The 72089-nt window shown below is 45.8% G+C and overlaps 3 protein-coding genes across 3 annotated transcripts; 1 reads left to right on the forward strand and 2 right to left on the reverse strand.

Moving 5' to 3' along the window:
* Positions 1-5977: 5977 nt before the first annotated feature.
* Positions 5978-10600, forward strand: LOC142803262 (uncharacterized). Its single transcript, XM_075888385.1, has 3 exons — positions 5978-6433; positions 7973-8146; positions 10122-10600. The coding sequence occupies exons 1-3, from the start codon at positions 6140-6142 to the stop codon at positions 10350-10352; spliced, it is 699 nt and encodes a 232-aa protein (XP_075744500.1). The 5' UTR covers positions 5978-6139; the 3' UTR covers positions 10353-10600.
* Positions 10601-17238: 6638 nt separating this feature from the next.
* LOC119182287 (Na(+)/H(+) exchange regulatory cofactor NHE-RF2-like) lies at positions 17239-30867 on the reverse strand. The gene is made up of 4 exons (XM_075887939.1): positions 30805-30867; positions 21089-21340; positions 19292-19514; positions 17239-17285 (listed from the first exon to the last, which is right to left on the reverse strand). Exons 1-4 carry the CDS (start codon positions 30865-30867, stop codon positions 17239-17241), a joined length of 585 nt encoding a protein of 194 aa, XP_075744054.1.
* A 389-nt stretch (positions 30868-31256) lies between these two features.
* Positions 31257-54049, reverse strand: LOC142802872 (uncharacterized). Its single transcript, XM_075887940.1, has 7 exons — positions 53769-54049; positions 50729-50949; positions 48074-48437; positions 42607-43441; positions 41653-41920; positions 32653-32904; positions 31257-31854 (listed from the first exon to the last, which is right to left on the reverse strand). The coding sequence occupies exons 1-7, from the start codon at positions 54047-54049 to the stop codon at positions 31319-31321; spliced, it is 2757 nt and encodes a 918-aa protein (XP_075744055.1). The 3' UTR covers positions 31257-31318.
* Positions 54050-72089: the final 18040 nt, after the last annotated feature.

Consider the following 72089-nt stretch of genomic DNA (forward strand, 5'->3'; position numbering starts at 1 on the left):
CGAGGGCACAAGTGTGTTCGAATCTGCAAGCGCGAAGATTAGGAAAATTTGTGTACTACTTATCATTCCAGTGGTTGGTCAACGATCGCAGCGCCAGAATGCGTTCTAGTTAACATTGGGAAACTATATACTTAGTGCAGCCACTGCGGTGTGCCGAGACACGCCCCCGCCGCACCACATCACGGCACGGTCAAGTGAGCCCGAGCACGACTTTCGTACGTCAGCCGAGTGCGCTTTCAAGGAAACCGATAAAGCGCTACCTTTCACACACCCTCTCCGGCTAGCGTTCATCATTATCACTGGGACGAAAGGACAGCTTGTCAGTAACTTATCTTTACAAAGCGGGCTGCAGCAATTAGGCGTCCTTTTCTTTCCTCTAATCACTACCACCACCTTGACAAATCCGCTCGTACTTGGTGGATTAAAAATATTGTTGCTGCAGAGATGGTGCGAACTGGGAAGACTGCGGAGACTGTGCGCAATCTTCAAGCATGGTGGCTGGATGAAAGTGGCGGACGCTGGAGATCCAAAGCCGGGCGGTAGCTTAACGTTTGCAAGAGCAAGCCGTTTATACTGTTCGGGCAGTGTATGCGAGAAACCAGATTAAAATTTCCTCGGTCTGTACTGTATTAACATGTCGGTACCATGACCATGCTGGTTCTCGCTGTCTCCACAACTTACCCGGACCCTAGAACCCAGTCACAGTGTCACAAGTATTACTCCTGCGCGGAAACTTGTTGTTCATTTTGCACGAACTCTGCGCGGTGTTAAATGAATAGTGGTATCATAATGCTGCCTCAGTTAAAAGATGAAACGAAAGGAGTTGGGGAAGCCGCTTTGAGTTTTAGTCGGGGAAGTGCAAGTGCAATAAATAAACAATCATTACGAAATGCAAAATAATACTTGCATGAAAGAGAGTCGAGTTGTTTAGAAAGTGCCGTAGACTTTACAAGAATGCCTGCCTTGGACAAGCTGGCCGACATTTCGATAAGGGGACATATCAACGTTAAATGAGCCTCATTAGGCCAGTTTTGAAAAGGTTAGACAGTGACACAACGTACCGCACTGTTCCTCTCGGACAGAGTACCAGGGTATTCATTTCGTCATATTCCTGTCTGAATTACTGTGGCACCGACACGAATGCCCCACGACGACAGTATTGCCCAGCCTTTTCGAAATTAACAAATGAACAATGGCTTTTGTGAAGATAAGACCATATATCCAAATTTCGGCCAGCCTACCTGAGACACGTATGGCTGTTCATACAACCTAAACAGTAACTTTTATTTCTTATCATTAGTTCGAACCTGTACTTTAGATATCCATTACCAAGCTTGACGTACTACAGACCACGTAGCGGTTACTAACTTGTAATTTATTAAGTATTTTGCCTCACTTAACATATGTCAAGGGATGCAGAATACGAATGTTGTCTTCTCACAATCACTACAGTTGTTTTTAAGATTTATAAGTCGTGTGGCTCTGAACACCTTTGCTTACTATTTGCTTGCAAAGGCGTGTCTTCACAATTCATTGCCTACCTTAATTATACAGCGTGTAATTCTTTACGGAAATCGTGCGGTTCCTCTCCCTAGGTCCCGGGACCCCCTGGATAAGCACTATCACGCTGGTTTGTGGCGCTGGGCTCATCATCCTGTTCGTGTTCTGCATCTGCGTCCTTGTTCACAGGTGGGCTGTCCTTTGCCATATATGTAACTCTGGGAACATCAAGCTTAGTAAACAGCGCCTAAAAAGGAGCAGTAATTTATATCTCTCTATTTTAGAAATTGCCAGTATGTCATTGTGATAACGCTAGTAACTCAAGAATAATTTATATCTCTCGATTCTAGAAATTGGGAATATGTCATTGCGATTACGCTAGTAACTCAGGAATAGACACATGTTGAACTAAAAGAGTACAACGAGTGTAAGCCCATCGCTTGACGACCATGAAATGCATTCACAGGTGTGCTATCGAACCTAAAAGCTTGTTCTAATAGTGACTGTGATTTTCAAGTGTACTACTTGGCCATTTGATCATATTTAATTTGTATACGCTCTCCAGAGCATAGTAATTACGCGCCCCTAATGAAAGAACATTTTGTGTCTTAATTTACGGCGGGCCACTTTTAACGTGGGCCTCCGCACGTCTGATCCTTCACATCTGGTTTTTCAAAAGTTTCAGAGCACGAACCAAACTGAATGCTGCAACATCAATAAGAGACTGACTAATTGGATAACCACTTTTTTAACTAGCTACTACCAATCAGTTTTTGCAAATTTTCCTTCCCATTTCATCAATGTCAAATATTGTGTCCCTCAGAATACCGTGCTCGGATTTATGCTGTTTTTAATATATAACTATACTTCTGATCACGGTATGAGTTCTACGGTGACATAATTTGCATATTATTACGTAATTCATAGAAAAAATACTAGCGCTATAGATTCTCACTACTTACAATTGGACTTAGATTAACGCGGTAAATGGTGTGAAGGTTGGCAAACGGAAATAACGTCAGCTACACCGAAGGCATTCTATTCTCGACAAAATCTAACCCTGTATTATCCTACAGCATATTAAAAAACCCGTTTATAACCTCATGAAGGCCAATCTAGTATTTGAGCGTTCATTCGTCCTCTCTTTGACATGGAACACCCCTACAGACGCCATGATTGTGAATGCATCTAGGACACTTGGCGTTGTTTAATGAAACCTAAGTTTAGAGAACGACACGTTAGAAAATTGAATATGCATCACTAATCTTGAGCCCCCATCAGGCATACCTTATTCATAAATTAAAATCTCTACAAGATAAACTGGTTCGGTATATTACCAAAAACTACAAGCGAACATCAACTATAACAGAAATGAAATGTTTGATTGATCGTGTTCCTCTGGAAACGCGTAAGCTTGTCACAATTCTTTCTTTCTTTTCTTAAGTTTATCGCAATCCGCCATCACGCACTCCTTTTTATATCAAAGAAGCTCACCGTGCATCGTCACGATTTGATCATCAACGTGAAGTCGAGCCCATCTACGCCGGTATCGTTCTTTTCTTCACTCCGCTACTACGAGCCATCCGTTACTGGAATCAGCTTCCTGATTATATTAGAACTATAACTCATCATAATGCCTTCGTAAATAGCCCGAGATGTCACTTTACCGCTTGAATTTTTCCATGTCAAGCTCCACCTTCACTTTTTGTTTTCTTTTTTTTATTGATTATTGATATGAGGGTTTAATGACCTAAAACCATTATATGATTATGAGAGACGACGTAGTGGTAAGCCCCTGGAGTTTTGATCGCCGGGGTTTCCTTAACGTGCACCAAAATCTAAGCACACGGGCCTAGTGCATGTTCGCCTCCACCTAAAATACAGCCGCGCCAGCCGGCATAGAACCCAGTGACATGCTTTCTTTTTTCTCTACACGTTGCACATTGAAGTGCAATTCTTAATTCTTTTGTTTTTATTTGCAATTCAGTTTCACGTGTATTTATTGCTCAAGTATTTTTATATATCCGAGAAGTCTGTATAACTGCGGTTTTCAATATTCGCACATTTATCTACCTTCAGGAGATATGTTATTCTTGCTTCAACACAAGTAACATTGTACCTTCTTGTCTTTTTCCCCGCTTAGTTCTGTTGTAAAGAATAGTGTCAGTTGTTCTTTGGTTGCTTTTGTTAGAGCGTTTTCAAATGTCTGACAGGTTTGAATTAAAAACTGTATTTAGTCATCATCATGAGCCTGACTACGTTCACTGCAGGACAAAGGCCTCTTCCATGTTCTGTCAGTCAACTCGGTCCTGTGCTTGCTGCTGCCAATTTATACCCGCAAACTTCTTGATCTCATCTGCCCACCTAACCATCTGTCTCTCCCTAACCCGCTTTCCTTCTCTGGGAATCTAGTTAGTTACCCTTAACGACCAGCGGTTATCCTGTCTACGCGCTACGTGCCCGGCCCATGTCCATTTCGTCTTCTTGATTTCAACTATGATGTCCTTAACACCCGTTTGTTCCCTAATCCACTCTGCTCTCTTCTTGTCTCTTAAGGTTACACCTACCATTTTTCTTTCCATTGCTCGCTGCGTCGTCCTCAGTTTAAGCTCAACCCTCTTTGTAAGTCTCCAGGTTTCTGCTCCGTAGCTAAGTACCGGTAAGATACAGCTGTTATATACCTTCCCCTTGAGGAATAGTGGTAATCTACCTGTCATAATTTGAGAGGGCTTGCCAAATGTCCTCCATCTCATTCTTATTCTTCTAGTTACTTCAATCTCGTGGTTGAGCTCCGCGGTTATTACGTGTACTAAGTAGACACAATCCTTTACAACTTGAAGTGGACTATTACCTATCTCGAAGCACTTCTCTCTTCAGAGGTTGTTGTACATAAGTCTCGTTTTCTGCAGTTTAATTTTATGACCCACCTTACTGCTCTCCTTGTCTAACTCCGTAATAACGAGTTGCGATTCGTCCCCTGAGTTACTCAGCAATGCAAAGTCATCGGCGAAACGCAGGTTACTAACGTACTCTCCATTAACTCTTATCCCTAACTGTTCCCATTCTAGGCCTCTGAAAACCTCCTGTAAACACGCGGTAAATAGCATTGGGGAGATTGTATCCCCCTGCCTTACACCATTCTTGATTGGTATTCTGTTGCTTTCTTTATAAAGCACTATGGTAGCAGTCGATCCTCTGTAGATTTCTTCCAGGATGTTTATATATGCTTCATCGACGCCCTGATTGGGAAGTGTCTGCATGACTGCTGATATTTCTACTGAATCAAACGTCTTCTCGTAATCTGCAGAGAATTGAACACGATCTGAAAAACGGAGGAAGCGTCAAAACAGTGAAGAGGAAACTTGGGATAGGCAAAAATCGGATGTTTGCACTAAAGGACAAAGAAGGCAAAATAACTACCAATATAGATAGGATAGTTAAAATAGCGGAGGAGTTTTACAGTGATCTGTACAGTAGCCGGGACAACCATGACTTTAATTCTATAAGAACTAGCAGTAACCCAGATGACACCCCACCAGTAATAAAAGAAGAAGTCATAAAAGCCTTGGAGAGCATGCAAAGAGGCAAAGCTGCTGTTGAGGATCAGGTAACATCAGATCTGCTGAAAGATGGAGGACAGATTGCATTAGAAAAACTAGTTATCTATCCCAGTTAGTCACCTATCCAGTTAGTTAGTCACTAGTTAGTTGAACTAGTCATCTTAATACCTAAGAAAGGAGATGACAAGGACTTGAAGAATTTCAGGCCGATCAGCTTGCTCTCCATAGTATTCAAGGTATTTACAAAGGTGATTGCCAACAAAATTATGACCACATTAGAATTCGATCATCCAAAGGAACAAGGAGGATTTCGAAAAGGCTACTCAACAATCAACCCCATTCATACTATTAATCAGATAATAGAGAAATGCTCAGAAAAACTGTACTTAATATTTGCACATTTATTCAGTTCGTAGGACATTTATATTGCTCCTACAAAAATATTGCAGTACTATCTTCATTCATACTTCGTATTCATAGTTTTCATAGTATTCATGGTTTTCATAGTTTTCATATTCATAGTTTTCATAGTTTTGTCTCCCCTGTGTGATGCCTTCAGGCCTTTAGGGTGTATAAATAAATAAATAAATAAATAAATAAATAAATAAATAAATAAATAAATAAATAAATAAATAAAAAAAATAAATAAAAAGACAGAGGCAACCAGTATGCACCTCATCAATGCTTTACTTCTGTATATGTAGATCTTACGCATGTAATGTGCTACTTTACCCTTAAAGCAACTAAATTCTACCCCAACCTCCCACTGTAATTTTCTCTTCAATCAAAGAAATCTTTCTTCGTGTTTAGAGATTGTGTATAAGTGACGTTTCGTTGATTATTTGCACTCTCTGCGTTCATTACTTGTCCGCTGCGCGTGTTGATGGCACCTAAACGATGACCACCACAGGAACTTCGCCAGGCGTTGGACGAAGTGCTACAACGGCAGCAAGCAGTCTACAACGACGCTTGTAGTCTGGTCACAAGCAAGCTCGGTTGACGGAACCTTGCCTCTTCATCAGGCAGCGTCGTCACAAAACACGGACTTGGCGGGCGTGCAAAAGCAGCCAGATAGTGCCATGTCTGGCGACAGCAGCCCGTACACTTACGATTTGAGAGAGCCGCAAGCGGCCGACGACCATTCCTCGGAAATGACCAACCAACTGACCGACCAGCGAGGCCTGCACACTGCACCCGACGAGTCCTTCGTGCGGCCAGTGCTGAGCTGCGAGGAAGCGCAGGTCAGGTACCCACACCTACGGAGCGCGTTGTTGGCGTCATCCGTGGTCCAGCAGGAACACGGTGAAACGTCACCGTTGCCTGAACCACCGGGTCACCCCGAGTTCATGAACGCCAGCGTGGGCGAGGTGACCGTGAGTAACGACGCTTGGCTTTGCCCTTCGTATGCTGCTATGAGGCTTAGGTGCCGCATACTCGTGCCACAAGCAGCAAAAACGTGACAAGCTGCACTCAACAAGTACAAGCAGTGCAGACTCCTTAGTTATCTCTAGATGCCCCACCGCGGTGGTCTAGTGGCTAAGGTACTCGGCTGCTGACCCGCAGGTCGTGGGTTCGGATCCCGGCTGCGGCGGCTGCATTTCCGATGGAGGCGGAAATGTTGTAGGCCCGTGTACTCAGATTTGGGTGCACGTTAAAGAACCCCAGGTGGTCGAAATTTCCGGAGCCCTCCACTATGGCGTCTCTCATAAACATAAGGTGGTTTTGGGACGTTAAACCCCACATATCAATCAATCAATCAATTAATCAATCAATCAATAAATTAATCAAATAATCAATTAATCAATTAATCAATTAATCAATTAATCTATCAATCAATTAATCAATCAATCAATCAATCAATCAAGAGTTATCTCTAGATAACTAAGAAGATAACTCCTTAGTTATCTAGAGCTTTAGATTCATTGACGTCACGTAAACTGGCAATTTTCTTAACACGTGGCTGTATGATAACAGGCGTGCGCAGTATTGTCTGTTAGATTTTAGGCGGTAGCAGATGTTCTATTCCAGTCCTCCTCTACCTTAGCTTTGGCGTGTTTGACAGAAAACAAATTGCGCAACGGATCCAGCAATTGCGTGTTCTCATAATGGCCTGCTACTGGTCCAAGACACTCTTGAGGTAAACGTTAGGAGTGAAGTGTTCTTTGAGCGGAGCATGCGCATCAGTTGCATCGGTCGCGATTATCGTCAGCAAATAAAACCTGGCCATCTCCTTGCGCATTAAACTTATGTGAAATATCAGACAAATCGGAAGTATCCTGTTGTCGTCATTTCCTCCGGTGTGTCTGTCTTCTTTTTTTTTTTGCACTGCTTGCTGCCATAGATTCATACTAGCTGACCCAGCTATCTACACTTTTGCAAATTCAACGTACGTGATACTGGCACCCTTTTAGATGACTGGAGGGTCGGCGCTTCAGTCGTGAATGTGGATTCGGTCCCCGATCCCGATGGTCGCATTTTTTGTGCACGTAATGGATAACAATCTAGTACTCAGATTTATGGGTGCATGTTAAAGAAAATCACGTTATATAATTCATTCCAGCCCTGAAATACAGTGTTCCTCAAAATCATGTCGTGGTCATGACACAACCCTATCGTTTTGAACAGCTTAGTTAGTACTGCATACCAAACGAGTTTTTTCCAACGCTGTACTCGTTTGTAAAGCTGTTTTCGTGTGCCAGAAAACGACCTTTACTTCTTGCCTTCCGCGGGATTCAATCGTGGCCGCATTTCCCATGAAACTCAAAGGTTAGAGTCCATACACTTAATTACCTTTCATGGTTTTGGGACGTGTAATCCCGAAAATTATTTCTTAGTTCTGCGAAGCAGTTGTGGTGCGCTGCTTTGCCGTGTACACTTGATTGGATGGCCTTACCGCTTCTTCGATGCTGCAGTCCGGAAGCAAGAGTGATCTGCCGTCGGCGCTGTCCACATCTACGAGAAGGCGCAAGCGACCTCGGGGTGCAGAGGCAGTCGCCAGGCACGTGGTTTTCCCGGCCGAGCCAACCACGTCTTCATTGACGGTGGTGTACTACGAAGGTGAACACGAGCCATCCATACCAACCCAGGTGAGTCAAGTCTCTGCGTATAACACCAGCCAGTGGGTCAACCACGTATAATCGTTATTGCCAAGGATGAATGTAACTGCAGCTTCTCGCTACATCTGCAGCGTAGCATGTAAAACACCGTTTTATAAAATAATTAGGCGGCATTTTTCACTGACGCGTCTAGGCGATTCCCAAAGTTTTAGCATTCGATCTGAACATTACCCTGTTCCACGAAATGTAATACAGTGGCTTATCGGAACATATGTTCATTACAGTGCAATGGTAAACAATTGAGGCCTCGTGTGCCTCCCCAGACTCGAAAATCGTCCGTCAGCGATGTCAGCGTCCAGCAGCGTGGGCGGCAGCACGGTTTATCAGAATCATTACATCACACAACGATTTCACTCACCCGCGAAGTGTTGGGTGTCGTTGGGGCGTCACTTCACGTGGCCTCACCTGATGACGTGTTCACATATCTTTGTCACTTGTTCAATGGTGGGCCAGTCAAGGAGGCAGTGTGAAATCAGGTGAAGCACATAGGAGGCCATGCCAAACCACATACAGATGCAAAAAGCTTTCGAAGGGTGAAGTTAGAGATCCAATAAACTGGCCTACCAGAAAAGAAGATAGCTTTAACCTTCAAGTCGTCCTAGGTGACGGCATAAGGTATTGTGTCAATTATTTTTCACTATTCTTTTTCTCCACGTTTCGTTGTCACTCTGTCGAAGTGGATCTCAAATGTCACGTAGAAGGAAACGCATGATTGAGATCTCTTCAGTCAAGGACCCCATTTTCGCAGCTATCTAAAAGAAAGGCATCTGCCCTTTCTATGAACTAATTAGCTTTATTTTCGTTAAGTATGTTGATAGTTTATTGTTTTTTAATTTAGGTGAACTCTAACACTGATATAGTATGCACACATCGCAACTGTTCACTATAACCAGACCCGTCGATGGCGCGTTAGCTTTATTCTACACGAGACTTTTTCTTCATATTCAAAAGGAATGAAGTTTAACCTGAAGAACTTGTTTTTTTTTGTTAGACACAATATTATTGATGACACCCAGAAGCACGTGGGTACCATATCGGCTTATTCAAACATTGTCAGCTGTATACATTCTTAGAAAAAAATGTAGTATTTGGATAGCATTTCTGCCACAAAACTAGAATCGTCATCTGGTTCGCTCACGCTTTCATCGCTCGCTTCTTCCCTGTCAAGAATGCTTCGTCACGCTGAAAATGGGCGCTCCGTTCGTTACCGGGATACGCGGAGACCTGTGTAATAACGCTATAGTATAAAATACGCGAGGAAGACGGCGAATATTGTCCAGTGGTGGAAATAATCCTCAAATGCTCGATTTATTTTTACACATGCACCAGTTACCACGGCGACTGGGGTGTGCCGCAGTGTTGACGCATCGTGCGCCACCAAGCATGCTCGTGATCACACGAAAAGTGAGCCGCGGGCTCAAGCGAATCAGCGAAGTGCTCAGAAAGTTGTGTACGCGTGCCAGCAGAGAAGCCAGAATTTTTTTTCGGGGTGGCGTCAGTTACGTTATGTATGTTCCTGCGTGCGTTTATATGTTGGCATGTATAGGCATATATACAAACAAAATAAACAATTTGGGCGGGAGGGGCTTCAACTCTTCCCCCTGCCTTAGCTATGCCCGTGACGCGTGTGTACATGGAGACGCAGTTTGTTGGTCACTTCTGATTTTCCTCATGTCACCTTTAGCATTCAGCGCGCTCACTGGCGCAAAGTGAAAGGATAAGTGTCTAGAGCTATCGACAAATCCCCATAACTCAGCTTGTACTGAAAGAATTATATATACTTTTTGATGGAGTTGATTCGCCAGGCAGTAAAGTTTGTTACTGGGTTAATTTGGCTAACTGCTTGGAGAAATGGTGCAAAGTTCGCTTTAAAACATCGCCATTTGCGCTTGCGTAAACAGCTGACGCGAATGTAACCCATACGACATTTTTATACCTCGCAAAGTCTGTCGACACGTCCAACCTGCCGTGGAGCTCGTTCGGCAGTTCCCTGGACTCGCTGCTCGTAACACCCGTGGTTGCACGCGTCCGCACCACCACGGAGAACGCTGTGCTGCACAGGACGCTGAGGACTGGCAGCGAGGGCTCGTCGTTGCCTTCGCGGATTATTGGCACGAGACGATCAGGGTCAACTTTAGAATACAGCAGACACGATAAGAAGACAAGGTGTCAGTGAAGTCTTCGGAACAAGTGGCGGTTGCTTGCTTCCGAATTTCGAGCCCTGAAAGAGCCTTCAACGTGCAGGAAGTGCTCGCGAGAGTTGTGATTATGACTCTTATCGCGATTTTTCATTATTTTTTTCTATTTCGTATTTAGAGATTGTCTTGCATGGTACAATTACTTTTGCACGCCAACGACCTTTCTTTGCCAATGATAATTTCTGCTTTGCCTGCTTGGTGTTGACTTACTTGAAGGATACTGATATCAGCGTACGTTTAAACGATTAAATTTGGGAACCACGAATTTTGTAATAATTTGTGCTGCTTTTCTTTTCAATATTCATGAAAAGTACTCATAGAGCAGAAAATAAGTCTATGTATAGCAGTTCTGCCTTGTGCTACGTTGCTTATAATCTTCAAGTGTTAGTGGCTTTTTCTGAGTGAATTGATTAACCTAATATAACCAACTTAAACACAAACTGGTTTATACGGTTTAGTCACAAGGCCCACGTTGGATACGCTATTGTGGCATTAAATTGCTAACAATTTATTTGCAAGGATTAGGCAGTGCCAAGATGCCCTAGTTTGTTTTTGACAAGACATCTGTTTCTGAGTTATTACCAAATGTGAGAGTAACCTTGCTTACGGAACTATCAGCTATTGACAAGCTTGAAATAGCGCATTGCTTAATATTTTTGTATATTACAAAGTTGTGCTCTTGCCTTGGAGAAGACACGTCCGCTTGCAAAAACGTTAGCTCGACACGACCACTGTTTACAGATTTTTTATTGCAAGCTTTCATTTTACTCTTACAACCGTTTTTTTTAGTGTACACAGCTCACTTGGTGTGACGCCAGGGGTGATCGTATGCACTGCCGAACGATATTATAGAAATAAACTTAGCTAAAACTGCTACTTAGGCGCGTTGGCTGATGTTTAATACAGACTTATTAGCGTGAAACGGCAACTCTTTTTTGTATTTTTGCACTAGTAAATCCATCTTAACCAAACAATATTAGCACGATGTCATTTTAGATTTTCATGTTTATAGCACCCGGGTTCATCCTTTATTACTAGAGATAAAAAGTTGTTTATTATTGAACTTTTCTGTATGATGTGTTGGTGAAGGTTAGTGCGTGCTTTTATAGTTATAGTGCAATAAACATAGACGACGCTTCATCTTCACATTTAGAAGTTGAACACAATAGCTTTATTTGGCTTTATCCTCATAGAGCTTTGTTTTTCTTTGATCAGCCGTCAAACCACACACATGCGCGTAACACAATATAGGTATGCAGTCTGCCTGCCTGTCACGCAAAGAGCCTGACTTGAATTCCACCATGGGAGCGCCATTTTCTATTCTTTCCCGTTCTTTGAATTTTTCAGTCACCGATAGTCATGGCTTTTCGCTCACAGTCAATAAAGCCGACGTCGATACAGCGTTCTTTTCGATACGGGATCTTTACTTTAAAAAGGGTATTCGGCGAGGATTGGTGTTTGCTTCTGTCAGGTTAAAAGTGTTATTGATGATCTTACACAGCTGGTTGCAGCGGCAATCACTTTATTATGCAAAGGCAAAAAACATGAAGTTTAGTCAAACTATTATAGGCTGGAGTTTGGCAGTACGCATTCCAGCATTTTTACGCGAACGTGTGAAACAGCTCATTTCGCAGAAAATCGGGTGTCAGCGTCCGCCTTGGTGTCGGTATCATTGGCTGTGAGCGAAAGATCATCATTTTGTCCGTGACCAAGTAAATCGGAGCCAGGGGGTCAAAATTTCCGGAGCCCTCCACTACGGCGTCTCTCATAATCATATGGTGGTTTTGGGACGTTAAACCCCACAAATCAATCAAGTAATTCGGAGAGATTCGAATAAAATAAATAATAAATATATTCTGATCCTTGTGAAGGTTGAATACGGGCCATTTGCGTGGCCGGCCGTTGTTCAACCACAGAGTCACAATATTTCTTAAAACGACTTTATAAAAAATGAAGTGTATTTTTATTTATTTATTTATTTATTTATTTGTTTGTTTATTTTATTTACTGGTACCTTAAATGTCCCGTCAGGGGTATTACATGAGGGGTGGGCATAACTAGTGCATGATGACTTCAATATATGCCTTGAAATATGTATGGCCGAAGTGTTTCACCACGTCAACAAGAAGACAATTCCAGTCCCTTGCAGTCTGAACGGAAAATGATTTCATGTGGGCGAAAGTGCAGGCTACCAGGGTATAAACTGGATTTCGGTGGTTATGACGGGATGAAGAGCTGCGCAAGGGGCTCGATATGAGCCTGTTGACGTAGAATGTGATAGAATCTATGAAAGAGGCATATATCTTGCAGTTTACCGGCGCTGCTTAATGGTTTTAAGATGAAGAGTTAAGGTTGGTGACACTGATTTGATCAGAATAGTCCGAAAGAACTAACGTAGCGGCACGATTTCGCATAGATTACAGCGATGATGAGAGGTTAGCTTGACGTGGGTTTCAAAGATAGCAAAGATAATCAAGTTTTGGTCAAACAATTGTTAAGCATGCTAATTTTGTAAACAGGAGCAGAAAGGCTCCTGTTTATGGCACAGATATTGATGTACGCGATTAGCTGAGATTGTGACGTTAGAGATCAGAACAAACAAAGTAAAGATAATGCTTAAGTTAACACCAAGCTATTTTTATGATGAAGCTGCACCTATTTTTTAGTTAAAATAATTATTGACGACTATGAAAACTTAGAATGGATGTTTTTTTCACGTTTAGAGACATAATAATCTTGCTGCACCACGATTTTAACGGAGAAAGGTCAGACTGTGAGGTGAGGATGATTGATTGATTGATATGTAGGGTTTAACGTCCCAAAACAACCATATGATTATACGAGACACCTTAATGGAGGGCTCCATAAATTCCGACCACATGGGGTTCTTTAACGTGCACCCAAACTTGAGCACACAGACCTACATAATTTTCGCCCCCATCGACAATGCAGCTGTCACAGCCGGAATTCAATCCCGTGACCTGCGGGAGGTGAGGATGTTAGCGTTGTTAAGTATAGGACGATAAATTACACAGTCATCAGCAAACAAAAGGATTTTAGAAGTACAACAGTTAGGTAAATCATTCATGTATATTAGAAAAAATCAACAGTCCCAAATCAGTTGAGTGCGACATGCCTTGTGGCTCGCTGCAGTAAACAGGGGATGAAGAATAGTGTTGGTTAGCTTATACAACTTGCTAACGGTTAGATAAAAAAATAACAGATTCAATTGTAAACAAAAAAATGGAGATATAATTGGAAAAGTCTTAGAAAGTTTTGGGAAAAGCCGTTTATGAGAACCTTGTCAAACACTGTTTGAAAGTCTAGCAAGAGGGAATCAACGGGTATATTTCGATCAATGTAACAGGATATTTCATGGACGAAAAGGGCGAATTCAGTCTCGCAAGGCATTTTCTTTTCAGAAGCATGTTGACTATGATTGAAAAATTACAGGATGCTAGAAACTTTACCACCTGAGAGTAAATGATGTGATCCACAAGTTTGGAACAGACGCTGGTGAAGTGATGAGCCTTTTTTTTTCGGTACTGCAATTACCTTGCCTACCTTCCAGTCTTGAGGCACCTCTCAAAAGGACAGCGATTGCTTAAAGATACAACATATAAGAGCGTACTGGTTACGTGTTTATTATTGTTTAGCAGTTTCGAGTAGAAGTCAGTGGAAGACTCTAACATAAGCGTGTCATTTTGTTCATCATTACCATTTGCTTTAACCATCATATATGACACTGGTGAGTGAGGTAAGAGCATTCAGGAAGCTGTGTGCAGGGCTCAGTAGTGAATATAGCTAAAAAAAGTGTTTAGTACACGGGCTACGTTATTGTCGAGTATACGCTCGTTATGTAGGAATGTCATTTAACGAAAACCGTTTTGTTTAACTCAGGTGATAATGCCTAGCATAAGCAAAGTAACACGCCCGGTCTTTGGCTAGTTGGTATGGCATGACGATAGTGTCCTTTGTGTCGTTCTTGTCTCTGTGTCGTCGTTTTGTTCTCGCGCTATAACTATCGTCGTGTGAATTACGCAACGATACGCAAATGAGTTCAATAAAATTATTTGAATCGCTGATTAATAGTAATAAAACTGTTCAAACTTGTAGTGCTTAGCAAATTTTGATTTAGTACCACTGATAAGTTACTCTGGAGCAAAAAAAAAAGTCCAGGCCTGTGTGGATAGTGCTGCACAGTCAGCGAAACCTGGAAGAGTAGCATTTATAGAACAAGTTGTAAACTCTCTTGGGGCTACCAATGTTAGAACACTTGCAAGGTACCCACTAGGCCATAAATCATAATTGCTTTCATGTCGGGAAGCACCCCCTAATATATTTTTTGTCATTTTTCGGTGAAGCAAGGTACCCGCTATGCAATTTCAAGGAATTATGTGCACTTTATTCATGCGGTGGTCGATGAAAGATTTTCGGTGAGCTCTTTGTGACGAGTTGAAAGCTTTAAATGGCCTACTCGTTACGTATTCCGTGTTGTTTGACGCTTGGTTAAAGAATTGCCATTGTGTGATTACTGGTTGTTATTTAACTATTTTATCATGCTATAAGACACAGCTCAACACGCTTCGTTCCCCAACAAAAATAGAATGCCACTTCATCATCACGCACATAACTTTTTTTAGTCCAGCGGTGAATTACTCGGCACCGGCAAACCAACCATGGGACTCCTGCACTTGAGGCTGATACTCTAACGATAAAGTTTTTTTTAATTAACTAAAGGGAACTTTGCCGCTGCGATCATTCAGCGACCATGGGAAGGATGGGTACTTGCGGGTGGCGAATCGTACTTGCGGCTTCGTGTATTGGTGGTTACGGTTTTTTTTTTTTGGAGGAAAGAACGAACCCTTTTAAACTTTGTGACCTGATTCGAAATGGTAAGCCTAAACGAATAAGGTTGTGAAGTGCAAACGGTGAACATTTGCTAATTTATGTTTTCCTGAAAAAAAAAAACAGCTCCAAGCCACACGAACACACACGGAGCCAGAAGCAGGCCAGAAGTACCAAAATTAGACAAATGTGTGTGCTACCTAACATTCCCATGCTCGCTGAAGCGCCATGCATTGCAGCTCCCCTAAACACTAGTGCCAGAGTTTCCTCAAGAGTATATTAGGAAACTCTACGACTCTAATCACTACACCATCATCGCTACTTACGGTACCCTGCACACATGTGGCAACGTTAACCTCACAGGGACGCTGTGGGTACGGGATATATTCTTCATAAAAGGAAAACCTTACTGCTCGTATTTGCCGTTCATAAAAAAAGGTCATTCGACATCCACAGCTGCTATCACGCACTCTATATTCGTTCTATATTATTCGCTCATCTACGAATTTTTCCGAGCCACAAAACAAAACGTAAAAAGTTTTAACCCATGCATTGTGGAATCCATGAGTGTGTAAACGCTAGGGCTTCTTGGCCGTGTTCTTGTCAGTTTTTTTCTCGCCCTGTTTTTCGCCCAGCGTTGAGCTTTCAGCCTTGTTGTCGTTGTCTTTAGACTTCACCGAAGGCCGAGAAGCAACACTCTTGGTTGACTTGGTACTCGACGCCTGCAACGACGACGTAGATGCTGCAGAGCCCGGCCTCTGTTGTGGTTCTCGAACCACCCGCTGCCTTTCTCGCCGATCGGACTCATGGCTTGCCTCATGGAGTGGTTCGGAACTAGCGTAGCCCGGGTGAAGCGCGAAAAAATTTGAGTATCCCGGTGCGTACGTGCTGGTGTACCCGTAGAACGGCCCCGACATAACCGGCATAAGGGCCCCTTGGTAGGGCACCATCTGTGGCCAGTAGAAGTCTAGTGGGTGGTACGCCACGAGAACGTTGTAAGGGTCGTAGGGCGGGACTTCGTACTGACTCGGGAAGGTTGGATGTGCCCCGTACGAGGCTGAGAAAGCGGTCGGGGCGACCGAAAAGTAGCTTTCCGAGGGCCATGCAAAGGGGTCCGCGGCGCCTGCCATGTATCCGTCAAGATAAGCTTCGTAGTCGTCTCCTTGCGGTGAATTAGATATTGCCGGTGAACCAATAGTGCTTTCGGGAGACCTGACCGAGAGCCAACGGACCTGATGCCTGCTAGTGTTACCGCTACGGCGGCCCCTGGTTGTGGATGGCTGGTTCAGGGGGATCTCCGGCGTTTCAATATTTCTGCGTCTAGCGTTGCTCGGTTGTGATGCACTGCCACCATCTTGGTCGGTGTTCTGTTCAGCCGCCGTGCGAGCTTGCTTGTGCTTTTGCAGCAGATTTTGCTCTGGTTCAGACATAGTAGCCACCGGTCCCAGGGAAGCCAGAGGCTTAGCATTTTTCGCCGGTGGTCTAGGCACCTTTGTGGCTTTGGCCTCCTTGCCATACAGGATGAACTCATCACTGCTGTCGCTTCCAGATGGCTCCTCTATGGGTATAACAAGGCTGCCTCTCCTGGAGCGCATCGGTAATGGGGGCTGCGAAAGTTTCAAGACGAATTGAGTTTGTCCTTTTTGTGCTGGCACACTCTTAACGCTTTCAATTTACAGTACATTTATTTGTAACGGCGTGCATAGTCAGATGTGAGATTTTCACACGCAACCATACTTTCTGGGCGTTACCTACGAAATTAAATGAGCCTTGGTTAAGTTACACTGAATAATAATAATAATAATAATAATAATAATAATAATAATAATATAAAACACTATTATTACTATTGCTCTTATATTTTTATTTTTAGTAGTACTAGTAATATGTAGTAGTAGTAGCAGCAGCAGTTTCTGGCGTTTAACGTCTCAAAGCCACGATATAATACACAAAACGACGACGATACCCAGAACATAGTACGGCTCCCAAAATTTCAAATTACGCTACATGGCACGTTCACACAACGAGTGCAAGCTCACGTGGCGCCTCGGGGTATTTGGCGACTGTAAGTGCAGAATAAACGAAGGGGCCCAATGGCCATATTAACCGATCACTGCACACACCTAAACACTAGTGCACATCAAGCACATACTCGTCGAAGTTGTTTTGCAATTTGCAAAACAGTTGCCCATCTAAGCATCCACAAAATATCAAGAGGAAAAATAGCTTAGGTCCTACAGCAGTGATGAGAGAGTACACAAAGAGCATGAAGCTAAGCACCTGCGCACGTCCTTTATTATGCCAACATTTAGCTCTTTTTTTAGCCTTTCAAAATAGAGTTTCAACTCCCACTACGATTTTAATTTGTATCATGCCTCACAACGGTGCTGCTGTGACAGAAGCGTTTCCCAAGTAACGCGTAACCACAGTAATCAATAAACTGCGTCCGATGTTTTGCCACCGACATATTTCAGACTACAATAGCGTCCATCTTTACGCCTATTGTGTTCATAACCAACTATTACTTATTGACATAACATGCTTAGATATACAGCACTCGTGAAGTGCACACTGTACACGCGATCAATCTTCAACATAAAAGAATTAGAAACGTGACGTCACTTTACCTCTTGTTAACCTAATCCGCTCGCAGCCAATCCGGCTGTTAAGAGTAATGTTGGTTCGGATCAAAGTGCTCGGATCACACTATGCCCCTACGACGCCAACTGTACAAGCTGTGAACGAAAGTACGCGCATAACCTAGCACAAGTTTTCGTGTTTAAATGCGTGAATACTACAAAGTTGCACACTTTGCAGAGCATGTTCTATGTATCTTTACAAGCACAACACATTGACACCTGAGCACGTTTGATCATTATGGCATCAAAACATGGTATTGCGGCACCGCGTCATAATTGGTCCTTGCGCTTCAACACGTGAAACTCTTCACCAACACAAAATGGACTGTGAGCATTTTTTAACACATATTCTTATTTTCGTTAATTTCATTGCAGGGACTATAAATTCTAATAAAAACTCACGTCAGAGTGAAAGCTCAATGTATGGCAACACCTAAAACGACAATAATATCAACAACAGCGTCCTACTTACCAAGAAATTAAGGCAAATGCACAAGAACACAAGCGCCGCAGAAGGAAATTATCAACATGATCCCGATGACATCAGACAGACCAGCTACAATCAATCACTAGTAATTGATCTAACTGCACTAAATAAAGAACTTTCCGTGCATCAAGAGACGCAATAAAATGCTGCTTGTTTGTTTCTGCTTGATTCGTGGAAAAAAAGAAGCGCCGAAAGTGAATATGAGGAATTGCGTGAGTGGCTCGAAAATTCGAGTTTCGCGTGGTTACACGGGACAGGTGATGCCATCTATCGGAGCGCAGTGTAACAAAAGCGTCTGCAATGTCAGAGCCAACGGAGAGAAATCGATCAATGGCCGTTTTTGCTGCTGTCGTTCCCGATGCTTTCGGTCTGCCGCTACTAGCGCAGTAAAGCCGGACAACGTTGTGCACGGCAACAATGACGTGAGACGGACCAGCCGGTCTGCTTCTTGAGGCGGCCCTGCCACGGTGGTCTAGTGGCTAAGGTACTCGGCTGCTGACCCGCAGGTCGCGGGATGAAATCCCGGCTGTGGCGGCTGCATTTCCGAGGGAGGCAGAAATGTTGTAGGCCCATGTACTCGGATTTGGGCGCACGTTAAAGAACGCCCGGTGGTCAAAATTTCCGGAGCCCTCCACTACGACGTCTCTCATAATCGAATTGTGGTTTCGAGACGTTAAACCGCACAAATTAATCAATCAATCGCTTCTTGAGGCGCGTAACTTGAAGTGCTGTAACTCGTTGTGAACTACTAAAACGTGATTTTATTTCAAAATAAGCTTTTCCTTGGCACAAAAGTAACACTACGGGGTTTCTGGACCGCCATTTTAACAATCAATGTCGACTTAATAATTGACTTTAGTGTCCCTTTAATGCTTCTCGCACATATCCATCAGCGCTCACGTCTGGCTCCGAGGACTCAGCGGAAGGGTTTCGTAAAAATTACCTTGGAGCTTTTCTCCTTGGTCGTCTTGCCCTTGAGCGGTATCGACGTGGCGGAGCTTGGCCGGAAAATGACGCGGCGCGTCGCTAGAGAAACTCATGCCACGCTCTTTGTACGTGGCCACGGTTTCCTTGTTCGTCACCAGGAGACGCACCTCCTTAGTTGACGACCTAATGCGGTCCACCACGTCCCGTTGGCTGTAGCCGATCACGCTCTCCCCGTTCACCTGGATGAGCCCCAGTGGAGAAAGCTAATTTGCACAAACTTGTGATACCGGCAGTGGCAGTGGTGAGGTGCACCCACTAAATTACTGTAGCGAACGACGCCAACAAGATGTGACTATGTGCTGCTCAAGTTGCCGCGCTGCTCGAGAGGCTAGAGGGTCAGCCTCCGATGTGGGAGGCACTCGGCTTGATTCCAATAGCCCCAGCATAGGCAGAAGTTTTTTGCCGCGGGGGGAGGGGGAAGGAGGGTCACCTTTTTGTAATGGTAAATTATATCGCTCTGTATGCCATGACTAAAGAAAATTTCAGGGAAGGGGGAAGGGGAAAATGGGCTTGATGTGCCACTACTGCATGGCCACCAGGCATCCGCTGTTGTTGTTGTTGTTGTTGTTGTTGTTGTTGTTGTGGTTGTCGTTGTTGTCGTTGTTGTCGTTGTCGTTGTTGTTGTTGCTGAAAGAGTTGATACTGGCATGGGTCTCGTCATGGTGTTTTGAGTACTCAAGTCTTCGGCAAGCTAGCTTCTAACTTACGCTCCTCTCTTCCACTCACCCTCAAACCCTGCACCACCTACTTGTGGATTGTACAAACAAGTGTCGTTTCTAATGTGTGAGTGCTGTCTGTCTCACTGACTGTTTCAAGCACTCCAGCAAAAAACCGAAGGCTGACTAGCGCGAAGTAGGTGAAAGTCACTCTATGTGGTTTGTTTGAAGGACCCATGTGAACTTAGCCACAAATCGTGTGCTCGCACCACTCGAGTGGTGATAGAAGTGGTAGGCAAGGTGCACACTATACGGTAATGTCACTACTTATCTCATGCACTGCTCTGATACACTCGTTTAGTCAAATGGGGTCAACTGATGAGCCAATGGTTGTAAGTTGGCCAGGACTCTCACTCGCTGCCCTCCCAACCCTACTGTAACTCTTAGCCGTGTACATAGTAATCCACTTACGCCCTTTGAAAAACTGCTAATTATCTGTGTGCATTGTAGCATGTAACATCAAGGCTCCACTAATATGTACCCACAAAACCTCAATTTTCAATTTCACCCGATAGGAAACGGTGTGTTCATCTCGACATTTCCTATCTAAACTTATCGTCATTCATTTAACTTGCATTAGTGATGTGGGTGGTTGATTACACCCTATCATGCAATAAATTGCGCTCCTCTATCACATCTGTCATATGCCGCGTTTATCAACACTTCCTTGTGTTTTCTTAGTTTCATCTTGGTACTTGTTTTTGAATTTACGTAGAACTCCCCTCGGTGATACACTACGACTGCTCCGCAAGGAACTTCACGTCCCTAGGCTATTACGCCGTAATATTTGCTCGGCCCATGTTTATTGCGGTTCCGAGTCAAAAGGAATTGAATCGCTGCTCCTTCCAATTATCATTGAACGAAACCCAGGAGTATACCAGGATACAGGAACGGCGGCGTGTGAGTGCCTGGAAGCCTAAGTCGAGGATTACGGTCACCTCCAATGATTATGTCAATCTTCACTGATAAACCTCTGGGATTATATAATTACGTTACATCACCGATCCCTTATTTTCTGCAGTTCAGGGTGTGTTCACCTGTACAATGCAGTCTTTCGCGCGGAGTCCTCCAGCCTCGGCGGGTCCTCCCTTTTCCATGGTGGTCACGGTGGCCAGCTTACTCTTCTCGTCGACAAGTATGCCGAAACCGTAGCCGTCAAAGTCTGGTCGGCGTACCAGCTTACACAGGCGCACGGGCGCGGCCGCAGTGACCGAGGATGACGAAGCAGTTTTCTTCACTGTCGAAGATGGGCCCTTTTTCGCTGGGTCGGCTTTACCACCGTCGTCTTTCTAAAGTGTAGAGATACGTTTTAAAAAAATGGTGTCCTTGCATATAAACAGCCTTTGCTTGGGAAAGTTGCAAAGTAGAAAGAAAGCTTTGAATATGTTTTTGCTGAGGCTACAAAAAGCGGGCGACGAAGTTTTTTTGTTATAACATGCACGCAATGCCGGGCAATGAAGCAATGTGCAAGACGTAAAGTTTATTATATACCGAGGGTGCTCCAGCCAACTATTTGGACGGGGACAGACAGATGACACTCCACTGGTGTGTCTTTGTGTTCTCGTCGAAGTAGCTGGTTGGAGCCCCCTTGCAATGTGCCAACAGTGAGCTCAGGCAAGCACAATTCTCTGTAAACTTTACTTCACGGCGCGTATCGACCAGTTATACTACTTATTACAATAAAAAAGAGTGCCTCTTCCTGGAATTGTAAAGAAATAAATGTACCTGAAATTATATACACGGAGCATGGTGGTAAACAAACAGAGGGGTATTGCTTTCGGGACCGTAGAGCGTCGGCCTTATCTTAGCCTCGTCAGGCTTGCGTAGTTTATGGATCTGCGCTGCTCAACCTACGTGGAAACTAGAAGCCTCTTCCATTGACGTGATAGTACTGCTAATGTGTATACGGCAAGCCTTGCTCTAGAAAATTCAAACGCAAATTCATGACCTATTTTACCTTGTTGAAGCGCGATGATGAGGCGGACATTGCTTGCTGTTGTTGTTGTTGTTGTTCTCCTATCGTTAGTGGCGCATACCCACTGTGGGGGATTGGCCAAGAATCGAGTGGCTTTAAAATTTACTGTTCAGATTTAGAATGATGGAGGTATAACAGAAAGATTACCGATAGCCTATAGGCAAGTGTGGTGCTTAATGTAATGCATAGAAATATTTACATAAACAAATTTATTCTTAGAATAGAGCAATAGTCTGATTTTATACGTATATAATTAGGTGAACATGTTAAGATAATGAAACTGGTTAATTAGTCAACCTATTAGTTTCATCAATATAGTCCCGGACGGCCGCGCATACTGTGCCATTACAGAAACCAGAAATGGAAAATCCAAAAGACAAAATGACAGGCAGAGATAAGTCCATACCAATGCCACGCAAAGGTATTTCTAATAGGGTTTTTCGTAATGTGTTAAACCGCCTGCAGGTCAAAAAGAAATGGTCTATTGTTTCCAGTTCATCACAGAATGCACACAGTGGCGAAGGTGCCTGAGCAGACCTGTGTTTATAGAAATTTAGATTTGGTACCCGGCAGCGCAGCCTTGTGATAGCTACTTCTTGTTTTCGAGTGCGGCAAAAGTCTCTTCGCCAGGGATATAATAAATGGCGATATTCTGTAGAGTTTGTTAGTGCTGAACCTTTAAAGACTTGCATAAGCGTACGTCTGCGGAATCGAGCAGCAGTCACATAAGCGGATGATGGACAGAGCGGTAGAATTGGTTCGCTGATTGACGACTTAGCTAAGGAATCGGCTATTTCATTAAGAAACAAACCTTTATGTCCAGGCACCCAAACTAATCGCACTTTTCTTAAATGCGCAGGTACTAATGCACGGAACGCCTTTGTTACGTGATTATCAGCACCAACAGAAAGTGCCGCACAAAGAGATAGGGAATCTGTTATTATGACAGCTGATGTAATTGCTGTATCTAACTTGCGTAAGGCGAGCACTACTGCCAGAAACTCAGCCACAAAAACGGGTATGAAATCGGGTAGTCGAAGGGAATAAATCCAATTTAAAATAGGGCTGAAAATACCAACCCCTGACTTTTCGTCGTATTGCGATGCGTCTGTAGCAATAATAACGTTCGTTGTAATACGGCGCAGGTGATCTTGGAGTAAACCATCCAAAATATTATGGGGAAGTAATTTGGCATTATTAGGAAAAATGTCGTCGAATTGAATTTCTACCGGGGCTGAATTATAACGACTCGGCATGATGTCGCATATACGTACGTTTAGAGGCTCCAGTAAATTTTGCACAAATATAATTTGTGGCGTGTGAAATCGCGGCCATCTGGCAGCAAAAAATGATTCCGGGGTGGAAATAAAGGCTGTTTCTGAATGTCGTAATGGTGATTCATAAATTCTTAAGAATGTCTGAACAGTCAGAAGGCGAATTCGACAAGAAAGCGGAGGGACCCTCGATTCGAGATATAACACATTGTTGGCGACTGTTTTGGGAAGGCCAAGGCATAAGCGTAAAGCTTCTCTTTCCAGAAGAATTAGAGGCCGCAACTTGTAAGCTGGAACTCCAGAGAAAAGCACACAACCAAATTCCAAAATGGGACGAACATACATGCGATATATCATTAATAATGTGTCTCTTCTCATACCTATGCGGTAGTTACTTAGCCTACGTAATATGCCAATGGCCCGCACACCTTTTCCGGCGATATATTCGATATGAGATCGCCAGTTGAGCGATGTGTGATAAATTACTCCAAGGTATTTAACAGATTCCACCTGTGGTATATCCTCATGATGGTAAGACAGAGAGATGTTCACAGGGTATTGCAGCGGGAAAACAAGGAGGGCACATTTACTTGGATTAAGTAAAAAGCTGTTGCCATCGAGCCAGCTCTCCAATATATTAAGGTAAGTCTGCAGCCGTTCATATAAGGTCTGAATGTTATCTGCCATTGCAAAAAATGCGATATCGTCTGCATAAACATAAGTTGTTATATCCTGTTTACGTGGGATGGTGCTCATTAGTAAATTAAATAGCACCGGGGAAAGCACCGAGCCTTGCGGTACTCCCCTCGTTTGGGTATGAGTAGATGATGAAAACCCATCTTTAAAACAATAAAATTTCCTGTCTGCGAGAAAATTGTGAACCCACGCTACTATGTATGATGGAAAATCAAGGTATTCTAATCGATCTATCAAAATACAGTGCTCCACGGTATCATATGCTTTAGCGATGTCTAAGGTAACTAAAGCAGCATATTTTTTATGTAGCCGAGCTAATTGAAGCCTACTTTCTAAGTCAACGTGGGCATCCCAAATTGAACAACCAGCCCTGAACCCAATTTGACAGGGACTTAGAATAGACCTCATGGTAATAAGTTCATTAATTCGTATATTGATGATTCTCTCAACCAATTTCACTAAGTTTGATGTCAGTGCGATCGGCCTTATGTTATCCAACGTGTATGCATCATTTTCATTTTTTAGCAACAATACAATTTTGGCAAGTTTCCATTCTGGAGGTATCCATGCATTCCCCAAAGAGTAATTCACTAGTTCTAGCAAAAGATTAGGCGATTCCTGGAGTAAACATTTCAACATAGAGTTCGTAATCCCATCTGGTCCGGGAGCCGTCCTCGGTAAGCATAATACTGTCTGATTCAATTCAGCTAAAGAAACTTCTGGAAATTCATGCAAGTTTACCAGAACGGACTGAATAGCCGAAAAATTCGCAGTGAAGCGGCGTTCTAAACCTTGCGCTATGTCTTCTAGAGAAGTGTTCATTTCTACCGGCGTCAAGACACATGACTGCAACGTTAAAGGTGCTGGTAGTACTTTTCTTGTCCGAAGATAAGCGAACAAAGCACGCTTATTCTTTGATTTAGAAAGATAATCAAAATGTCTACTCTCGTATTCTTCTTTCGCGCGGTTCACTGTACGCTTAAATACGCCAGCAAGGAATTGATAGTCTTTCCAGTTTGTTGGGCTCTGATTAAAAAGAAGTTTTTTCCAAGCGGCTTTTCGTCTTCTATAATCGCGCGTACACTCATCGTTCCACCAACGAGAGGAGGATCGTTTATTGGATGGAATAGAAAATTCAGAATTTTTTCTAGATCCCTCCAGCATTGAACCTATCGTAGATGCAATCTCCTTAGTACTGGCATTTCCAAGCTTGGAAATGGCAGAACGGAGGCAGGCTTGAAATTTGCTTTGGTTGATGTATGTGCGTTTTGGCTGATCTAAAGTTATTGTTGGACAAGTAATGTCAAAAACTACAGGAAGATGGTCACTGTTAGTTGCCGAATCCAGAACAGCCCATGACAAAATCTTGATTGCATTGGAGCAAAACGTTAAATCCAATACTGAGCTAGTTTGTCCTCGGACAAATGTTACATGACCTTTATTCAGACAGGAGAGGTTGTGATCAATAGTCCATTCCCACAGTCGCCTACCACAAGAATCTGTCCTTATACCCCAAGACAAATGGTGTGAATTAAAGTCTCCTGTGAGTACAATTTCCTTTCTACATGCTACCAAAACGCTGTCAAGATAACGCGTGCTTTGCACACCGGAGGGGAAGTAGCAATTTACGATTGAAAAAGGGTGGTATCCGGGGAGACACAAGTCTAATGCTAATAATTCGCAATCGAAGTCTAACATTCTGAAAGAAATTTTCGCTTTATGGCATAATTTACTTGATACAAGGATCATTAAACCACCACCACGTGATGGGCGATCTAATCGAAAAGAACGAAAACCTGCAAGATGGAAATTTTTATCTGGTGTAAGCCAAGTTTCTTGGAGAATTATAATATCAAGATTAAAATTATTGCAAAAGTAATGTAAGTCGGTTGAGGCTGAGAATATAGAACGGCAGTTCCACTGCAGTACCCTCAACTGACCTATGGTGTTGAGCGCACCGCAGAGGCGCATGTCGCACCCTTGTTAGCATCTTCACGCGAAATAGCTGATTCATTCCGTTTAGATTTGGACTTGAGATCGCTGAAGATAGGGGATCTGGTACGTTTATTAGTTCTTATATCGAGTTCCATATCTGTATCAGTACTTGTACTCGGCCGAGGCGAATGTCGGTCCAAGTGCACCTGTGTTCCTGGCTGCTTAGCCTTGCCTGCAGATGCAGAAAGTTCGTCCATCACTACATTGCGTAGCTGTGTGGCGTCACTAGTAATGTGTAATACTGCAGGTTCTGTACCAGTCTGTACTGTTTGTCCAATCTGGCTTGAAAGAATTTGCACTAAACAGTCGGAAAGGTTAGATATTAGTTTATCCATTGCCTTACTCACTGCCTTTTCCACAGCAGTTTCAATAGCCTGCGATAGGGTTGAGTCCATACTGGAAGTGCAGCGCGCTGTTATACCAGAGTATCCAAAAGCCCTGTCTCTAACTATGTCAATGGCTTCCCTTCGTGAACAGCGGCGGCGGTCAATAACTTCCAGGATTTGAACCTCCCGGGAACGAGCGGAACAGTCAGAGTTGTCGGCGCAGTGACTGCCCCCACAGAGACAACACTTTTCCACTGTTGCAGTACAATTGCTTGAAGGATGACTCTCTCCACAGGTGCGACAACGAACGTTAGATTTACATCCTCCCGCACTGTGGCCGAATCTCCAGCAGTTCTTGCACTGAATCGGACGAGAAGCGAGGGGTTCTACTCGGAAGATCAGTGGCCATAATTTTATTTCTGATGGGCATTTTGTGCCCACAAATGTCGCGATAACAGATTCGGTTGGTACCCTCTGGTTGTCGACTAGGCGATTACACCGGTAAATTGAAATTACGCCTGCTCCAGAGAGCCTGTCTAGGGTCTCAGCTGGACTCAGCTTGGAGTCGACTCCCCGTACAAGGCCTTTGGTACATGCAAGGTGAGGCGGAATGAAAGCACTCACCGGGGTAGCAGCAAAGGAGGTGCATTTGAGAAGATCCTGCACGCAGGTCTGATCAGGCGACCTACACACGATACCTCCTCGCCCAAATGGGCGCACATCTGTGATGGTCTGGAAATGATTTGAAGTTGTCTTGAGTTCCTTTTGAACCACCTGAGGGTTTGAAAGTCTGATGAAGCCTCCATTTGTAGGTACCAGTGCTACGGGAATGCTGTCGATACCACTGCGGAAAAAGGAGTCTAGTGGTAATTCATTAGACGGCAAGGACGCTGACCAGGCGGATCGCGCCTGGCCAGGAGAAGTAGTCGACATGAGCACTAGAGATATGGTTAGACTCAGAACAAACTAGAGTCGGACTCTAAGACAGAAATTTAAAACCACTCAATCCTCAGCCAAGAACACCCCAGTAGGTTGAGCGCGGCACCAGCTACTGCAGGAACGGTCGTGGTTCCAGATGCGGGCGTCGAATCCTGGTAGCCAGGAAGAACAAGTTCCACGCGAAACAGGTCCCGTGGAGCTGCGAACAAACCGATCAGTGCGAACAAACCGAACAAACCACGTCGTTCTTGTTCTTCTTCTCGTCTCGTGCCCTGTATCGTGCCCCGTCTCGTGTATTGCTTGCGTGCTCCTGACTTGCTTCTTGTCCCATAGCGCTGACCCACTACAAGGTAGTGGTGAATAATGCCGGTGGCTAGAAAGGAATGCAACACTTGAATTTTAGTGTAAGCATAGGTCATGCGCAAGTTGATAAAAAACAGCAGTGCTTTTGAAAGAAAGAAATGTAGTAATTTTATGTAGATATGTGATTTAGCAGTATTCTAGTTAATTTACGTACATGCTCTTTAATTTTGTACGTGTACAAATACAATGAAATTCATTGAGGACCTACCGAAATAAAAACTTCTGATTTCCATAAATTCCTAACGTTTTCCTCTTCTTGTGTCTGTGTTGTGCACACTTGTCGATCGTCTCTTTGTTCAGGTGCCCCTGCAGTAGACGAGGCTAGAGAATTGGTTCTCGTTGAAGTGATCCCTGAGTGTAATATATACAAGAATTACATAGCTGAGCTGAAAAATTGGGAGACCGTTAAGCATCACTTTTAAGAGTTGAACACCAAAGCGATATCCGGTCTCTAGTGCGTACTGAAACGCTTGGTGCATCAAATTTTTTCGAACTTGCTATGTACCCAGTACCTGGAAGAGCAATGGCGCGGCAACGCGGGTCTTTGGCGGGTGACTGGCTTTAAAGCATGAAGTCATCATGGTAATACATATTTTGACCTTCGATGGCGATGCACGCTTGTACCACGCATCATCACACCAACAATAAATGTTGTATTGTGAAGCACGTAAACAGGACACATGCGTTTGTAAAACATGGGTTACTTTCACTGAATAGCTAAGAACAAGAAGTTGTTTTCACATTATCCAGCAGACGCTGGCTGTGTGGTAGAATACTCTCTTGCCACCTAAATGACCCGGGATTGATCCCCATTATGACTCAGAAGTTTTTATACATATTTGCATCTTTCTCGACTTTACGGTCATGCACAAGATGATTATTTTACGATCACAACCAACGACACTGGCACCGACACCAGAATTTCAGCGAAACGATCTGTTTAACGCTGTCGCGTTGGAGCATTCAACCAAACGACGCATCCCCGCGTGGCGTTCAAAGGCCATAGGCCCAGCTGTATAAAAACTCATCAACTATGATAGCTACACTGCCATCTGGACGTCGGCATCGTGGCAGTCGTTTCTAAATAGGGATGTGAAATAGGGCTTTCGTATCTTTTAAACCCTTCTTCAGCAGAAGTAGTACATTTAACTGGGCAGTCATTTAATGTCGAGATTAATCCCTGCATAGCGTAGCACAGCTCCTACTAGGTGTCTGACATAGAAACTGGGCGAGCTCTACTATTCACCTCTACCCCACTAAGAAGTAGGTGCGAATAACAACCCCGAAAGGTTGGTCCCCAGCAGCTTCTCATTGGAACGTGCTAAAAATTGGACACACCGGGCTATTCACATCCAGCCCACTAAAGCACCGTAAAGCTCTATAGAACTAGCCCGGCGGGTATCTACCAATGACACTTGGCAAACCTCACTACTTTCCAGCAAATATTATGAGAAAAAAAATTACGGCATATTCACGGGGTGAATGATGATGAATGGGCGAAGCTCCGGAGGGATTCATCGGTAAACTGTGAATCTTCCGTGTAATTCGCCCAGTCGATCATCATGTAAAGACGTGAGAAACGCTGTGTGTGTATATACACAAATCAACTTTTATTTGTTCTTAGACGATGGATGGCTTGCGATGTCCCTTGCCTCGCGCGCTCGCACATCGGGATTCTGTCTGCGAGCGCACGCTGCTGCCGCCTTGCGCTCTCTCCGCTGTGCAGCCTTATCCATCCGGCGACTCCGAGCGCGCGCCAACAGCGAACGGATTTTATTACAACGCTCCCCCTAGCGTACGTCGCCGCACTAAATCGAACGATTGCCTTCAACCAATGACACGCGCCATATGTGACATCATTCCTATTTTATAAGATCTCGCGTCTTTCATCAACTACAAGTACCGCTTTCTAGTTTATAACATCTTGCATCTTTTCATCATCAGCTACAAGTACCACCATCTAGTAAACACTACAAGAACTAAACGAGAGGTGGCTACATACAGGAGACGGTACCGCCATCTAGTGAACACTGCAAGAACTAAACTAGAGGTGGCTACATACAGGGGACGGTACCGCCATCTAGTGAACACTGCAAGAACTAAACTAGAGGTGTCTACATACAGGCTACAGGGGACGCACAGCCCACGCCCTAAGGAGCTTCGCCCCTAAAAAGAGCGTAGTTTACGCTAGGCAGCGCAAAACCAAACCACAGTGAATACGGTCAACCTCGTGATTTTCTGTAGTATACTGTCGTTGTACTTGGCTGCTCCAATAATACACTGATGTGGTACTTGACTACTCCATGGTCGAACTTCACTGTTCGGGGTTCTGTGTAATCAGAATCGGCAAGTCCTCGCCGGTTTCTCGACCGGCAACAACAAGTTTTTGTTCCTCAGCAAGTCGTAGTTCCTCAGTTATGTAGATCCCTGCGGACGACCCGACCACCGGATTTGTTGCGCGACAATGGTAACTTTAATCAAGTGACTTAAATTGTTCTCTTTGGAATCTATGCCGCTTGGGAGATGTATCGAGCAAGACTTGAATGCCATGCTTGCGCATGCGCCATCAGCACGCGCAACGCTGCAAAGACACAGGAGCCTGCAGTTTTTAGCACACACTATTGCTTAGATCATACGTTCACGAAACTAGTGTTTCAAAGTGTTTGGTATGCCTACATATTTTTCATCTTTTTAAAGAAGTCCCATTATATAACCTTAGACCTTTTTTTTTTGCTTGTTTGTGCTATTTCTAATGGTTTTAGGTTATGCGCATGTGGCTTGGCCTGCACCTAAGAATTTCCCACTGAAAACTCGTTGTAGTTTTATGACCGAAGCTTCTCTTACTCTTACATTGTCCAGCGTCTGGCGTAACCGAAAGTATCTCCCGAACACTATAATACATGGTGCTGTCATATTGACGCACATAGAAACTGCAGTTTCGTGAGGATATCCTAGATGGCACTTTACCGCTACTCTCCGATTGGCTCCTGCGCGCGCTGTGCCTGGCTGCCCGGGTAACGAATGCCTCTCTCTGTATCCTGGTCGTCATCATACATGTCGGATCGTTGGTGGGACATGTACATAGCGTAGCGGAGGGCGTGGAGGGCCGCGGCGGCTCGTGCTCGTCGCTGCCTGGGTGCGCCGAGAACTAGTGCCTCTCACTGTCTCCTGGATCGTCGCCGTACGTGCTTGATCGTAGATGGGGCATAGACTAAGTGGCGCGGAGGGTCGCGGCCGCTTGTGCTCATTGTCAGACATACATTTAATTTTACCAGGACTTGAATTCAGTTATTGTCATCGAGAAATGATTTTAAGTGCACCGCAGTATGTGATGACGCTGGCACTCTCATTGACCAACTTGGTCCGTTACAACGCTGGATACACCGCAAAAGGAGAAACTGAAGCAGTCACATAATGCCCCGTAAGTTTTTTACGTGCGGCCTTCGGCTGCTTGTCGTTTCGAACCATAGATACAGCACACGTGATCAATCAATGCACCCTAACGTGACGCGGACTAAAGCATAGTGCGACATGCGTTTCATATGGATCAGGATTAATAATAGCATCCTAATTCATGAAGAAGAGAGCTTTATGAACCCATTATCAATAGAAAAATGTTGGACGAGTGCATATTCGCTTTATAATTTTAGTCAGTGCAAAGCTGCAAACTTCGGCAGCAAAAAATATGATGACGGAGTGTCATTCAAACCCCACTGGGCTGAATGCCTGATCCCATCTGCCTGGAAAGTGTGTTTCGCAGTGGTTCATGCCGTCACAGTCACAACTTCCTGGCCACTGAGCGGAACTGGCGTCACAGTGGAACGCCTTCAAAAAACGCCGGTCAGAACGGGCCATGTCGTTGCACACGTCCTTACCGTCGGGCCCTCCGCACTCCAGGAAACACAGCATGCGGAAAAAGATTCTGTTCAGACCAATCTTCCGGTCAGCTGCTGTTTCCTTCATCACTCTATAGGCCGCGGCGGAAGGGGCTTCGTTGTTATCGCTGGCTTCTTCGACGTCTCGCTTGAACTGTAACAGCCAAGCGAGCTGCGCTGACCAGCGTGCCCGCACAAACTTCTTGGCCCACATCGGTTCCACTGGTCGACCCAGCACCAACGACGCCGAAGCGGCGAAGCACAGGTCGACGTAACTGGGAGCCCACTCTGGGAAGTACTTGGCGTCAGAATCGAAAATTGAGCGCAGAATCAGTGCGCCCATTGTCGCGTATCTTGCCGCTGCAGCAAGCGGAAAGGGCCGATTTTACATCGATGCAGCGTAAAACACAAGAATCATTAAGCCGTTTCCCCACTGTGCTCTCTGCAACGCACGCGGAGGGAATTAGATGGAGACCTTGAGTTGACTATTCTATTGCTGCAACTTATGTTATAGCAGAATGGGAACAATAATATTCTGGTGCGCTATCGAAAGACAGCAATGACGTAAGAATCTTATCAAAACTAACCTTTATGCTGCGAATATTAGTAAGAAGGTGCCCAATTATACGCCTTCTTATGTTCTTAGAGCTTTGTGAGTACGAGCCCGGTCACCAATAGTGGGGAATAGTTTAGAACTTACAAAATCACAGCTTTATGTTGTTGGTTGACATAAGTGTGGTGATAAACTATTACCCTAAACTGGCCTATTTTATGACGTAAGCAAGGTACACTTTTGGAAATCTGTGAGCAATGGTGCAGACACTTTTGACATTTAAAGATGACCATGCATGTGGTCATCGTCAATCTTAAACGAAGAATAATGCATGTCTGATTGATTCTTAATCGAGCTAATATCAACAAACAGTTGCCTGAATAATGAGTCAAGCAGTAATACACTTGTTAAGTACTTGACTGCTTTGCGTAACCAGTTCAGTACACAAGAACTCGTGCTGGCTGAGAATGCTAGTGCGACTAAATACTGACCATCAATCGAGGAGCATCTGCTACAAGAACACAATAGTGACACAAGGGATGCTATTGGATATAGCCTGCTGGTTCGCTTGCTTGTCTAATATACGAAGTGTGCAAATTCCTCACATCGCTGAACCTTGTGGTTGAGGGAGGCATGCGCGAAAAGGTTGGTTCGGGACAGGTACGTCGAGCTGACCAAAAAGTTGCCGTCCACGTGGTAGCTTATGTGCCCGCGCAGCTGTGGGAGCCAGTAATCGTCCAGTACAGTCTCCTCCAAGCCCACTCTCGCAGCTGCTACAATGGCAATATTCGGAAGCAAATGTGGGCCCAGAGTCGCGGCCAATGGCTCTTGAGGCAGGCTGGCACCGTCAGTTTCACCTGTGGAAACAATGATCGGCAGAAAACGAAAGCGTGACTGGTTGCGACGATCATAATTGCCCGTTGTTACTTGCAAAACCGCTTTACCACAAACTTTGTTCGAGTTCAAGTTGGCTGGAAATCACCTAATGGTAACTTATAACACGCTACGGTAGTGCCCAAGCGTCAAGCTTATTATAAAAATTAGGACTGAAACAGGAAGCTCATGGTTAATTGAGTGATGTAACGTTACGCGCCTTTATTCCTTCACTCTAAGTACTTTCGGTGTCTATGTGCAATGACATGGTGACGCACTATAGCATTACTATAAACATTGTAATTCTACAATATTACTGGGTGTAATGGCACATTCTAGTGCAACTGTTGTCCTGTAGCAGTAAAGGTGGGGAAAGAAAACTACTGTTCATTCCGGGGCAGACCCGCTTCTTACAAATTGATAAATATTGTCAAGATTTCGAAAGGGGTGAGGGCAAGCTTTGTAATAGATCAAAATTGAAGACGGTACGGAAAAGCCGCTAAGATTGAAGAACGTTCATATATGGTGGTTTTAGGACGTTAAACCCCACATATCAATTAGGATTGAAGAATGCACACTCTTGCTTCTAATGAAGTGCTTTTGAATACGTACGCATACGGCGGTTTCATCCTCCCGAGTTGTGTGAATTAACTCGGGGAATAAAGCCGGAAAAACAGTTACAGTTAAATATGCATATTTGGAATCTCCCTAAAAAGGGAAGGGGGCCCTTGCTCGGGTAGCAGTGCTTGCTCAGAATTTTAGCGTATATTCGATAAAGATGAAACTTTGAATTAGGGGAACATATGCCGAGAAACGAGAGTAACACTCCCATTACCTTATTAGCGGCAACCAGTCACCGGTCATCGATAATGTGCATCGTCGGTAACACACTTATACATACATCAGGTCATATTTCAGCGTTATGATTGTTGCTTACGTGTCACACACGAGCGCGAAAATCATATCTCTAAGCCAGCGTCAAATAACGCGAGCAGTTACGATATAGTGAAAGGTAGGACCCGGCAGCCCGCTTTTCAAAAGGCCAAGTTGTCCCCACCTACGTCCTTCAAAAGCGCAAATTTGGTGCGCAAAATCTGAAAAGTTCAAGAAATCTAGACAGCCGACGTGCCCGCCACTGCCAGACAGCGTGCGGGAACTATAACGCTCTTAACAAAGCATCCGGCATGGTGTAAACGAATGAGTCATGCCTAGAGTCTGAAACAAGGGTGAAGCATAGCGAATGGTAAGTCAGCCTGTGAAGCAAAAAGTATTCTGTAAGGACTTTGTGAAAGCAGTTGGTGAGGACTTGTCGTGTTATGGTGTATTGTTGTCAGTCGGTTGGTCTAGAAAGCGCTGTGCCATGACTCAGTCCGATCACAGAAGGTGTGATGAGAAGGAATGTGAGAAATCTCTCAGACAGGGTTGCCTAGAAGAGAGATGTAATGGGCAGAGTGCCGAATCGGAAGCCGAGCCAGCCCTACAGTCCACGCGGCCCCATGTGCGTGAGTGTTTTCGGAAGAGAAAATCACCAAGGAATGACTAGTTATTGGACTGGACAAGCAGGTGAATATAAAATTACCTTAGTTGTTCTTGATTATTTTCTAACGCCTCAGTTATCATTTGAGGGTATTAAGAATAAGCGTTTTTTCTCACTATCGCTAAACCCGTAGCAGCTGTATTGTGATTTCAACCAAACAAGTGTACTTATGTCGAAACGTTTGTAGAAAAATATTTTCGTGTGGTTGTCCGATGCCTCTGACTCAACGCCTTTGCCAGGTGTACCCATACATCAGCTCTGGAATCTGCCCGTCAAGTGCCTTTCTTCAACAGGTTCTGGCAATGTGTTTCTTTCAAATAAACGCAACTACTCACGACGCACGCGTTCTTATCTGCACTATATATATAAAAGGATCATAAAGCTTCCCACCCATTCAGGGGCGCACAGTAGCCGTTATCAACAGCTGCAACTATCAGCATCATCATCATCAGCTTGATTACGCTCACCGCAGGGCAATATATTGCCGCCAGCACGTAGTGGGTTGACAGCAAGAGCGGCTCTAAATCTGGAGGAAAAAAGAAGATCGCGTTCTTCTTTGCTCGAGAGCCAGCCACGACTGAGGCATCGTCCTAGTGCTAGCTACCTGGTGGTTTAATAAATCCCCCAGTACTTGTGACTCATCGTGACAACTGGTGGAAGTGCTGGGTAGTCTCACGGATGCTGCAGACCCCCCCAGGAAGCCGCGATACGAGTCCAGTGCCAGTCAATACTCCCGTGCATCGGACCAGCCGCCGAATCAGGGGATTGCCTCCGGAAGCCGACGATACTGCTCCCACCACGTCGACAAACATGACCAGCGCTTCGGTGCAAACCTCGGCGACCGGCACGGGAAGCACGACGTCGAACCGCTACACGTTGGAAAGCCCACGCGCACCGGCGACGTTCCATGGCTCGGAGCACGAAGACGTTGAGGACTGGTTGGCGGATTTCGAGCGCGTAGCCGCCTTGAATCAGTGGGACGACGCGGCGAAACTGGGTCGTGTCTACTTCTATCTCGAAGACGGGGCACGTACGTGGTATCAAAACCGAGAGGAACTGCTGACGACGTGGCCCGAATTCTCTCGTAGACTTCTGCAGACGTATGCCAGTGCTGATCGCTAAGAACGAGCTGAACGAGCTATTCTGGCCCGCGTCCAGCTGCCAAACGAAACTGTGACCACGTTCGTCGAAGACATGACGCGCCTCTTCCGACGGGCCGATTCAAGAATGACGGAGGACAAGAAGTTGCGTCACTTGATGCGCGGTGTCAAGGACCAGCTTTTTGCCGGCCTCGTGCGCAGCCCTCCGAAGACGGTCGCGGAGTTCTTGTCCGAGGCCGTGACAATGGAAAAAATGCTGCAGCAGCGATCCAACCAATACAACAGGCAAGTCAATGGCATGTCTACTGCCGACATTTTCACCGCCACTAGAACCAACAACGACTATCTACGTGAACTCATCCGTGGTATAATACGTGAAGAGTTACAAAAGGCTGGTGTAACACCTCATCCTACAGTAAACTCTATTACAACTGTGATCAAGGATGAGCTGCACCAGGCCCTCCGGGACACCTTGCCTCATGATACAACTGTGCCAGCACCTGCTGAATACCGCCGTGAGACAACCTACGCAGAAGCTTTGAAACGCCCTGCTGCATCGCCGCCATTATTCGTCCATCCTGTTCCTGCTGTTTCACTACAGTCAGCGCAGCACATGCCGTACTACGAAGGCACGTACACGCCACCACCGTTGGCCTTTGTCCCTGGTGCTTCTTTCGCCCATCGTTCAGTGCAACCAATTCAGTACATCGACGATCGGCGCACGTCTCCTCGAAAGTCTGATGTTTGGCGCACACCTGATCGCCGGCCTCTGTGCTTTCACTGTGGAGAAGCTGATCACTTGTACCGCCAGTGCCCATATCGCCGTCTTGGGCTTCGCGGCTTCTCTGCGTACTCACCGCCACCCCGTTACGGCCAGAGACCGCGCGACATCGAAAACTACCTCTCCCAGCAGCATGCACCACCATCTGCCGGGCGCCAGTTGCGCTCGCCATCACCGAGGCGATTTTCATCAACGCCCCAGCGGTATTCTACCACACGGTCTCCCAGCCCCCGTCGGGAAAACTAGACCAAGCGACCTCTGGGGGCGGGGTCGCTGAACGTCGGAGCGCTGAAGACCTCCCATTGACGCAGAACTGTACAGAAACCGGTCCGACATCACATACTGCTGCAAAGGATGGCCGACTTTCACTCGACATAGCAGTGACAATTGATGGTTGTGCAGTTAATGCGTTAGTGGACACCGGCGCAGACTATTCCATACTGAGCGGGAAACTGACAACGCAGCTGAAGAAAGTCATCACGCCGTGGCATAACTCGCAGATTCGGACAGCTGGTGGCCACGTCGTTACTCCACTGGGTGCCTGCACAACTAGAGTACAGATTCAAGGGTACACATTCGTAGCAAGCTGCCTTGTTCTACGCGAATGTTCCCGTGACGTCATTCTGGGAATTGACTTTCTACAAGAAAATGGAGCTATCATTGATCTACAAGAGCGCCGCGTCACGTTCTCAGCCCAGCGAGCAATCAACGTGCAAGATGGTGGAAGGCGTGTCGACGTACTCCGTATTTCTGAACAGAGTGTGACGCTTCCTCCACGAACAAGTGTTCTAGTCGACGTAACATGCTGTGGTTTGGGCGATGGCGATGTGGTGGCTGAGACAAATTTAGAACACCTCCTGCAGCAAGGCATTTGTGTAGCTAGAAGTGTAATACACCTTCGTGATGGTCGATCTGAATTGCTCGTAACCAACTTTAGCAACGAGCATCGACATCTTTTCCGTGGCACTTCGATAGCGTTTGCCCACGAAGTAGCAAACGTCACCAACTGTTTCACGTCCGAAATAGTGGATACCGCCGACACGTCAATGAGTAATATTGACATCAATCCTGATCTGCCCACCGTTAACCAGACTGCACTACGAGCGCTTTTGTTCGAGTTCAGGTCTTGCTTCGCAACTTGCTCAAAGATCCGCCAGACGTCCATCACTCAACACAGGATCATCACGTACGAAGACGCACGTCCGATACACCAGAACCCCTACCGCGTGTCGGCCAAAGAACGTGAAGCAATATGTACGCAAGTCACCGAGATGCTTGACGATGGCGTTATTGAACCATCGAACAGCCCGTGGTCATCTCCAGTCGTACTTGTCAAAAAGAAGGACGGGTCGCTACGCTTCTGCGTCGACTACCGAAAGCTTAACAACGTGACGAAAAAGGATGTGTATCCGCTGCCACGTATCGACGATTCGCTGGATAGACTTCGTCGTGCCCATTATTTCACTTCTCTCGATCTCAAAAGCGGGTATTGGCAAATCGAAGTAGATCAGCGAGACCGTGAGAAAACAGCCTTTGTGACTCCAGACGGCCTATACCAATTTCGAGTGCTCCCTTTTGGCTTGTGTTCAGCACCGGCAACTTTCCAGCGAATGATGGACACTGTCCTCACAGGGCTCAAGTGGCAGACTTGTCTTGTCTACCTTGATGATGTGGTGGTCTTCTCTACCACGTTTGAGCAGCACCTTCACCGCCTGCGCAGCGTGCTGGAGGCTATCCGATCGGCGGACCTCACACTAAAGCCACAGAAGTGCCACTTCGGCTATAAAGAACTAAAATTTCTTGGACATGTAGTTAGCGCCGAAGGAATCCGTCCCGATCCGGACAAGCTTGCCGCTGTTGCCGAATTACCAGCTCCTGTCGATAAGAAAGCCGTCCGGCGCTTCCTTGGTTTGTGCGCCTACTATCGCCGATTCATTCATGGCTTGTCACAGATAGCAGAACCCCTGACTCGTCTCACAAGGGACGACACGCCGTTTGTCTGGGAAAACGAGCAACAAGCAGCTTTTGATGAGCTGCGACAGCGCATGCAATCAGCGCCCGTTCTCGCTCATTTCGACGATGATGCTGACACGGAGGTCCATACCGACGCTAGTAACATTGGGCTCGGTGCAGTGCTCGTTCAGCGTCAAGAGGACATCGAAAGAGTGATAGCCTACGCCAGCCGCTCTCTATCCCGTGCCGAGGCGAATTATTCCACTACGGAGAAAGAGTGCCTCGCAGTCGTGTGGGCAATCACCAAGTTCCGCCCGTACCTTTATGGTCGTCCCTTCAAGATAGTGACGGACCATCACGCGCTCTGTTGGTTGGCAAGCCTGCGTGACCCTTCAGGTCGGCTAGCACGGTGGAGTTTGCGGCTGCAGGAATTTGATGTCACCATCGTCCATAAGTCCGGCCGTAAGCATGAGGACGCTGACACACTGTCACGCGCACCCCTTCATGTCGTCAGTCAGGAAGCAGAGGAAGACGAAGGCTTTCTGGGCGCTGTTAGTGCATCAGACTTGGGCAAACGACAGCGAGATGATGCAGAGATTCGTCCAATCATTGATCATTTAGAGGGCCAGGGCGCAATTATACCACGTCATTTATCCCGCTCGTTGACGTCGTTCTGCCTACGACACGGTGTGCTGTACAAGAAGAACGCTCGTTCGAACAATCGTGCTTACCTCCTGGTGGTTCCTCGAGACATGCGAGACGACGTCCTCTTCGCTTGCCATGACGAACCCACATCCGGTCATCTGGGCTACTCAAGGACACTTGCCAGAGTGAGCGAGAGGTACTATTGGCCAGGACTTTCAGCAAGCGTAAAGAAGTACGTAAAGAGCTGTCGGGAATGTCAGCGCCGAAAGCAACCATCTGTTAAGCCAGCTGGTTTGCTTCAGCCCATTGAAGCACCCTGCACGCCGTTCGACCAAGTCGGCATGGACATTCTCGGGACATTTCCTATGTCTGCGGACAGCAACAAATGGGTGATCGTCGCGACCGACTATTTGACACGCTACGCTGAAACCCAGGCGATCCCACGAGCCACGGCTTCTGAGGTAGCACAATTTTTCATGCGCCACATCGTGTTACGACACGGTGCTCCTTCCAGTGTAATAACGGACAGAGGGACGGCATTCACGGCGCAGCTTACGGACGAAGTTTTCAAACTGAGCAACACCAGACACCGAAGGACAACTGCGTACCACCCGCAAACCAACGGACTTACTGAACGACTGAATAAGACCCTCGCAGACATGATCTCAATGTACATCGACGTACAGCACAAAACATGGGACCGGATCTTGCCTTACGTGACCTTCGCGTATAATACCGCCGTGCAAGAGACCACGCGATTCACGCCATTTCGGCTTCTCTACGGCCGCGAAGTGCAGACCATGCTAGACTCAATGCTACCGTGTCAGGACGAAGACGAGTTGGCAACAGACGCCGAAGAATTCGCAGAGCGTGCCGAGGAAGCCCGGCAGCTCGCGCGACTGCACATCGGCCAGCAACAGCAGGCAGACGCACGACGCTATAATACCCGCCACAGAGAAGTGTTTTACAGCCCCGGAGATCAAGTTTGGGTGTGGACGCCCGTCCGCCGCCGTGGCCTTAGTGAAAAGTTGCTGAGCCGGTACTTTGGCCCATATAAAGTGTTACGCCGCGTCAGTGACGTGAACTACGAAGTGGTTCCGGACTCAACACCCCATGCACGGAGCAGGACACGGCTGAGGCCGGACGTCGTTCATGTGTTGCGCATGAAGCCATTTATTGCGCGTTGTTCGTAACTTTTCCTTTACCGTACAGCGTTCTTTGTGTTTTTTGTTTATTTTGTGAACTTACTTTCTCGTTCATTGACGTTTCCTATGTTGGCACGCTCTTCAATTTTTACTTTCACTTCATCCGAATTTCCATTTTTTTTACGTGCCTATGTAGTAGCATCGCGGTGCTGCTATGTACTCTTCTTTCCTCTATTTGGTACTTGTTTTTTTTTCTTTTCGGAAGGGGGGATAATGCCGCCAGCACGTAGTGGGTTGACAGCAAGAGCGGCTCTAAATCTGGAGGAAAAAAGAAGATCGCGTTCTTCTTTGCTCGAGAGCCAGCCACGACTGAGGCATCGTCCTAGTGCTAGCTACCTGGTGGTTTAATAAATCCCCCAGTACTTGTGACTCATCGTGACAATATCCGCCAATCAACCCGGTCTCGTGCTTTCCGTTCCCACGTTATATTTGCAAACTTCGTAATCTCATCGGCCCTCCTAACTTTCTGTCTCCCCTTCGTGCGTTTTCCTTTTCTGCGAATCCGGTCAGTTACCCTTAATTACCAGTGGTTATTCTGCCTACGTGCTACGTGCCCAGCCCATCTCCATTTCTTCTTCTTGATTTTAACTATGATATCTTCAACCCCGTTTTGTGCCCTGACCCACTCTACCCTCTTTTTCAATCTTAATGTAACAACTATAATTTTCCTTTCTATCGCTCGATGCGTCATCCTCAATTGAAGCCGAATCCCCTTAGTAAGCCTCCAGGTTTCTGCTCTGGCTGCAGGTAAGTACTGGCAAGATGCAACCTTCCTCTTGAGGGTTAGTGACAGATTACTAATGATCGTTTGAGAATTCTTGCCGATTGTTACCCAACCCATCCTTATTCTTCTAGTTATTTCACTCTCATGGCTCGGCTCCATGGTTACTACTTGTCCTAAGTAGACACATTCCTTTACAAATTCCACCATCTCTCCACCTATCGCAAAGTGCTGTTTTCTGCCGAGACTGTTACACATTACTTTAGTTTTGTGCATATAAATCTTCAGACCTACTTTTCTACTTTCCATGTCCAGTTCTGTAATAATTAGTTGTGCTTCGTCCCCTGAGTTACTCATCAAAGCAATGTCATCCATGAATAGCAGGTTACTCAGATACTCTCCATTAACTCCTATCCCTAACTCTTCTCAATCTAAGGTCCATTATTTGTAATTAAAGGTGCAAGCGAACTATCACTTGTTCCGAAAAAAGCAAGCACTCGTAATATAGAGCGGCGCTGTAGTTTAATGGCTGCCTAATAAACACTCATCTGAATAATTAAATTAGTTGAGAGAGATAATTATCGTGTCAGAGTTCCATTGCTCTAATGTCGCCACCGGAGGTTATTAACTAGGACACAAGACTACTATCGAAGTTTCGTGTCTGACTTTTGCGCCGAAATTTCAACCACGGAAGCTCAGAATCACGTGACATTCGTAAGACGAGTGTGGCTACGTAAAAATACTTTACTGGACACTCACTACAGGCCTGTCTACTACAGCATATACGTACCGTACACGACCAGCTGCGCACTGCTGAGCTTGTTTGTATCAATCAGGACACCCGCGTTAACCTTGCTGTCATTGTGGAGCGCAGATGTTATGTCCTGGAACAGCTCCCGTACCAACGCGACCTCCTCTTCACTCTGAAGTGTCCTGGCCACCCAGAGTGGATACAGCTGGCCGAACGTCGAGGCTGTCAGGTGGAGACACCTCGACATGCTTGCGTCATCCACGAAACTCACTGGCCACTCTTCTAAGTACGGGGCGTACTTCATTACCTGTGTCCAGGTGCGAAGAAGAAATAATTATAAAAAGAATATGTGAAGACATTCCTGACCACGTAATTCTTGTGTGAACCAGAAAGAATTCTTGTAAGCTCGTTAGGCCAAGTGACTTGAGGGCATGAATAGATGTGATTACTTCTCCAATTGTGCGAAGAATGTATGGACTGTAGGCACGCTGTTTCTCGCGTTAAGCTTTGTCTATTTAGCCTGAGAGATTTTTGAGACGGAGAAAAATATGTGATTAGGAACTTGTGATAACATATGTTTTCCTCGTTACCCCAGAAAATACGAAACACTCTTCCTTACTGTGAAATTTAGAACCACCTGTTCACCTTTAAATCTGGTTGGGTATAAGCCATTACAGAAAATTTATAAAAACGAAAATATGTTGGTGGAGTGATTATATATTAGCTATCAATATTCTCTACTATTCATAGGTGAACTTCGCCAGAAAAAGCTCCTGACATTTTTTTCACAATGTTATTGTGTTTTCATCGGAATCAGGAATCTCAAATCAGGCGCACAAGAAATAATGCATCCTGCGCGCCTAACGTGCATGAAAACATAGGGTTATGATAATACATCCAGCTTCTATGGCTTCTGAATCTGATTCGAAAATGCTACAGACATCACATCACACTTGATCACATCTTAACAGATAAATTTGAATATGCTCTCACCTGCGCAAGCAAGACAACCAGGGAGTACATGCTGGCATGTCGCAGCGGCAGTTTCCTCAGGTGACAAACGATACTTCGGATTTCGTCCGCGGCTCTTATCAGCACCGTCATCTCACTCTGAGCATTACTGCTGAACCTGGAAGGCAGACCCCGTTCTAAGGAGTCTTCCCAGTCAATTTCAGTTGCGATATACGCAAGATCGTTGGGACTTTTCAACGGTGGTGACATCTTGCCGTCGCCCTTCGATTGCTCGTTGTCGACGACAAGGTCGATGGCGAAGAGCGTGGAAGAGTTGGGCCAGGCCGCTGACGACTGAATACCGAGATCGTATAGGGTTCGCGCAACAAACATTCTCGCCTTGTGAAAGTCACGAGCAAAAGTCGACGCCAATGATTGTCCTATGCCGAGGCGGAATGTCCGGTTTGCCCAGTACTCTACGCGAACGAAAGATGGAAGGCCGCTCCTGAGGGTCGTGCTGACTGCTAAATCTAGCAGTTCGGTGAAGCTCGATACATTCATCCAGGCCGAGACATCACTGCCCGTCGCCTCGAGAACAGCGGAGGTGTCACTCGTCTCGCTTTGTCCGGTGGTTGCCCTGAAGCAGCTGGCGTAGAACAAGGCCATTTGAGTATCAAGGCTTTGTGCGCTGCTCGAGTTTTCCGAGTCGAAGGTCGCCTTGGTCACAAGGATGTCGGCAACGCGGTGGTTGAAGGTCGCGACGTATTCCTCCAGAAAAGGACGCCTGTCGGGATTTTTCGCTCGCCACCAACCACACACACTGTCGTAGAAGTCTGCGCATGGTCTTGCGTCAGGATTCATCGCGTTCAACATGTACCTGCGGGTTGGAAGTCGGGAAGAAAGGTTGTCGTTTCATGACACTACAAGTGATGATTACAAACCTCATTGCAATGTACAGATTTACATTATAATTTCAGTGCTCTAGGCTGCACGGTGGTTCTTTGTATTGGCTAGGAGAGAGCAGTTCTTTGTTCTCTAACATCGGCTATTCGTTCCCATCGCGTCGCAAAGACCATGCAAGTTTAAAGTCAGCAATCTTATCAAAACGAGCAGTTAACTTACAAGAACAGACTGTAGGGAGAGCTGTACATACAATATAAAAATAAAAATATCTCCAAAATTCTATGGACAAACGCACACTAACATGTGATTGTTCGTACGGGCTTGTCCTGTAGGTCTATTTGTCTTGTACAGCGTTTTGTCTTTGTGCTATAAAGTAGTTTTAACTCGTGAACAGTCTAAACCTTTATGTTAAATTACTAGTTGCTCGGGATTATTTTAGTGGTTAATGCACCTAGAAGCATTCAGAGTGTCACAAGAACCTTCATAAAGCCAAGGACTATGGTAAAGCCCTTGCCAAGTTTACCGCGCTTATTAGCCTTCACGACGCGATGGAAAGAAGGAGCTTAGAGGAGATAAAAACAACGCTGCTTTCTAAAGAACGCTGCTTCTTAACCGGCAAAGTTAATTCCTCAGCAAAAAACCGAACAAATTCTGAAACATCTGATCCACCTAAAGAAAACGTAGCTGATCCACCTATATAGTAATCGTAATAACCCCAAAGTGACACGTGTCTTTAGAAGGGTAGATTGGCGTTTATTGCGCATTGTTTCAGCAACAGAAACCAATTTTGAAGCCACGTCATGAATGGCAAGCAGCTCGAAATATCCAGCGCACACCTCAAGCAGAAATCGCGCACGAAATTGACATTCACAGGACGAGTGCGTGCCAAGAACTGCCACAGCTCGACACTTATAGCCAACGCCGACTAAATTTCAAGGCCGAAAGGCTGCCGCAGTGACGTCAGAGGTTGGCGGCCCAGTTGCCCAACTGAGCATGCTCAGTAAGACTTTTTTTCCACATCTTTTATTCGGCCCAATCAAGCCGCAGCAGCTGCGAGAGTGGGAGCGTTGGTTCTTCTAAAACGTGAACGAAACACAGGCTTTCCGCCGCGTTCGCGGCGTAACTGGGCCCCCACCCTCTGACGTCACTGCGGCAGCCTTTCGACCTTGAAATTTAGTCGGCGTTGCTTATAGCGCGCTGTTCAAAGAAAGAAGCACGAAACGAGTGCACAAGTATACGCAGGACAAGCGCAAACAGCTGCTACAATTCTTCCTGCGTCTAGTCTCAGCAGCGCGCTCCTTTTGTAAACACGGCCGCGGCTGCGTGATAAATGACTGCCGGCCTCTCTGGAATGACGAGTCTGATAAGCGCCGGAAAGGCCCCGCTCCGCGGAGGCAATGCCTCATGAAGGCGACGACCTTTAGAGCACACCCAACGTGAGCAAACGCGCTATCTTGCCACTGATAAGGAAAATGCGATAAGGTTTCGAATCTCTGAGGAATGCCAAACGGTGTAGCGTGCATATAAATTGCTTGGCGTTAGCATTCCTGGCAATGTGCGCTCCGTGGCATAGTGAATAGCGCTGTGCGCTGTGAATCGAGAGGTTGCTGGTTCGATTCCACGCGACACACTTTTGCCTTACGTGTTTTTTTGTAGGGTTAGCTACACTGGCCTCGCTGAGCCAATTTCGCGTGGCACTGGTCTGCGCATGCGCAATGATACTCCGCCGCCGCCACGCGCGGCTCGCCACCGGTGTGCGCGCCATACGATGCGCTGCGCAGACGATCAGTGGTGTCACGCACCGGAGCCGGCACCTCCCTCGACTCGGCCGCAGCCGCGCGTGACTCGCCGCCGCCGGTGTGCGCTTTCCAGAGGAGTGCCTTCATAGCCTTGGTAGACATATGGACACCGACGCGCGCGCCTTCCCTGTGCAGTCGCCATCTGACACTGCACTGGAGCCGCTTGATAGTGCCTCTAACTGGCGTTTGCCACTGTGGTACAGCCATGGAGAAGGAAGAATAATCAGCTGAACCTTTGCTGACGCTAGGTATATCCTGGCATAGCTGAGCTAAGCCACTGCCATTTTTTTCTCCGCAATTTTTTTAGTATACATCTTTCAATATCACTTTCTCGGTAGCGTGGCTGAGCGGTCTTTCATTATCACTTCCGTGACAGAAGTACGTCAGCAGAGCTATGGTGGAACCCGTAATAAAACACTTTCGGGATTAAAAACGGCGCTCTGATCGCCCGCCGCAACGCTGACGTCTTAGGTTGGCTCGAAAACGTAATCCGCAAGCGCCGACGCTGCGACATAGCACGCGGCTGACAGTTACATTTGGGGCGCGAACATTTTTTTTTGTAGCAAGTGTAGTTCTAAATCCTACGTTCAATGCAGCTCCGCTGCTATGAAACATGAGAAACGGCGTGGCACGGGCCCCCAGCGGTTGCTGTTCGAACGATTCCTGCAGCTGCGTTTATCAAACGTTCGATAACGTCAATATTTGGGGAAGCATGCAAACTTTTTGTTCCACGGGTATAGCCTCGTTAAGTGCATTCAATGACTCGGCGTTCAGCTTTCACGCTACTTTGCGTCGGGTTTTACTGAGATCCTGCTTGTTACAGCAGTTGAGATACGTGTTGTGTAAGTCAGTTTCGTCGGGATTTTTATGCCTTCAGGTGGAGCGAAAAAGCGCTGGAGAATAGCCGGTGATAGAAGCAAGCAGGAGGAGTAACCTTCGTTGACAAGAAATAAATGTAATCGCGCTTGGCGAGGCTGTGATGCCCTCTCTTGTAGGGCACGAGCGTTAGCCGCTTGTTTGCGAAGTGTATTCAGCCAACTTATGGTAATCATAGCAACTAGTTTTAGCCTATTTTTAGTTATAGTAGTTTAGACTTTGTTAGTTTATTTTACCCGGTTTTAAGCATTGCAAAGTTTGTTTTAGCTCACTATGAAACACTACACTGGGTACCTGACCACGCCACATGGGATCGTTGAATGTGCAAGCCGAGCCGCTTAAATGCTACCTTCTTAAAATTGGTAACCCCTATTTCATCATCTACAAGTGTGCGTAATACACGTCCACGCGACGAGAATGAATTTCTCGGTGACGTTGTTGGTTATACTGCGAAAGCGTCGGCCGTGGGTTACACTGCCTCCAAATACCAGCGAGATGCCCCCCGATCGGCGATACGTGGATTACGTTTACGTGAGTCTTCCGAGCACATTATCACAAAAACAGTGCTTCAAGCTTTTGTTCGTCTCTAAGCAAACAGCGTAGCAGACGTGTCCGCATTTGAATCTGCTTTCGCCGCTTGTGTATCGTACCGTAGTTCTGGTCACTTCACAGCAGATCTCGTAATGTAGGGGCTGCAAGGTCCCGTGGTGTCCACTCTCGCGTTATTACCGAAAACTATGGACCATCTCCCCGCAGGAAATTTCGGCAGGATGCGAAGTGACGCAGCCCTGCGCATGACGTTGACCTGGTTGAAACGGGCATGAACGCGGCTGCTGGAAGAGCGGTTTTAAGTGAAACTCCGTGTAGCGTTTAGCCGAGTGAATGTTTCTTTGAAACGCAAAGACACGGGAAGTGGGAGGCGTTGAAGAAGCTTGCGCTCGGCTTCTTTGTCTCGCATCTTGTCGGCGTGACCCTCGCACCGTCTTTATTCTCGAACATGGTAGGTGTTCTTGACTCGCACCTCGTCGGTGTCGCTGGTCTTCCACTGCCGACGCTTGCGCTCGGCTTCCCTGGCTCACACTTCGTCGGTGTTGCCGTCGCCATTCGCGAACGCGATCGGCTTCACTAACCCTCGCAACACTGGCGACAGCCGGGAAACGTACGCGCACACTAGCGGGAAGCATGCCGCGATGGCGTCCGGCCCATCGGCGAGATCGCGCGGCGAGCAGCGGCGCGCTATCCACATTAGGGAGTTTCATAACAACGCACCGCGAGCCCTTGTAGTGCGGTAACTGCCTCTGAACATGCGTCGTAACGTGAGTCGCCATTCGCGTTCGCCCGCAGGAAATCCGAAATAGCGGCTGCGAGTGGGGCCCGCATGGGGCCAGCAAACGCTGGTTTCGAGGCTACGGTGTCGCTGCGATTGTGCGTTGTGGTTTGCAGGAGGGGAAACGCTCTTCTAAAACTCATATGGCACCCAATATGCCGGCGACACCCGCAGCCCCTGCAAACGTTATTCTAGAACTCGCTATTGTGGGCGCCGTGAGATTGTCAAGGCACGCGACGCACGCGCACCCGTGGGCTCGTGGCTTCTTCTCAGACAGATGGAGAGAGGTGGCACGGATGAGATGATGCCCACGTGAGGAATAAGCTCGAGCGTCGAGAGCGGTGGATAGAGTGAAGCGAGAGAGTATAGTGGCTAGAAAAGCACCACTATAGAGAGAGAGCTGACACGCTTCGTGCGTGCGGCAGGTGAGAGAGAGAGAGACGTCACCACGCACTGCTAGGAGGGCACTACTCCAAAACTTGGCATCACTCCAAAACCTACATGAGGGGAGCGGGGCGGACGGAGGGACATCGTTACACAGGCTAATCAAAGAGCTGCTTCGCATCTCAAAGCTTGCAAGAGTGTTAATTCATCCATTACTTACAGGGTAACATTATGACATCCCGCGTGGGAATCGTTGTCAGCGCAGGCATTCGCCAACTCGGGCGCTGCCTTTATTGTAGCTGCCGTTGAGTTCTTGCTTTCCGTTAGGCAGTAAACGGTAGCGAACACTATGGCGATGATGACGGCTAGGATCAAGAATACGAGGCAGCCCAGGGTCTCGGTTGAGAAGGGGAACTGCCTAGGCGGTGATGGGCTGCTCGGTGTCACCTCCTGTTTCGGTGACTGCTTATCGGACGGACCACTGGGATGTTTCGGGGAGCCATCCTCGGGAGTGCAATGACCCGATGAGGCGGCGTAGTGATCGGGCACTGTGGGTACCAGTTTTGGTGGCGCAGACGCCTGACCTGCGCAAAAAAAAAAGAAAAAAAAAACTGAGTCCGGAGTGGCTCAAATGGATATCTACGTAACTCTGTAAGCTCAAGCGAATTTGCTTCCAGTTTGCATTGAGGCGAATGCTTCTAACTTACAGTAGCCTAAAGTCACAAACCACGATATGGTGAACTCGTGAGATGCACTTACGCTATACATGGATTCTGTGTGCAATTCGCTAGCCTATAAGTTAGTTATGGTAATGTCTAGAGACCGCACTTAAGGCAAAATTTAATTTTGTTCCGCTCCTATCGTAGCCCTTTGACATACGAGTATGAGTTACATCGTTAGAAGGGGCTTTTACAGTGTTGTTATAGTGTTTATTATTGCCTATTTTGGCATTTGTGCCTAAATACCTATACATGCCAACTATTATATATGAAGGCTATTATATATGAAAGTCTTATGTTTCACTTTCAGGTGCTGTTATTAATCATGTTATTGAGCAAACGCGTTTAAAAATCTAAGATGTTCAACCTCATTCTTTACAAAAAGGTCCCGTAAAACAGCTGCTACAAGTAGAGAATTGGGGTGCATCGGCGAGAATACGCGGCTGCGATAACAAGGCACGAGCTGTTGTCGAATAAAACCACGAAAAGCCTTCACGGGAAAAGCTATTGAAGAACAATAGAAGGGAAAAAATGAGCTGCGCAAGTCGCTTTTCTTCTGTTTGCACGTTACTTTTTAAAATACCATGAAACACTTCTTTGAGTACCCACGAAATGAATTCACTGGAAAAGCGTGTTGCCTCGAAAAGTCGACGCCGCCAATTTTTAAGGATATGTCCGGTACGAGTGTAGTTATAAAGGTTTGTCACACGCTGCATTCGCATCCTCTCTCGTTCCGACAAAAGCGCTGGAAGCTAAGCAGGGAGGATTGGGAGGGGCTAACAAAAAACGTCGCGCGCGCCTCCGGACCTTAAGCTCTTTTCTTTCTTTCCTTTTCTTTTCTTTTTGAATGCGCGGGTTTTTTTAATGTGATTGCGCGCGCACGCGTGCACAAGTTGCGTCCTCCCGCGGCAATGTCTGACACGACCAAGCGCGCTATGTTCAAATCAGGCAATGGCCGATATGCTCGAAATATATGGACTTACTACGAGTGATTTTTGGGCTTATTCCTTGATTTGTCGGGAGATGATAAAGCTCTTTTTACCTGTTTATGACACTTTATTGTGAATTCCAGGCCACGTGCTGCGCTATAATATTTGGCTCGCGTGTTGTCTGGAGCCTCTACTACCAATCGGCAGCGTTTTCAGACCATGCTCAAGAAGTGTTGCAGGGTCAGCGAAGAAACTATTTGTGCACGATTGAAGCCTACCAATGGGAGGCATGTATGCCTCCCTTCTGACATCTTAATGATCTGGCTATCTGCCATTGTACGGCAGATAGCCAGAAAAAGACCAATCTACGTGTTTTTAAGTGGTGAGCGCTTGGCGGCTGCGCTGTTACAAAATTTTGCCGGCACAGCAAGAGTGTGTGCGGCGTTGACATATATCTCGTAAATCAAGCACAGAAATTCTCTCTTGCAAGATTACTTCCCCTAAATAGCGAAAGCATAAAAAATAAAGCGTCGCCAAACGGGGGATGTCTTCACAATTCCATGCATGCAGCTGAGTTGCTCGATGTCTCGCCAATCCCGGCCTGCTCAAGGCGTGGCAGGTTGGAAGAGTTATTGTAATAGCAACTTACCAGTCTGCACAGCCTCCCCCATTTATATTGCAATGATTTACTGAATACATGACTATGCATACATAACCTGCTGTCAATACTCCTCACCTTATCATCACTCGTCACCCTCACTTCCCTTTCCCACCTCTTGCTTTAACATCTAATGGTTACATGGCTATTTCATGCTGTGCTATAGGAGCTGCTTGGCACGTTCCCGCTTTACCCATTTCCCTCTTCTTTTTTTTTTTCGTACACGCCCTGACATCACTCCCAACCTCACGTCTCTTTTCCTTTGTTATACATTACGCACACCTGTGTTACCCTAGAAGCTGCATGGCACATAGACGAATTCTGTGGCACATGCCGACTTTAGTGCAGACATCAACGGCCTCATCTCCGGTTTTACCAGATGCGTCGTTAAGAACCAATGCCTTGCTTATATATTTCAGCGTCAATGGCTTCTGTACAACTCAACATTACTTTTCGTGTATTCTTTCCCGGCATCGTTGTATGTTACTTGCCTACATAACGAACACATCAAGACGCACTGCGAAAGGTCATGATCTCAAGGTATTTAGTTGCAAAAGCAGCTGGCTTACGGGACGGTGACGTCGGCTTTTGGGATACCCTAAGCGAAGCGGCAGTGGTCGCGGTTGTTGCGTCATTCGCTTCGGCTTCCTCGCCCGCCACCGTGCTCGCTGTAGTCAGTGCCTCTTTCGACGCGACCTCCGGCGCCTTGAGTTGCACCTGTCCCTTCGGAGAAGTAGCAGCGCCATCGCTCGAAGCGGCCTTCTTGCTGGACGTGATGTAGCCGGGAGCCCTGCGCAAACAAGCAGTCGCATGCAACAATGTGATGCACTCTTAGAAAAGGGTAGCAGTACGTGCTACCTTTTTGGTAGTAATGGCTTGTCACATATATATTACAACCCTGCTAGTAAGTACAGGTAGTCACGACGCGGGTGGTAACAGCTATTACCTTTGCCGTAACTACCTGTTACTGTTACTACCCTAGCTGTTAACAGCCATAAGCAGTAAATTTCAAAGGTTTTAAGAAAATGTTGTAACTGGTACTACCATGCTTATTTTGCGATATTAATTGTCTATTGTTAATGCTGGTAAAGTAATGTCTCATCACGAAACAACTTTGAGTAATATTGCGGGGTGTGACATGAGCGTGAAGAACACATGCAACTAACAAGCTGGCTACACAGTACCTTAAGTGACTACCGGAGTACACAAACAGGAACTCCGCTGGCTGTATGCACAAAGAACGGGCAAATATATTGCGAAAGGGAAGTTTATTGTAGACTTAACTTGTGAATACACAAACGAAACATCAAATCTAGTAAATGTAGTGTATACATATTAGAAATGAGCGCCAAAATCTAATTGGTCACTGGGTATCCAAATGTTACAAGTTAAAGAGAAATTAAAATGAATCAAGTTAACCACATTTTACAGAATACCATGTGTATATGCGTACAATGGTGGGCACACGGCTAGTAGAGAACAACTGAAACTCCAGCTGTCCCTCTCTTACTCTGAAGAAACGTGTGTGCCATCGACGGCAAAGGCCTCTTCGCCGTGCATTTCCAGCTGCTGACCTGTTTAGACAAAATGCTTAACAATTTCGAGTACTTCGTACTCAACTATGGGAGAGCATTGAACCGTCCCGCTAAAAACGCCGCTGAGAAAACGCTGTGGTTTAAAGGTAATTCCCATTGGTAACACAAAATAAACAAAAGCGATGCTCTTATCGAAGCTCTGAGACCTTGAATTTACTTTGAAGACGCATGTCTGACACAAGTAAGCCTTTTTGTGTCAGGATGAGTTATAAAAATGCGAGCTTAGACCACTATACTATATTACTTTGTTATGCGTGTTTGGTGACGTAGCACAAGATTTTTAATTAGCCGTACTCATACAAAATCACCCGTCATACCTATTCATAAAAAAGGGCCACAAGAAAGCAATATATACACCAGCCGAAACAAGGTACTCAATTCATCAACATAGTTTCAATACATTTGAATATTTTACAGTGCTAATATATTGATGCTTATCAAGTAATAATTCTTCCGAAGGTTTTACGTGCCGAAACCATGATATCGTGAGACACACCGTATAGTCAGGAACTCCGGAATAATTTTGCCATCTTGTTTACCTTGATTCGTCTGTCTTGTTAGTTTGTAGTAAATTACAGTTAGTTGTAATTATCCAATGCAGCATGTTTAGCACTTGTTTATTGTTTATTAACTTGTACTTCCCCGTTTTGACAATAGCACAATGGCGCTTATAGAAAACTCGGTTCCGTAATATAAGACAAGTGTTTTTTTTTACGCAAGGATACCTTACGCGTTGTTTTTTTTCGTTTAAACATGATACGTCATGATGATTCTTCCTAAAAATAGTTACCATAGATGTAACTACTATTTTAATTAAGATGGTTGACGGCCAGGTTGCAAAAAGGTAGTAACGGGGCAAGAGAGTAAGTAAACGTAGCAGTTACTACCCTTTTAGTTACTGTGTACTAACCTAGGTAGTAAACTTGTAGCAAAAGGTTAGTAATGATTGCGGCCAGTAACTGTTTACTAATGTAGTAAACAGGTAGGAAAAGGTTAGTAATGGTCCAAGAAAAGTATTAAGCACTACAGCTACTATTCATTTTCTTGAAGTTGCTACCTTTTTACTAAATTTCTTTCAGATTGTAGGCATGAGGTTTTTCTGGCTGTCATCTTCGATCTCTTTCCAATGTAGAGGCTCATAAAGCAGCTTCTCAGAACGCGATGAATCACGCAAAAGCGAAACGCATACCATTATAAGTCACCCACAATTCTCGTTCCTCGTGTTGAACGGCGCTGTTTACTGTTGTAACGAAGCAATCAGACCAATGAAACACAAGCGACGAGTTTGACGACGCTTCACGGCGGCCTTTACTTCATTTGCGCACCTGCCGCGAAACGACGCAGCTTCGTATCGCGTTCTCAAGATGGCGCTGGTTTGGACTGCCTTTGATCGTGGTCGCATGGTCGATTTTGAAGGCGGTAATACAAGCGTGGTGGCGTTATCTATACGACTGACCGAAATTGGCTTCACGTTCTCCATTAAGGTCGTAGTTTATATGAATCAGTGAAACAACTTTCGCGATGTCATGTATCTTAACCTTCTCCGCTAGCGTTAGAGCTCATCTTCTTCCGCGATTATCTTATATTCATGTTTTCTTCAGAATAAATGTCCCTTAATGCCGAGCTAGTTAAACTTTGGACGAGTTTCTATAAATACATTATAAAACACTAACAGCATACAAAATAAGAAACGAAACAAAACAACATGTGACTTAATTTGGTGAGAAGAAATACACATTTACGAGATGAGGGAATGAGAAAAGATAAAAAAAGACCAGCACAGCACTGCCGCCACATCTGTTATGCTTCAAACATAGTTATTTTCGCCCTAGGCTCCGACCTAATAGTTACTCCATTCGAAAGCGACAGTGTGCACAAAGACGTATTTCAGCCAGCTTAGTTTCCGATTGCACTTTCACAACTGTGGGGTTAACTTGTACATCTTTCTCTCTGCTCGTTCCGTCCTGTTTGCTGTCGCTATATCCGCTGTCGCTTTGTTCTAACGTAATCTTACCCGAAAGCTGCCATCAGAGCACCAGTGGACTCCGCTAAGTCATAGGCCGGGGCTGGAGTTGTGGTGCCGGCCACGTGACTGCCTAATGGGCTCCGACTGCCGGACATTGCAGGCGTTCGCGTCGGCGTTTGGTTCGGCGTGGTCGCCTCGCGCGGAGAGGCCGTGCGCCGTGAACTCTTGTTTCCAGGACTGCGTAGTGCCGAGCTGCCCGGCAAGTGAGCGGTGGCCCACGAACTGGCCCCGCCTTCCGATGGCTTAACGCTTTGAGGCGAGCGGGACATTGTTAGAGAGGTCAGCCAAGACCGCGAATGAGGACGCAGAGAAGAGGACTGTGGAAGGGGCCAATGATCGGCTTTCGATTACGGTGATGACGGCTCCCCGCTCGCGACGCTTCTTCTACTTCGGCAACGACTTGTTGGTATGCGACAGAGACGTGGTTCATACCCACGACGAGGAAATTGGTTGGGAAAGTGAAACGTTAATTTCAAGTTAAAATTCAGTACGTCATTTGAGAACTCCTTGGACGTAAAGTAAGAAGGCCAAACTACGTGTTCAATAAAGAGAACCAACCAAAAAAAAACTGGGTTTCTTTTGTTACTCTATTGCGCAAAAGCAACAAGTTGAACAATAGGAAAAAGATCACAGCTTCGTCGTAAGGGCGAGCAACAAATGCGATAGCAATAATTGATTGTCACACGAAGAACGACAAGCAGCTAGATACTTGCAGCGTGCATGCCGCTGAAGCTCTAAGAAGGACGCTCGAAAAGAACTCGCAGGTATACACAAAGCACAAGCCTGAACTCACAGCTGTCACAGTTGTTACGTCTTTGTGTTTGAGCAACGCACTTCAGTTGTCGACAACACAGAGGACGACGACGACGATGGTGGTGGTGGTGATGATGATGATGATGATGATGATGGTGGTGGTGGTGGTGGTGGTGGTGGCCCAAATTCCATCATCATCAATGGGAATTTTTAAGATTTTATCTTTACTAACACGCAAAGAGTTTACCGCGTTCGGAAAATTTCATGCAACAAAATAAGTTTTGACTACGCTACGACAAGCTAACCGTACACCACAAGACAAACAATTACAATAATAATACTGTTGCACGTATCCACAAGAAAAACGAATACTAGCGAAAGTGAGGGCTATCCCATCTGAGCGTGCAATAAACCGATAGAATCAACTCGAAACTGCTAAATAATACTCAGCACGTCACTGGTACATTAGAGCGAAAGCTGTTATAAGACCACAACTCAGGTCACGCACAACGCCGTAGTAGTACGCTGCTGCCACCGCCGGTGTCCGCAACCACATCGCGCGAAATTAGAAAAATAAAGCCTAGCACCAATGACACAGTGGGACTCGAAACAGGGTCTGCTGGGTGCCAGCCCAGTATCCTACCACTAAGCTACGCCGATGCTTGCGACTTGTTGGCAAACTTGCCTTAAGCAGGCTTGGTGTCGGCAAAACAATCGCGTTAATACGGCTTATGAAGCGTTTGAAAACAGGGAAGAACAACCACTGGTCGCACAATGCGAATAGCGTAACGAGTGGGTCGTCCAATGCTCCAACCCATTACAAAAGCTCGTTCTTGTTCATCCATTACTTGTGGCACATGCTCACTTCAGTCATTATTACTCATCTTTGTCAGCCACTGCATCAACAATTGGCGCAAAATTTCTTGCAAGTGTTTAGCAGACACCGTGCTTTTCAGAACAATGACAAAAATAGCATAGCGGATGCCGGCGTACTACCCCAAAATGTTTATTAATGTGGTAGTGGGTATCAAGCAAGTGTGCTTGCAGCAGTTACCCAATGAGTGTTTAGAAGAGGCTCTGAAAAGCTGCTCTTATAGCTTTCGCTGTGACTATGCTGCGCCTTCCGCGCAGGCCTGGCGTTTTTTAAGGTGTCGCACTCTGTTAAGCCACTGCGGCGGTTAGCCAGCCTTGGTATTAGGTGAGTGAGCTGTGCTGCACTGTTCTGCAGCCGGGGCAGCCCACCGCAGCCGGACCCATCTGTATGTATGTATACGAAAAAAAATGCTGAACCAATTCACTTGCTACTTAGCAAATCCCTTGCAATGAGTACAAGTCGTGGGAGGAGGAGAAGAACACGGAGTTGCAGCAGCTACGAATCCGCCGGTTATCTCTCGCCACAACTAAATTATTCTGGAGTCAAGGCATCACGGTTGCGCATTTTTTGCAACAAAATAAAACAATGAACTTTTTTTTATTCTGTCGTCGTTTTTCTTATCAGAGAATCATTCGCTTAGAAACTCCATTGCAGAAGTTAGGAATAGAAGTAAGTTTACCAATACTTCTATCACTTGGCGGCACTTCATTTGGTTACTGCCTCACAAATGTATTTTCTACTGTGTTTGACTACATCAAGGCCACAATAAAATTACCGCATTAGTCGATTCTAACCTTTTCAGATCGTTATTTTATAATTTGTAGTTATGTCGATCAATAACAAAAGATGGTTTGACCACTTGCTCAGTAACCATTTTTGTTTATTCGCAGTTTTATCTCTAAACTAAATTTACAGATTGGTGTTAGTTTCAATTAGTATCCCGCCACACAGTTCTTGGCCTATCCCCCTTTGTGGATGAACGCCATTCATCTGAGGCCCTCATCATCATCATCTCTTTCCATCGCCACCACTGGTTTTCACAACTCGTCTTGCAGAACGCCTCGCGGGAGCAATAAACCAGACGTGTAGCGAGTTGGCAAATAAGAAATAAACTCATATGCTCATACGATTACATGTTGGTAACGGGCTCTTTCTTTGCCAGCATCCTTACATTCTTTGCCGATTGGCTCCTGCGCAGGCACAGCCCGCGCAGGAGCCAATCGGAGAGTAGCGGTAAAGTGCCATCTAGGATATCCTCACGAAACTGCAGTTTGTATGTGCGTCAATAAGACAGCACCATGTATTATAGAGTTCTGGAGATACTTTCGGTCACGCCGGACGCTGGACAATATAAGAGTAAGAGAAGCTTCGGTCATAAAACTACAACGAGTTGTCAGTGGGAAATTCATAGGTGTAGGCCAAGCCACACGCACATAACCTAAAACCATTAGAAATAGCACAAACCAGCAAAAAAAAAGGTCTAAGGTTATATAACGGGACTTCTTTAAAAAGATGAAAAATATGTAGGCATACCAAACGCTTTGAAACTCTAGTTTCGTGAATGGTATGATCTAAGAAATAGTGTGTGCTAAAAACTGCAGGCTCCTGTGTCTTTGCAGCGTTGCGCGTGCTGATGGCGCATGCGCAAGCATGGCATTCAAGTCTTGCTCGCTACATCTCCCAAGCGGCATAGATTCCAAAGAGAACAATTTAAGTCACTTCATTAAAGTTACCATTGTCACGCAACAAATCCGGTGGTCGGGTCGTCCGCAGGGATCTACATAACTGAGGAACTACGACTTGCTGAGGAACAAAAACTTGTTGTTGCCGGTAGAGGAACCGGCGAGGACTTGCCGATTCTGATTACACAGAACCCCGAACAGTGAAGTTCGACCATGGAGTAGTCAAGGACCACATCAGTGTATTATTGGAGCAGCCAAGTACGACGACAGTATACTACAGAAAATTACGAGGTTGACCGTCTTCGCTGTGATTTGGTCTTGGGCTGCCTAGCGTAAACTACGCTCTTTTTTTCTCATAATATTTGGTGGAAAGTAGTGAGGTTTGCCAAGTGTCAGTAGTAGATACCCGCTGGGCCAGTTCTATAGAGCTTTACGGTGCTTTAGTGGGCTGGATGTGAATAGCCCGGTGTGTCCAATCTTTAGCACGTTCAAATGAGAAGCTGCTGGGGACCAACCCTTCAGGGTTGTTATTCGCACCTACTTCTTAGTGGGGTAGAGGTGAATAGTAGAGCTCGCCAAGTTTCTATGTCATACACCTACTAGCAGCTGTGCTACGCTATGCAGGGATTAATCTCGACATTAAATAACTGCTCAGTTAAATGTACTACTTCTGATGAAGAAGGGTTTAAAAGATATGAAAGCCCTATTTCACATCCCTATTTAGAAATGACTGCCACGATGCCGACGTCCAGATAGCAGTGTAGCTATCATAGTTGATCAGTTTCTATACATCTGGTCCTATGGCCTTTGAACGCCACTCGGGGTTGCGTTTGTTGGCTGAATTCTCTAACGCGAATGCGTTAAAGAGATCGTTTTTCAGAAATTCTGGTGTCGGTGCCAGTGTCGTTGGTTGTGATCGAAAAATAATGATCTTGTGCATGACCGTAAAGGCGAGAAAGATGCAAATATGTATAAAAACTTCTGAGTCGTAATGGGGATCAATCCCGGGTCATTTACGTGGCAAGAGAGTATTCTACCACACAGCCACGCGTCTGCTAGGGGATAATGTGAAAACAACTTCTTGTTCTTGGCAATTCAGCGAAAGTAACCCATGTTTTACAAACGCTGTTTACGTGCTTCACAATACAGCATTTATTATGGCTGTAATGAAGCGTGGTACAAGCGTGCATCGCCATCGAAGGTCGGAATGTGTATTACTATGATGACTTCGTGCTTTAAAGCCAGTCACCCGCCAAAGACCCGCGTTGCCGCGCCATTGCTCTTTCAGGCACTGGGTACATAGCAAGTTCGAAAAAAATGGATGCACCAAGCGTTTCAAGTACGCACTAGGGGCCGCATATCGCTTTGGTGTTCAACTCTTAAAAGTGATGCCTAACGGCCTCCCAATTTTTCAGCTCAGCTATGTAATTCTTGTATACATTACACTCAGGGATCACTTCAACGAGAACCAATTCTCTAGCCTCGTCTACTACAGGAGCACCTGAACAAAGAGACGATCGACAAGTGTGCACAACACAGACACACCAAGAGGAAAACGTTATGAATATCTGGAAATCAGAAGTTTTTTATTTGGGTAGGTCCTCAATGAATTTCATTGTATTTGTATACGTACAAAATTAAAGAGCATGTACGTAAATTAACTAGAATACTGCTAAATCACATGTCTACATAAAATTACTACATTTCTTTCTTTCAAAAGCACTGCTGTTTTTTATAAACTTGCGCATGACCTAAGCTTACACTAACATTCAAGTGTTGCATTCCTGTCTGGACACCGGCATTAATCACGACTGCCCTGTAGTGGGTCAGCGCCATGGAACAAGAAGCAAGTCAGGAGCACGCAAGCGATGTCCGCCTCATCATCGCGCTCCAACAAGGTAAATTAGGCCATGAATTTGCGTTTGAATTTTCGAGAGCAAGGCTTGCCGTCTACACATTAGCAGTACTATCACGTCAATGGAAGAGGCTTCTGTCACGTCAATAGAAGAGGCTTCTAGTTTCTACGTAGGTTGAGCAGTGCAGATCCATAAACTACGCAAGCCTGACGAGGCTAAGATAAGGCCGACGCTCAACGGTCCCGAAAACAATACCCCTCTGTTTGGTTAGCACCATGCTCCCTGCATATAATTTGAGGTACATTTATTTCTTCACAATTCCAGGAAGAGGCACTCTTTTCTAGTGTATCAATTAGTATAACTCGTCAATACGCGCCATGAAGCAAACTTCACTGAAAATTGTGCTTGGTTAAGCTCACTGTGGGCACATAGGAAGAGGGCTCCAACCAGCTACTTCGACGTGAACACAAAGACACATCAGTGGAGTGTCTGTCTGTCCCCGTCCGAATAGTTGGCTGGAGCACCCTCGATATATATTAAACTTTACGTCTTGCACATTGCTTCATTGCCCGGCGTTGCGTGAATGTTATAACAAAAAACTTCGTCACCCACTTTTTATAGCTTCAGCAAAAACACGTTTAAGCCTTTTTTACAACTTTGCAACTTTCCCAAGCAACGATTGCTTTTACGCAGACACCCTTTTTAAAACATATCGCTACACTTCAGAAAAACGATGGTGGTAAGGCCGACCCAGCGAAAAAGGGCCCATCTTCGACAGTGAAGAAAACTGCTTCGTCATCCTCGGTCACTGCGGCCGTGCCCGTGCGCCTGTGTAAGCTGGTACGCCGACCAGACTTTGACGGCTACGGTTTCGGCATACTTGTCGACGAGAAGAGTAAGCTGGCCACCGTGACCACCGTGGAAAAGGGAGGACCCGCCGAGGCAGAGGACTCCACGCCAAAGACTGCATTGTACAGGTGAACACAGCCTGAACGGCAGAAAATAAGGGATCGGTGATGTGACGTAATTATCAATTCCAGAGCTTTATCACTGAAGATTGAAAAATAATTGGAGGTGATCGTAATCCTCGGCTTAGGCTTCCAGGCACTCACACGCCGCCGTTCCTGTATCCTGGTATACTCTTGGGTTCCCTTCAAGTTTCGTTCAGTGATAATTGGAAGGAGCAGCTATTCAATTCCTTTTGACTCGGAACAGCAATAAACACGGGCCGAGCAAATATTACGGCGTAAACGCCTGGGGACGTGAATTTCCTTGCGGAGCAGTCGTAATGTACCAACAAGAGGAGTTCTACGTAAATTCAAAAAACAAGTACCAAGATGAAACTAAGAAAACACGAGGAGGTGTTGATAAACGTGGCATATGACAGATATGACAGAGGAGCGTAATTTATTGCATGATAGGGTATAATCAACCACCCACATAACTAATGCAAGTTAAACGAATGACGATAAGTTTAAATAAAAAGTGTCGAGAAGAACACACCGTTTCCTACAGGGTGAAATTGAAAATTGAGGTTTTGTGGATACATATTTGTGGAGCCTTAATGTTACATGCTACAATGCACACAGATAATTAGCAGTTTTCTAAAGGGCGTAAGTGGATTGCTATGTACACGGCTAAGAGTTACCAGTAGGGTTGGGAGGGTAGCGAGTGAGAGTCCTGGCCCTCTTACAACCATTGGCTCATCAGTTCACCCCACTTGACTAATCAAGTTTATCAGGGCAGTGCATGAGATAAGGAGTGACATTACCGTATAGTGTGCGGCTTGCCTACCACTTGTATCACCACACGAGCGGTGTGAGCGTGCGATTTGTGTAAGTTCACACGGGTCCTTCAAAAAAAAAAAAAAACCACAGAGAGTGACTTTCACCTACTTCGCGCTAGTCAGCCTTCGGTCTTTTGCTGGAGTGCTTGATACAGTCAGTGAGACAGACAGCACTCACATAATAGAAACGACGCATGTCTGTGCGACCCACAAGTAGATGTCGCAGGGGTTGAGGGAGAGTGGAAGAGAGGAGCGTAAGTTAGAAGCTAGCTTCCCGAAGACTTGAGTACGAGACCCATGCCGGAGGCAACTTTTTCAACAACAACAACAACAACAACAACAACAACAACAACAACAACAACAACAACAACAACAACAACAACAACAACAACAACAACAACAACAACAACAACAACAACAACAACAACAACAACAACAACAACGACAACAACAACAACAACAACGGATGCCTGGTGGCCATGCAGTGGCACATCGAGCCCATTTTCCCCTCCCCCTTCCCTGAAACTTTCTTTAGTCATGGCATACAGAGCAATATAATTTACCATTACAAAAAGATGACCCTCCTTCCCCTTCCCCCCGCGGCAAAAAAACTTCTGCCTATGCTGGGGCTATTGGAATCAAGCCGAGTGCTTCCCACATCGGAGGCTGACCATCTAGCCTCTCGAGCAGCGCGGCAACTTGAACAGCACATAGTCACATCTTGTTGGCGTCGTTCGCTATAGTACTTTAGTGGGTGCGCCCCCTCACCACTGCCACCGCCGGTATCACAAGTTTGTGCAAATTAGCTCTCTCCACTGGGGCTCATCCAGGTGAACGGGGAGAGCGTGATCGGCTACAGCCAACGGGACGTGGTGGACCGCATTAAGTCGTCAACTAAGGAGGTGCGTCTCCTGGTGACGAACAAGGAAACCGTGGCCACGTACAAAGAGCGTGGCATGAGTTTCTCTAGCGACGCGCCGGGTATTTTCCGGCCAAGCTCCACCACGTCGATACCGCTCAAGGGCAAGACGACCAAGGAGAAAAGCTCCAAGGTAGGTTTTACGAAACCCTTCCGCTGTCTACGGAGCTAGGCGTGAGCGCTGATGGATATGTGCGAGAAGCATTAAAGGGACACTAAAGTCAACTATTAAGTCGACATTGATTGTTGAAATGGCGGTCCAGAAACCCCGTAGTGTTACTTTTGTGCCAAGGAAAAGCCTATTTTGAAATAAAATCACGTTTTATATCCCTGTCACATGGGCACTTAAAAGTCTTTTAACTAATCGATCTTTTTCCGAAAAGGAGTTCCTGACAGCAGACGCACGGCACAGAGCGAACTCCTTTTCAGAAGCGGTCTTTTTCGTAAACGGAGTTCGTCGATCTCTTTCGCGGATCCGAATGAGTAGCCTCGAAACCAGTTGGCGCCAGCAATTTTCAAGTGGTGGGAAAAAAAGCGAATGCTTATTTTTCTCTCACCAAAACTCTTTGTAAAAACAAATTTCATATCCTGCAGAAGGTGTAATAAACTCTTTTAATGGTTATTTCCTTTTATACTCTCGTAAGCAACTACAACGCGTCGGCAATATCACGTGGTGACGCTCGGTCTCGCGCCGCGCCATTTTGTACAAGCGAGGAAAGCATGGCAGTCGTGTGTTTGCCCGTCATTCAAGTGGTCCGAGTCCGAGCGTCTATGGCCAACTCCGCAGATCAAGCATCCGGCGGCCCACGGAAAAGGCAGCTTCTGCAATGGTCGGAAGCAGACACGTGGAGCCTAATCAGACTCTGGGAGGACAACCTCAGGAGTGATGGTTTCACGCATGCTGGTGCACTGTCTTTCGAGCTCACCGCACAAGCTCTCCGCAATGACACGAAAGGTGGACGGGTACACTCGAAAAAATTGCTTCAAGTTCTGCTCATCGAGGTTAGGTACAGTTCCCTCGAACCACCTCTCGTTTTGTCTGAAGGCCCTGATCGATCGATCGCAAGCCTTCTCCGACAGCTCCAGTGCGCACAGCAAGGAATTGCTGAACAGCAGTTGCTGCTTGATGGTCTCCTTGGCGGCTTTTGCAGCGTCTGCCTCGCTTTCCAGAGCGAGAAGGCAGGCTGTGAGGCTTGCGATCCTCGCTTTTTCTTCCGTATGGTCGCCCATAACGTGTCGAGAGCAGTCGAGAGCAGCGAAAAACAAATACGGTAAATAAAAGCCCAGTGGTGCCAGACGAACTTGTGCACGTCGCTAATTATGGGAATGCTTTCTTAACTAGTGCCACAAACTTCACATTGGTGTTTCTTCCTCTCTTATTCTTAAATTTATTTGAAGAAACGAGCAGTGCAACAAGTCTTTAATTTGTACATCGTGATACAACGTTTAATTTTCATTGCTTCTTTTTTAACTGCTAGCGCCACGCTTTCGCTAGCGTCTTCGAACGAAAACACTAAAAGGACATCGTTGCTGCCGTGTGTCTGCGCCGCAACACCTCTTTGTTAAAAGTCTTTCAGCTTCGTAAATGACCGCTTACTTAAAAGACGTTTTGCGCGCCCATGTGACACAGGTATTAGTGGTCCACAACGAGTTACAGCACTTCAAGTTACCCGCCTCAAGAAGCGATTGATTGATTGATTTGTGGGGTTTAATGTCCCAAAACCACCATTTGATTATGAGAGACGTCGTAGTGGAGGGCTCCGGAAATTTCGACCACCTGGGGTTCTTTAATGTGCTCCCAAATCTGAGTACATGGGCCTACAACATTTCTGCCTCCATCGGAAATGCAGCCGCCACAGCCGGGATTTGATCCCGCGACCTATGGGTCAGCAGCCGAGTACCTTAGCCACTAGACCACCATGGCGGGGCCGCCTCAAGAAGCGGACCGGCCGGTCCGTCTCACGTCATCGTTGCCGTGCACAACGTTGTCCGGCTTTACTGCGCTAGTAGCGGCAGACCGAAAGCATCGGGAACGACAGCAGCAAAAATGGCCATTGATCGATTTCTCTCCATTGGCTCTGAGATTGCTGACGCTTTTGTTACACTGCGCTCCGCTAGATGGCACCACATGTCCCGTGTAACCACGCGAAACTTGAATTTTCGAACCGCTCACGCAATTCCTCATACTAACTTCCGGCGCTTGTTTTTTTCCACGAATCAAGCAGAAACGAACAAGCAGCATTTTATTGCGTCTCTTGACGCACGGGAAGTTCTTTATGTAGTGCAGTTAGATCAATTACCAGTGATTGATTGTAGGCCGTCTGTCTGATGTCATCGGGATCATTTTGAATATTTCCTTCTGCAGCGTTTGTGTTCTTGTGCATTTACCTTAATTTCTTGGTAAGTAGGACGCTGTTGTTGATAATATTGTCGTTTTAGGTGTTGCCATACATTGAGCTTTCACTCTGACGTGAATTTTTATTGGAATTTATAGTCCCTTTAAAGAAATTAACGAAAATAAGAATATGTTTAAAAAATGCTGCCAGTCCATTTTGTGTGATGGTGGAGAGTTTCACGTGTTGAAGCGCAAGGAACAATTATGACGCGGTGCCGCAATACCATGTTTTGATGCCCAAAACGATCAAACGCGCTCAGGTGTCAATGTGCTGTGCTTGTAAAGAGACCTAGAACAAGCTCTGCAAAGTGTGCAAGTTTGTAGTATTCACGCATTTAAATATGAAAACTTGTGCTAGGTTATGCGCGTACTTTAGTTTACAGCTTGTACAGTTGGCGTCGTAGGGGCATAGTGTGATCCGAGCACTTTGATCCGAACCAGCCGGATTGGCTCTTAACAGCCGGATTGGCTGCGAGCGGATTAGGTTAACAAAAGGTAAAGTGACGTCACGTTTTTATTTCTTTTATGTTGAAGATTGATCGCGTGTACAGCGTGCACTTCACGAGTGCTGTATATCTAAGCATGTTATGTCAATACGTAACAGTGGGTTATGAACATAATAGGCATGAAGATGGACGCTATTGTAGTCTGAAATATGTCGGTGGCAAAACATCGGACGCATTTTATTGATTACTGTGGTTACGCGTTACTTGGGACACGCTTCTGTCGCAGCAGCACCATTGTGAGGCATGATACAAATTAAAATCGCTGTGGGAGTTGAAACTCTATTTTGAAAGGCTAAAAAAAGAGCCGAAAATTGGCATGGTAAAGGACGTGCGCAGGTGCTTTGCTTCAAGCTATTTGTGTAATCTCTCATCACTGCTGTAGAACCTAAGCTATTTTGCCTCTTAATATTTTGTGGATGCTTAGATGGGCAGCTGTTTTGGAGATAGCAAAACAACTTCCACGAGTATGTGCTCGATGTGCTTTAGGTGTGTGCAGCGATCGGTTAATATGGCCCTTGGGCACCTTCGTTCATTCTGCACGGACAGTCCCAAATACCCCTAGGTGCCGCGTGAGCTTGCACTCATTGTATGAACGCGCCAAGTAGCATAATCTGAAACTTTGTGAGACAACTATGCTCTGTGTATTATATCGTGTATTATATCGTCCTAGTTCTGTGTATTATGTCGTGGCTTTGAAACGTTAAATGCAGGAACTGCTGCTGCTGCTACTACTACTACTACTACTACAATCTACTAGCACTACTAAAAATAAAAATATATGAGTAATTTTATTATTACTCTTACTATTATTATTATTATTATTATTATTATTATTATTATTATTATTGTAGTAATACACAGTACTAGGCTGGGGTGTCAGCCATCTTCTTTATTTCTAACACCTTCTTTCTCTTCGTCTCCCTCCAACCCTGCCTAACGTCCACGTACACTCCCCCTCTTTGAAGACTCATCCCTCCTGGGGTGATACATGAAGACGTTTCTAATGGTCGCAAACTCCAGCACACCGTCATCTTTGGTGCAACCAACCCTTTTGAGAACACCATATTGCACTGTGTTCTGCACCACGTGATAAGGTCCCATGTACACCTGCTATGTACCGGGAGGGCCTTTTCTGACGAGCACCAGATCGTTCATTTGTATCTGAGGTATCCGCGTGTTGTGGCGGCGGTCAAAGTTTCTCTTCGTACTTTCCCGGTATCGCTGGTAGGCTTCCGAAGTTTTGCGTTTTTCGAATAATTGCAGGCGGTCTGCAATGCAAAGTTCTTGATGAGCAGGAAGCACTGGTACCTTTCCGAAAGCTGCAAAATATGGGCTACAGCCGGGCTCGCAGTGTACGACTGATTAAGATGAGCAACAGCTGCCTCCAAGCAGCACTTCCATCCACCCTGAAAACTTGGATACTTTGAAATGAACTGCTTAAAATCCCGAATGATTCTTTCAGCCATGCCATTTCCTTCAGGATGGTACGGAGCGCAGCGTCGCAATACAACTCATCGTTCCTTCACTTAATCTTGCAAACGCTGACAGAGAAACGCTGGTCCAGTATCTGATATTACTATTTTCGTATTCTTGAACATCTCTCGACTCAAAAAAAGCAATCCTACTATTTTCGTCGCCATTCCCGGCCGTGCAGCCACTATTCTTGTGCGCTGGTCTATTGCCACTAGGAAAGACTGCGTTCTCCTTGCTCCTGCAGCATTCTTCTTGAGCTCTGCGAAATCCAGATGGATTGCTTCAAATGATACGTTGGAATGTTGAGGCAAAACCATCTCGTCTGTTTTCTGAAGGTACTTGGCTTTGTGAACTTGACATTGATGACAAGACTGAGCATACCATTAAATGTCCTCCTTCATGTGTTTCCACTGGAAACGCTGACGAATCTTTTGATATGTCTTCCAAAAGCCGTCATGTCCACCTGAGTGCGGGTAGTAGTGATTGAGTTCCAAAATTTGAGGCACCATTGTTTCTGGGACTGTGAACTTTCCGTTATGGAACTTAAGTTCTTCAGTTCCCTCCCACAACAATGTTGCGCTGACATTTTCCTGGTCAGGAATTACCGCAAGTCTTGAAAGCACATTTGCGACCTTGAGGTGTTCTCCAGGCCTGTGGTAGACCACGAAAGTAAACTGCTGGAGTTCACTCATCCACCCAGCAATTTTTCCTCGAGGTTCGACGAGGTTAAGGATATACGTTAAGGCTTGATGATCCGTAAAGAGCGTGAAGCTCTTGCCAACCAGGTAAGGTCTAAAATAGCGTACGGCCATTAAGACTGCCAAAGCTTCCTTCTCTGTAGTCGTGTAGTTAAGTTGAATTTTCGAAAAGGTGTACGAATAGTACCCGACGACCCTCTGTTGGCAGCTCCGTGGCGAGTCCATATCTCTCTGGTAAAGCACTGCGCCTTAGCCATAATAGGAAGCATCGGTGTTCAGTTCAAAGGGCAACTTGAAGTCTGGAAGAGTCAGGACAGGATCCGATGAAATAATATTCACAAGGCTGTGATAAATGGATTCACACTCTGCTGTCCACTGACATGGCACATTCTTCTTAGTCATTTCTGAGAGGCATTTGGTTTTCATCGCATAATCTCTAATGAATGGCCGGAAATGCCCTGCAAGACCCAAAAATACCCGCAATGAGTGCAAGTAATATGGCTTCTGCAATTTTTGCGATTCGTTCGAGTGATTCCTGTTTTGTTGTCTTGGTTTGGCCGTGAAATACTCTTCCAAGAAACACCACTTTACTCTAGAAAACACTCGCTCTTCTTGTCATTAATTTTGAGCTCGGCGTCACAAAGTGCTTGAAGTATACTAGCCAGATAGTTTGAGTGCTCTTCCTCGTTGCGGGAGTATACTATAATATTGTCTATGTGGATGTTACAAAACATCCCGAGAAATGGTTGCAAGACGTCGTTCCTCATTTTCTGGAACCGAGCGGGTGAGCTCTTCCATCCGAATGGAAGTCAGTTATACTCATAAATGGCAAAGGGCTTGATAAAGGCAGAATATTTCTTGCACTTTTCAGAAATCGGAACTTGCCAAAATCCTTTACATAGGTCAATGCACGAGAAAACTCTGCAGCCACCCATGTCATCTATATTAGAGTCTATACGTGGCATAGGAAGTGGGAAAAGCTCAGTCTGCTTATTAACTTCGCTGCAGTCCGTGTAGAGTCGATGACTTCCATCTTCCTTTGGCGCAATGGTGATGAATGAAGTGAACGTAAACGTGGATGGACGGATGATCTGCGCATCCAACATCTTTTGAATCTCGTTCTCAAGCCACACTCTTTTCTCTCGTGACATATTATAGGGCTTTTTTTCTCACCATCTTCGTATCACTGAGCTGGAATGGTACCTCAAACGTTGTAGTTGCCGTAGGATATCCTTTCAAGCACAGCAATTCCGGGTAAAGGGTCCTAACATCTTCACCTGACGATGGCTTCCGCGGAGTCCTTGAAGGCGAAACTGCAGCGTTGATAGTGCGGTGCTTTTGTTCTGTGGTAATTTCTCCTGTCCAGTACGTATTAAGGCGAAGTGCATTGATGACTGCACGTGAAAGCAGTAATTCATACGGCACTCTGTCGAGTACCAGTGCTTGCGCAGTGACAGTGTTGCCGAGACACGATATGGTTATACAAGTCCATTTATCGTGAACATCTCGTCTTCCATCGTATCCGTGTACTTCTACTGGTCTTCCCTATTTTAATTTCGCCCTCTCAACAATATTTGCGTTAATAAGAATGACGTGTGCCCAGCTGTCAACTAACACATTCTGTTCCTTTCCATCCACAAAAAGAGATATGTACAATAGACTTGTATGAGGCAAATAAACAGCTTCTCTTGATGTCGTCGGGTGGAAGCTGAGACCCTCTCTATTTAGTTTTTTTGTTACGTCGTCTAGCTCTTCGCCATGGTTTGAGCCTCCCCGGTTGGTCAAAATGGATACGGGTGTTGCAGCAGGTATCTAGCTTGCAAGCGGGCGTCGTTTCTCAACTCGTGTGGCCCCGGTATTTCTTGAAGCAGGTGTCATGGGTTGACGCTGGGTTCCTAGGTCCTGGAGGTAGAGGTTTCGCATTCCCTGCAGAAGTTCTTCGACCGTGTTGGGTCCTCGCATTCGTACTCTCTTCTGGAGGTCCGGATTTAAATCATAGATGATAAGTGGAACCACAGACGTCTCAGGCAAAGATGAGTCCGCCAGCTGTAACAAGCGCCTTTTCTCATAAAAATAGCTGAGTGCAGATCTAGACCTGTATTTGAACGTGATTGCTTTGTCATATAGCAACACCTTGTTCTCGCTGAAGGAGCTCAGAAAGCTTGCCTTCCACTCTCTCCATGGTTTGTTGCTGTAAGCGTTGACACGCCATTCGTACCAACTCTTGGCTATGCCCGACAGGAACAGTCGCATGTTTTTCACTTGATCTTCGTCGCTTTGCCAGTAGTTTTCATCGGATGCACACTCGTAAAACGTGAGCCAGGACTCGGGACTACTATAGAGTCTCCTTCAAACATGACTGGCTTCACGTGTTCGCGACTTGGTCTGCTTAATCTCTCCGTCTCGTTTACAAGCAAGCGCATTAAATAATTTTGCTGCCTATTCTGTTCTTGGTGCAGTTCAAGAAACTTGTGGATCAGCTCGACGGAACTGTTAGACGAAGCAGTGGTAGCAGGCTTCGCGCCGTTTCTTACTGGAGTCAGCACGAAATTCTCATAGTTCTGAAGTTTCATGTTGATACTCACCGTTCTTTTAGCAAGTAAATGGTCTGGAGTGAGCTTCAATTTAATGCTTATATAGGAAACAAATGCGTAAGTGCTCACTGCTTCCGGAAGAGCTAGTTCCTGTTCATCTTGAAGCGTTGCAGTGCGGATGCACTGCCACGCTTCATCAACGCGGATCCACCGCGGATGCAAATCACCGCGGATGCAAATCCACCGCGGATGCAAATCAACGCGGATGCCACTGCGTTGATTTGCTCCAATGGTGAAATCAACCCACATCTTGAATGTCCGCACAGAAAATATACGTGGGTGCGCCAATTTGTAATAATACACAGTACTAGGCTGGGGTGTAAGAAAATTCTTTATTTCTAAGATCTTCCTCTTCGTCTTTCTCCAAACCTGCCTAACGTCCACGTACAAATATTATTATTATTATTATTATTATTATTATTATTATTATTATTATTATTATTATTATTATTATTATTATTATTATTATTATTATTATTATTATTATTATTATTATTATTATTATTATTATCATTATTATTATTACTATTATTATTATTATTATTATTATTATTATTATTATTATTATTATTATTATTCAGTGTAACTTAACCAAGGCTCATTTAATTATGTAGGTAACGCCCAGCAAGCATGGTTGCGTGTGAAAATCTCACATCTGACTATGCACGCCGTTACAAATAAATGTTCTGTAAATTGAAAGCGTTAAGAATATGCCAGCGCTAAAAGGACAAACTCAATTCGTCTTGAAACTTTCGCAGCCCCCATCACCGATGCGCTCCAGGAGAGGCAGCCTTATTATACCCATAGAGGAGCCATCTGGAAGCGACAACAGTGATGAGTTCATCCTGTACGGCAAGGAGGCCAAAGCTACAAAGGCGCCTAGACAACCGGCCAAAAATGCTAAGCCTCTGGCCTCGCTGGGACCAGCGGCTACTATGTCTGAAGCAGAGCAAAATCTGCTGCAAAAGCACAAGCAAGCTCGCACGGCGGCTGAACAGAACACCGACCAAGGTCGTGGCGGTGCATCACAACCAAGCAACGCTAGACGTAGAAATATTGAAACGCCGGAGATCCCCCTGAATCAGCCATCCACAACCAGAGGCCGCCGTAGCGGTAACACTAGCAGGCATCAGGTCCGTTGGCTTTCGGTCAGGTCTCCCGAAAGCACTATTGGTTCACCGCCAATATCTAATTCACCGAGAGGAAACGACTACGAAGCTTATCTTGACGGATACATGGCAGACGCCGAGGACCCCTTTGCATGGCCCTCGGAAAGCTACTTTCCGGTCGCCCCGACCCCTTTCTCAGCCTCGTACGGGGCACATCCAACCTTCCCGAGTCAGTACGAAGTCCCGCCCTACGACCCTTACAACGTCCTCGCGGCGTACCACCCACTAGACTTCTACTGGCCACAGATGGCGCCCTACCAAGGGGCCCTTATGCCGGTTATGTCGGGGCCGTTCTACGGGTACACCAGCACGTACGCACCGGGATACTCGGATTTTTTCGCGCTTCACCCGGGCTATGCTAGTTCCGAGCCACTCCATGAGGCAAGCCCTTCGTCCGATCGGCGCGAAAGGCAGCGGGTGGTTCGAGAACCACAACAAAGGCCGGGCTCCGCAGCATCTGCGTCGTCGTTGCAGGCGTCGAGTACCAAGTCGACCAAGTGTGTTGCTTCTCGGCCTTCGGTGAAGACTAAAGACAAGGACAACAAGGCTGAAAGCTCAACGGTCGGCGAAAAACAGGGCGAGAAAAAAACTGACAAGAACACGGCCAAGAAGCCCTAGCGTTTACACACTCATGGATTCCACAATGCATGGGTTAAATATTTTTACGTTTTGTTTTGTGGCTCGGAAGAATTCGTAGATGAGCGAATGATATACAACGAATATAGAGCGCGTAATAGCAGCTGTGGATGTCGGAAGAATTCGTAGATGAGCGAATGATATACAACGAATATCGAGCGCGTAATAGCAGCTGTGGATGTCGACTGACCTTTTTTATGAACGGCAAATACGAGCAGTAAGGTTTTCCTTTATGACGAATACATCCCGTACCCACAGCGTCCCTGTGTGGCTTACGTTGCCACATGTGAGCAGGGTACCGTAAGCAGCGATGATGGCGTAGTGGTTAGAGTCATAGAGTTTTCTAATGTACTCTAGAGGAAACTATGGCGCTAGTGTTTAGGGGAGCTGCAACGCATGGCGCTTCAGCGAGCATGGGAATGTTGGGTAGCACACACATTTGTCTAATTTTCGTACTTCCGGCCTGCTTCTGGCTCCGTGTGTCGCTTAGAGCTGTTTTTTCACAAAAAATGAATTAGCAAATATTCAGCGTTTGCGCTTCACAATCCCCTTCTTCAAGGCTTATCATTTTGAATCGAGTCACAAAGTTTAAAGGGGTTCGTTTTTTCTTTCAAAATAAAACCGTAACCAGCAATAAACGAAGCCGCAAGTACGATTCGCCATCCGCAAGTACGAATGTGTGTACTACCCATCATTCGCATGGTCGCTGAACGATCACAGCGCCAGAGTTCCTTTTAGTAAATTTTAGAAAACTCCATGGTTAGAGTATCAGCTTCAAGTGCATGAGTCCCATGGTTGGTTTGCCGGTGCTGCGTAATTCCCCGCTGTATAAAATAAAAGTTATCTGCGTGATGATAAAATGGCATTCCATTTTTGTTGGGGAAAGAAGTGCGTTGAGGTGTGTCTTATAGCACGATAAAATAGTTAAATAACAACCAGTCATCACACAATGGCAATTCCCTAACCAG

This window comes from Rhipicephalus microplus, chromosome 3 (genome assembly GCF_043290135.1).
Source record: "Rhipicephalus microplus isolate Deutch F79 chromosome 3, USDA_Rmic, whole genome shotgun sequence".
Classification (NCBI taxonomy): Eukaryota; Metazoa; Arthropoda; class Arachnida; order Ixodida; family Ixodidae; genus Rhipicephalus; species Rhipicephalus microplus.

Excerpts from the sequence above, each read along its gene's own strand:
- LOC142803262 (XM_075888385.1), top strand. The coding sequence starts at position 6,140 with ATGTCTGGCGACAGCAGCCCGTACACTTACGATTTGAGAGAGCCGCAA. Across the intron at positions 6,434-7,972 it reads CCAGCGTGGGCGAGGTGACC|TCCGGAAGCAAGAGTGATCT; the intron begins GTGAGTAACGAC and ends TCGATGCTGCAG. Across the intron at positions 8,147-10,121 it reads AGCCATCCATACCAACCCAG|TCTGTCGACACGTCCAACCT; the intron begins GTGAGTCAAGTC and ends TACCTCGCAAAG.
- LOC119182287 (XM_075887939.1), bottom strand. The coding sequence starts at position 30,867 with ATGAGCACAAGCGGCCGCGACCCTCCGCGCCACTTAGTCTATGCCCCA. Across the intron at positions 21,341-30,804 it reads CCCCATCTACGATCAAGCAC|AAAGACGACGGTGGTAAAGC; the intron begins GTACGGCGACGA and ends TCTACACTTTAG. Across the intron at positions 17,286-19,291 it reads CCAAGGAGAAAAGCTCCAAG|TCGCCAAATACCCCGAGGCG; the intron begins GTAATTTTTACG and ends CTGCACTTACAG.
- LOC142802872 (XM_075887940.1), bottom strand. The coding sequence starts at position 54,049 with ATGTCCCGCTCGCCTCAAAGCGTTAAGCCATCGGAAGGCGGGGCCAGT. Across the intron at positions 48,438-50,728 it reads AAAGCCGACGTCACCGTCCC|GTCAGGCGTCTGCGCCACCA; the intron begins GTAAGCCAGCTG and ends TTTTTTGCGCAG. Across the intron at positions 41,921-42,606 it reads TGGTTGTCTTGCTTGCGCAG|GTAATGAAGTACGCCCCGTA; the intron begins GTGAGAGCATAT and ends ACCTGGACACAG.